The following is a 72,089-nucleotide window of genomic DNA, read 5'->3' as shown; positions in this document are numbered from 1 at the left end:
TCAATACAGCCTGTTGTCTCTCCTAATGGTACCAACATCAATACAGCCTGTTGTCTCTCCTAATGGTACCAACATCAATACAGCCTGTTGTCTCTCCTAATGGTACCAACATCAATACAGCCTGTTGTCTCTCCTAATGGTACCAACATCAATACAGCCTGTTGTCTCTCCTAATGGTACCAACATCAATACAGCCTGTTGTCTCTCCTAATGGTACCAACATCAATACAGCCTGTTGTCTCTCCTAATGGTACCAACATCAATACAGCCTGTTGTCTCTCCTAATGGTACCAACATCAATACAGCCTGTTGTCTCTCCTAATGGTACCAACATCACAACATCACCTGTTGTCTCTCCTAATGGTACCAACATCACAAAATCACCTGTTGTCTCTCCTAATGGTACCAACATCAATACAGCCTGTTGTCTCTCCTAATGGTACCAAAATCACAACATCACCTGTTGTCTCTCCTAATGGTACCAACATCAATACAGCCTGTTGTCTCTCCTAATGGTACCAACATCACAACATCACCTGTTGTCTCTCCTAATGGTACCAACATCAAAACATCACCTGTTGTCTCTCTTAATGGTACCAACATCACAACATCACCTGTTGTCTCTCCTAATGGTACCAACATCACAACATCACCTGTTGTCTCTCCTAATGGTACCAACATCACAACATCACCTGTTGTCTCTCCTAATGGTACCAACATCACAACATCACCTGTTGTCTCTCCTAATGGTACCAACATCACAACATCACCTGTTGTCTCTCCTAATGGTACCAACTGTGCTGTGCTGTGCTGTGCTGTGGGCTATGGCGGCGCTTGTATACAGCGACGCCCTGCGTCTCCCCACTTTGTGTAAACTAGCAGTTATTTATTTATTAGTTGCAAGTCTCTTTTTCCGAAACAGTCTTGCACTAATAATATACACCAGGCAGCATCTTTTGGACATTGGACTACAGCAATCGCACAAATATATAGCCGATCCTCTGATCCCCAGCGAGATCACTCGCTCACCCGGGACTACTACTGCGGTGCGGCCGGCTGGCCGTGCTCCTCGACCGGGCAGAGAACGTAAACACAGGCGGGGTACGCGGGGAGGAGTGAGGACTAGGCTAAAACGAACGCCTCACCGACAGGCGCTCCCCAGCCTATTCCTCGCCAATGTGCGCTCTCTGGTGAATAAAATGGACGATTTACGGCTGTGGATTATTAACCACCATTGGATTAAGGACTGCAACGTCATGATAATCACGGAATCCTGGCTCAACAGCAATATTCCCAACAACGCTGTTGAGCTGGCTGGTCGTGAGTTACATCGCGCAGACAGAACAGCTGATTCAGGCAAGACTGTGGGCGGCGGCTTATGCATCTACGTAAACAACGCATGGTGCACTGACAGCACTACAGTTGAGAGTCACTGCTCTGTTAACCTGGAGTACCTGGTAGTTAAATGCAGACCTTTTTACCAGCCTAGGGAATTCTCTGTCACCCTAGTGATCGCAGCCTACATACCCCCTGAGGTTAATGCTAAATTAGCAATGAAAGAGCTTCATGCTGCTATTAGCAAGTACCAGACCCTGCACCCAGAGGCAGCCTATATCGTAGCTGGAGATTTTAATCACTCCAACCTGAAGACTGTGCTCCCCAAATTCTATCAGCATGTCACATGTCCCACACGAGGCAACAAGATCTTAGACCATGTCTACACTAACATCAAAGAGGCGTACAGAGCTGTTCCCCTCCCCCACCTGGGACGTTCTGATCACCTCTCCTTGTTCCTCCTCCCCAAGTACACGCCACTCATAAAACGGATTAAGCCCCTAACCAGATCTGTGAAAATATGGCCTGATGGGGCAGACTCGGAGCTACAGCGCCTGTTACAACCCACAGACTGGAGCCTGTTTGCCACCCAGGCCACCATAGACTCCCACATAGACATTCACTCCTACACCTCCTCTGTTCTGGCTCACATCATCTCCAACATCGACAGTGTCACCACCACCAAACAGATTATCACCTTTCCCAACCAAAAACCGTGGATGAACAGTGAGGTCCGGTTGCAGCTGAAGGCACGTGACACCGCCTTTAGATCAGGTGACAAGCAGGCCTACTGCTCAGCCAGGGCTGACCTGAACAAGGCCATAAAGCAGGCCAAGCAGAGCCACAAGCGTAAGGTGGAGGATCATTTTTACACCAACGATCCCCGACGCATGTGGCAGGGCATCCAGGCCATAACGGACTACAAACCCTCCAACACCCCCCCCCCTGCAACCGACCCTTCTCTCCCCAACGATCTCAACAACTTCTATGCCCGCTTCGACAGAGACAACCGGGAGACGCCCACCAGGGTTGTCCTACCTGCTGATCTCCAACCCCTCACTCTCTCCACCACGGATGTACGCGCCGCACTGAGCAGGACCAATCCACGTAAGGCAGCTGGGCCTGACGGCATCCCAGGTCGGGTGCTTATGAGCTGTGCTGAGCAGCTGACGGAGGTGCTCACGGACATTTTTAACCTGTCCCTAGCCCAAGCAACTGTCCCTGCATGTTTTAAGTGCACCTCCATCGTGCCTGTTCCGAAACACTCCTCTGCGAAGTGCTTTAACGACTTTCGACCTGTCGCACTCACTTCAACGATCATGAAGTGTTTCGAGAGGCTGGTCCTGGCTCACCTCAAAGCTGGCCTCTCCCCATCCCTCGACAGGCATCAATTTGCCTATCGAGAGAACAGGGGCACTGATGACGCCATCTCCTCCGCCCTACACTGTGCACTCACTCACCTGGACAAGAGCAACACTCACGTACGGATGCTGTTTATCGACTTCAGTTCGGCATTCAATACTATCATCCCATCCAAACTCATCACTAAGCTTGGTGACCTTGTGGCAACCAAGGACCTGGACATCACTCCCTCCATCTGCAACTGGATCCTCGACTTCCTCACGGACAGGCCCCAGTCTGTTAGGATAGGCAACCTCACCTCCTCCACCCTAACCCTGAGCACTGGTGTCCCACAAGGCTGTGTGCTGAGCCCCCTTCTCTACTCCCTCTTCACCCACGACTGCACCCCTATGCACGGCACCAATACCATCATCAAGTTCGCTGATGACACAACGGTGGTGGGTCTCATCAAAAACAACGATGAGACGGCCTACAGGGAGGAGATCCAGCATCTGGCGTCGTGGTGTGCTGATAACAACCTGGCGTTGAACACCAAGAAGACCAAGGAGCTCATAGTGGACTTCAGGAGGACTAGGGCTGTCACTCACGCTCCCATTCAGATCAACGGAGCAGAGGTCGAACGGGTCCCCAATTTTAAATTCCTGGGGGTCCACATCTCTGAGGACCTCTCCTGGACCCTCAACACCGCGTCTCTGGTCAAGAAGGCCCACCAGCGTCTCTTCTTCTTGAGGAGACTGAGGAAAGCACACCTATCTCCGCAGATACTGGGGAATTTCTATCGCTGTGCCATCGAGAGCATACTCACGTACTGCACCACGGTCTGGTACGGAAACTGTACAGCCTCTGACCGGAAGGCACTGCAGAGGGTGGTGAAAACTGCCCAACGCATCACCGGAACATCTCTCCCTGTCATTAAGTCCATCTATGACAGACGGTGCCTGAGGAAGGCTCATAGCATCATAAAAGACCCCTCTCACCCCAACCACAGTCTGTTTGCCCTCCTCCCCTCTGGGAGACGTTATAGGAACCTTGGTTCCAAGTCCAGCAGACTTAGGAACAGCTTCTTCCCCTCCACTGTCATCTACCTAAACTCCTCATCCACTCATCTCCCCCCTCCAGTGTCAGCCCCCAACCCATCCACCATCCCTGTCGTATCCGAGACTCTGGACTCATCCTAGTCTTGCACTATGTGGACTCGTGTGATATGGCCACTGGACTTGTGGAATATGGTCTCTGGACCTTAGTTTAGCACTTTGTGCATTGAGCCACGTGCAAAAGGGCTACGTGCAATATGGACAGATCATGTTTTTTTCTCTTCCTCTCATATCCTTATTTATTTATTTATTTAAATGACTACTGCTCAGCCCATTACTGTTACTACTGTACTACTGTAATTAATGTATCCTCCTCTTTACTGACATGTTTGCACTTTGGTGAGATGCGAAAATACTTTTCGCTGTGCTGTACTTGTACTGTACATTGACAATAAATTGAATCTAAATCTAAAAAAAAAAAAAAAAACATCAAAACAGCCTGTTGTCTCTCCTAATGGTACCAACATCAAAACAGCCTGTTGTCTCTCCTAATGGTACCAACATCAAAACAGCATGTTTATCCATCGATAAAATATCACTTCGTTTTGGGTCTGCGAGGGCCTAGATCTACAAGACCTGGGGCTGCCGACCCCAGGGGAGGTCTACAAGACCTGGGGCTGCCGACCCTAGGGGAGATCTACAAGCTCGTAGCGTGGCACTCATTGCCCCTTTTTCTTTTTACTATTTTGAAAAACCTTTTTTTTAAATAGTTCAAATAGCTGATCTACAAGCTCACAGCATGTTGATGTAGATCGGCTATAATTGAACTATTTTAAAACGTGACTCTTTTTGATACAGAGAGTAGTCATGGCGGCAAGACTAACTGTTCAGGAGGAGAAATACTGATTTGATTTATGTTTTATCCAAAATGAGTTGATAGCACAGGCAGACTCTTCACACACTACTGAAATAAACGTCAGAGCTGAAATCGACATGTAAATATGAAATAAATGCTTAAACATGTAGCTATAGGTGTAATGTTAGAGTCCACAGAAGACATGGGGAGAACGGGGTAAGATGAACCACTTTTTGCTTAAGTTGTCCTGGAAGCAAGGCAAAATGAGATGGCAGCAAAATCTAATGATCCCTGCTTTCACATGACATGAAAACACAAAAATAAAACAAAAATCCAATGACTTACTGTGTGTCAAGTTTGGTCAAAAATGTTTTTCAAAATACAAAAAAAAATAAGAAAAATAATTAAGTGTAGGGATAAGGGGCCCAAATCCTACAAATGGTCTCCTCAGTGGCTGCTGGCGTCAGACGGCAAATCTGGCCAACGTCCTATGGTTATACTGGTGCTAGAGCTAGTGAAAATACAGCAGATCTACAAACTCACAACGTGGCGCGAAGCGACACGGTGTGATTCATGACTACTAAAGTATTCAATCAATCAATCCATCAGAAAGCTATAAATTCACTTACAATAAGATCCTGGTGAAGTGTCCTCTCCTCTCCTCTCCTCAGCCTAGTGACAGTAATCCCATTACAAACTGTAAATACCTTATAGCACACCCACCTGTCAGCGTTGCCACGTCTGCTTATTCTAAGCGACTTTGCAGGCTTTGTTTCTCTGCAATGTCGCTTTGTAAATATTTATAGTTGCAGGTTGCCGTTTTCTTAAAGACATGGCGTGCCGTGTTTTTGTACTTTTTCTGAGTGTTTCGTATGTGTCTATGGAGTTAACATTACTCTAATAGACCCCCAGGTGTTGTGTATGTGTCTATGGAGTTAACATTACTCTAATAGACCCCCAGGTGTTGTGCATGTGTCTATGGAGTTAACATTACTCTAATAGACCCCCGGGTGTTGTGTATGTGTCTATGGAGTTAACATTACTCTAATAGACCCCCAGGTGTTGTGTATGTGTCTATGGAGTTAACATTACTCTAATAGACCCCCAGGTGTTGTGCATGTGTATGGAGTTAACATTACTCTAATAGACCCCCAGGTGTTGTGTATGTGTCTATGGAGTTAACATTACTCTAATAGACCCCCAGGTGTTGTGTATGTGTCTGTGGAGTTAACATTACTCTAATAGACCCCCAGGTGTTGTGTATGTGTCTGTGGAGTTAACATTACTCTAATAGACCCCCAGGTGTTGTGTATGTGTCTATGGAGTTAACATTACTCTAATAGACCCCCAGGTGTTGTGTATGTGTCTGTGGAGTTAACATTAGTCTAATAGACCCCCAGGTGTTGTGTATGTGTCTGTGGAGTTAACATTACTCTAATAGACCCCCAGGTGTTGTGTATGTGTCTATGGAGTTAACATTACTCTAATAGACCCCCAGGTGTTTTACATGTGTCTGTGGAGTTAACATTACTCTAATAGACAATTTACAATTTACAATTACAATTTAGGCATTTAGCAGACGCTCTTAATCCAGAGCGACTTACATTAGGCAGGAACAAAAGTATGGGAATACATCACATATATAAAATGCATTTATCAAGAAACATGCGTAAGCTAAGAACGTAACTAGAACATATCTATATAATGACACTATACATATTAACTATACATATATACTATACTATGCTATACATATGTAGGCTACTATGATGTGCTATGACTATATACAATGCAATTATTGTGCTGTCTACATGACATGCTATAAGTCTGTTTCAAATGCTATCTAAGTCTAAAAAGTGCTATCTAAGGGGGTAGGATAAGTGCTATGGGCCATGATGGAGTCTGAAAAGGTGGGTCTTCAGACTACGGCGGAAGATTGGGAGTGATGCCGCAGTTCTGACTGCAACGGGGAGTGCATTCCACAGTTTTGGGGCCAGAAGGGAGAAGAGTTTGGGACGTGTGGAGCGTTGGCCCGGCGTTTTTAGTGAGGGTACTTCCAGCTTTCCTGCGTTGGCTGATCTGAGTGCGCGGGAGGGTTTGTAGGGTTCAATCATGCTTGCAAGATATGGGGGAGCCATACCTTTGGTTGCTTTGAATGCCAGCATCAGAGTTTTGTATTCTGTGCGGGCAGCGACTGGGAGCCAGTGCAGGGAGCGGAGCAGGGGGGAGACATGTGAGAATTTTGGCTGGTTAAAGACCAGACGAGCTGCGGCATTTTGGATCATTTGGAGAGGCTTAAGTGCACATGCCGGTAGGCCAGTAAGGAGCGAATTACAATAGTCAAGTTTTGACAAGACTGTTGTCTGGATTAGGAGCTGGGCTGATTCCTGGGTGAGGAACGGTCTAATTCGTTGTATGTTATAGAGTGTGAACCTACAGGATCGAGTGACAGCTGTGATGTGAGTTTTAAACGAGAGCTGACTGTCCAGGACAACACCAAGGTTCCTGGCTGTTGGGACAGACGTTACCAGGGCGTTGTCTACGGAAATAGTTAGCTCCCGCATAGGGCAGGACTTAGCTGGGAAGAAGAGAAGCTCAGTCTTGTCTGGGTTGAGCTTGAGGACCGGTGGTTGGAGGAATAGACCCCCAGGTGTTGTGTATGTGTCTATGGAGTTAACATTACTCTAATAGACCCCCAGGTGTTGTGTATGTGTCTATGGAGTTAACATTACTCTAATAGACCCCCAGGTGTTGTGTATGTGTCTGTGGAGTTAACATTACTCTAATAGACCCCCAGGTGTTGTGTATGTGTCTATGGAGTTAACATTACTCTAATAGACCCCCAGGTGTTGTGTATGTGTCTGTGGAGTTAACATTACTCTAATAGACCCCCAGGTGTTGTGTATGTGTCTATGGAGTTAACATTACTTTAATAGACCCCCAGGTGTTGTGTATGTGTCTATGGAGTTAACATTACTCTAATAGACCCCCAGGTGTTGTGTATGCGTCTATGGAGTTAACATTACTCTAATAGACCCCCAGGTGTTTTACATGTGTCTGTGGAGTTAACATTACTCTAATAGACCCCCAGGTGTTTTACATGTGTCTATGGAGTTAACATTACTCTAATAGACCCCCAGGTGTTTTACATGTGTCTGTGGAGTTAACATTACTCTAATAGACCCCCAGGTGTTTTACATGTGTCTGTGGAGTTAACATTACTCTAATAGACCCCCAGGTGTTTTACATGTGTCTATGGAGTTAACATTACTCTAGTAGACCCCCAGATGTTGTGTATGTGTCTATGGAGTTAACATTACTCTAATAGACCCCCAGGTGTTGTGTATGTGTCTATGGAGTTAACATTACTCTAATAGACCCCCAAGTGTTGTGTATGTGTCTATGGAGTTAACATTACTCTAATAGACCCCCAGGTGTTTTACATGTGTCTGTGGAGTTAACATTACTCTAATAGACCCCCAGGTGTTGTGTATGCGTCTATGGAGTTAACATTACTCTAATAGACCCCCAGGTGTTTTACATGTGTCTGTGGAGTTAACATTACTCTAATAGACCCCCAGGTGTTTTACATGTGTCTATGGAGTTAACATTACTCTAATAGACCCCCAGGTGTTTTACATGTGTCTGTGGAGTTAACATTACTCTAATAGACCCCCAGGTGTTGTGTATGCGTCTATGGAGTTAACATTACTCTAATAGACCCCCAGGTGTTTTACATGTGTCTATGGAGTTAACATTACTCTAATAGACCCCCAGGTGTTTTACATGTGTCTGTGGAGTTAACATTACTCTAATAGACCCCCAGGTGTTTTACATGTGTCTATGGAGTTAACATTACTCTAATAGACCCCCAGGTGTTTTACATGTGTCTGTGGAGTTAACATTACTCTAATAGACCCCCAGGTGTTTTACATGTGTCTATGGAGTTAACATTACTCTAATAGACCCCCAGGTGTTTTACATGTGTCTGTGGAGTTAACATTACTCTAATAGACCCCCAGGTGTTTTACATGTGTCTGTGGAGTTAACATTACTCTAATAGACCCCCAGGTGTTTTACATGTGTCTATGGAGTTAACATTACTCTAATAGACCCCCAGGTGTTGTGTATGTGTCTATGGAGTTAACATTACTCTAATAGACCCCCAGGTGTTGTGTATGTGTCTATGGAGTTAACATTACTCTAATAGACCCCCAGGTGTTGTGTATGTGTCTATGGAGTTAACATTACTCTAATAGACCCCCAGGTGTTTTACATGTGTCTGTGGAGTTAACATTACTCTAATAGACCCCCAGGTGTTGTGTATGCGTCTATGGAGTTAACATTACTCTAATAGACCCCCAGGTGTTTTACATGTGTCTGTGGAGTTAACATTACTCTAATAGACCCCCAGGTGTTTTACATGTGTCTGTGGAGTTAACATTACTCTAATAGACCCCCAGGTGTTTTACATGTGTCTATGGAGTTAACATTAGTCTAATAGACCCCCAGGTGTTTTACATGTGTCTGTGGAGTTAACATTACTCTAATAGACCCCCAGGTGTTGTGTATGTGTCTATGGAGTTAACATTACTCTAATAGACCCCCAGGTGTTTTGTGTAGCCGGTTTGAGCTCTGCGTTGTGTTCAGATGAAGGACAAGGGGACTTGGGATCTCTCTTTAGCCTTTGGCATATTTATTTCTGCATGAAATAAAGAGACACACACATAATGCAGCAGGCATTTAGCACAGCACACCTCTGCAACACACCAACTCTCTCCAAGCCAACAATGACTTACAAAACTATACAAAATACACAATCTGTCACAAAACATTCACATACATCACAATTACACTTGAAATTAAATACACCATCGGCTAAACAGTATTTTATATGAAAGTAAATAAAACAATAAAACACACTTAATACATACAATAAATCATGGGAGCATCAAAAACATACCTGTATGAAATGAAGAGACACACACAATGCAGCAGGCATTAGACACACAGCCTCTGCAACACACCAACTGGAATGAAGGACAATTGACAATCAAGCATGCTGCAGTCTCTGTGGTTTATGTGTGTGCGTGTGCGTGCAACATTACAACATAAAAGTGTCAATAAATAATATGGCATGTGAGGGATCTTTGGTGGAATGCATTCACTTGTATATCTACCTGCTACATATGGAGTTAACATTATTTAGACCACCAGGTGTTTTGCATGTGTCTATGGAGTTATTCCCCCAGGTGTTTTGCATCATGCGTGTGGCAGATTACCCTGTCACTTAGCTCTGGTCCATAGCTCTAAATGAAACCCATTAGAGCTATGGACCAGAGCTACCTGCCACGACTCATTTTACAAATGATATAGACCGTTTCCTGTGTTCTCCTCTAAATTGTGTTTAATTATTATATAAAATGAAGTTCACAACACATGGTTTAAGTCACCTTTATGATTTGAGTTAAGTTAATCCAAGTTTGAGAAATGTTTGACACCTGTGTCTTGTCAACCGCAGTGCTTCCTGGTTCTGGCCAAGGACAGTCTAAGAAGGATGAGACGCGAAGACCGTACGGGCGACGCCATGTTGCTTTGGAAGGAAAGAAACATGCGCAGTTGAGACCAAGGAAGCTGAACGCGGAAGTGTTGGCTGCATATAGCCCATTGCGCATGTTTCTTTCCTTCCAAAGCAACATGGCGTCGCCCGTACGGTCTTCGCGTCTCATCCTTCTTAGACTATCCTTGGTTCTGGCCAGTGGGAAAGGACCCGATTGTAGCATCAGGCTGCCTTTTATAGTGCCTGTGATTTTCGTCATCTTCGTCTTCAGTGTTTGTGTTACGCAATGTTGGTGTTTCAAAATTGTCCATTCATTGTCAATATGGCATTTAATGTTTGTGTTTAGGACAAGGTTTTTGCACAAACACCAAAAGCTGGACATTATGGCCTTCTGTGTTTCAGAACCTTTGTCTTCAGAAGTGTGTGCTGATGGGAGTAAAAGAAAAATCACACCTGTGTGAAGTGAGGGCCGCTCTTATTTGTTCACACTGCACAGTAATAGAGCGCCAAAGTCCTCGCTCATCCCCTCAATTCCCCTGGTTCACGGAAGTAATTTCTCTATGGAGAATAACATGGGCTCATCTTAAAATCCTTTCATATAAGCGTTGTGGTCCAAAAATAAACAAGCTGTCTCGGCGTTATTGTCAGGAAGGTGTCTCTGTATCGTTATATTGTCGGGGAGGTGTCTCTGTATCGTTATATTGTCGGGGAGGTGTCTCTGTATCATTATATTGTCAGGGAGGTGTCTCTGTATCGTTATATTGTCAGGGAGGTGTCTCTGTATCGTTATATTGTCAGGGAGGTGTCTCTGTATCGTTATATTGTCAGGGAGGTGTCTCTGTATCGTTATATTGTCAGGGAGGTGTCTCTGTATCGTTATATTGTCAGGGAGGTGTCTGTATCGTTATATTGTCAGGGAGGTGTCTCTGTACCGTTATATTGTCAGGGAGGTGTCTCTGTATCGTTATATTGTCAGGGAGGTGTCTGTATCGTTATATTGTCAGGGAGGTGTCTCTGTACCGTTATATTGTCAGGGAGGTGTCTGTATCGTTATATTGTCAGGGAGGTAATATTGTCAGGGAGGTGTCTCTGTATCGTTATATTGTCAGGGAGGTGTCTGTATCGTTATATTGTCAGCTAGGGAGGTGTCTCTGTACCGTTATATTGTCAGGGAGGTGTCTGTATCGTTATATTGTCAGGGAGGTGTCTCTGTGTCGTTAATGACAGTCAGTCACTCATATATGATTCATATATGATTTCTAGCGAAAATGTAACTAATTCAGTAGCAGTAACAATAGCGTTTTCTCTCAGTCAGTTGATTCTTCATATGAAAAAATTAAAATGCAAATAAAAAGTACATGAACCCGTGGATTTGCGCCCTCTAGCGATATTGACGTCAGACTTAGGTGCTATGCAGTGGGTAATTGTAATTGTAGTAGGGCGGCTGTGGCTCAGGAGGTAGAGCAGGTCGTCCATTGACGTCCAATGATCCCTGGGTTGGCGGTTCGAACCCCGGCTCCTCCTCCTGTCCACATGTGGAAGTGTCCTTGGGCAAGACACTGAACCCTACATCGCCTCCAATGAGTTGGTCGGTGTGAGCTCGCCACCGTCGGTGTGTGAATGTGGGAAGTGAGGACGCTGTCGTCGACTGTTCACCGCTTCACCTCCCAATGTATGAATGAATGAACCTTCACCTCCCAATGTATGAATGAATGAACCTTCACCTCCCAATGTATGAATGAATGAACCTTCACCTCCCAATGTATGAGTGAATGAACCGTTGTAAAGCGCTTTTAGCACTTGCATAAAAATGCAATTCATTAATATTAAAGGATATATATATATATATATATATTAAAGGATAATATATAAAGATATGATAATATATGTCTATACAGGTATGCTACCTTAGAATAGATGTAGAGTCCCATTTGACAGTGCATAAACATCATAGCCTTGACATTAACAAGCGCGCGCGCGCGCGCACACACACACACACACACACACACACACACACACACACACACACACACACACACACACACACACACACACACACACACACACACACACACACACACACACACACACACACACACACACACACACGACTCTTATATACAACTTTTTCAACAAAAATGATCGGATCAGGGGATCATCTTCACTCCACTCCATTTCGTTCTGCGAATTGCGAAAACATCGCTGCGGAGTGCGGACATAAATGATACACATCGCAGATCGCACTCAATGTGCGAGGATTCTTTTTTTCCTCAAAACAGTCTCAGAGAAAAACTATTGTATCAAACGCTGACCTTTTTGTCCTCATCAATATCAATTTATCAAGCTGGGTGTTTTTGAGATGAAAAGCTTTGAGAAGGACTGCAGTAAGTGTTTATATCCAGCAGGGGTCAGCCTTTAACCATTTATGTCTTTACATGCTGCGTCTGTTTCTCTGTTTGTCCAGAACTAAATTAGAACAGATATCAGGTTTAATCTATGCTGGATCAGCGATTAACCGGTTTCATAAAAGATGGTTAATCTTGCCATATTAAGTTTGCCAGTTAACCTGGATATGTTGAGGCTTGATTCAGTTTCATGAAAGCAATGCCACATTAGTTACCATGGAAACTAATTCTGTGGACTTAGCCTGATCCGGACCAGGCTAACAGTCAGGTTTAACCTAATCCTGATGTCTTTACTGTTCATTAAGCAGTCAATCTGATCACAAACCAATGTTTTTTTCCACATTTATTCAATTATTATGGGTTTATGTTGCCTTATTTTAATCGGTCTGCATTAAAGGACTAATTTAAGCACTATATACAAGATCAAAGAACCAAAATATATAGGCTGCACAACATCATGACAGCTTGTGAGCTTGTAGATCAGCTGCTTTTGGTGAATGTTCCCCCAGAATAGGTTTGCTGTGGTGCAAGTGGTAAAGAATAATTATTATATTATATTATACTTTTTTTTTTTTTTTTTTTTTGTAAATGTGAAAACATAGTATGCAGAACGGGTACATTTCAAACGAAAACGCAAGTCAATAAAAAACATTTTAGGCCTACTTTGTGGACGAACCATGATAAAGCACTAATCTTGTTTACAACAATAACGAGGTGTGAGCTTGTAATCAGCTATTTCATTCTGTGGAACAGAGTCAAGCTAAATGTAATGCCTTGACTTCCATGTGCTTGTCAGGGTCGGGGGTCCCCGGACGACCCCCCCACCCTGACGGTAACAGGTACGGTCGCCCCTTTTCCATCTCGCCCCACTACTCTACCTCGCTGTAAATAACAAACTATAATTCATGTTGGTGATTATATAAAAGGTATTATCATATTAAGTTATCATTGTTAAGTTCACTCTGTATATCCACGGGCATAATAGCATGATGATGCCATTACAAAACATGGAAGAAATGTGTTTAATAAAACAAAATTAACTGCTAGAAGGTCCTAAATTAACTTAATTAAGCAGTCACCGTCTCTGTGTCATGTTATTAGTATAGAGATTATAGTCGACTACTATACAATCAAATAAATCTGTATACAAGATCATTTCAGATTTCAGAGAGGGATGGAAAAACTAAATTAACTACATTAAGAAAATTTGCGGGGGCGAGTTGGTAAAGGGGCGAGTCGTTTGGTATTCACCCTGAGAAGCACATGATAATCATGATAATCATATTAGAACCAGGGACCCTGCTTCCACAAAGACAATGCATTAATATAACAAGAAGATGTTAATACAAAATAAAATAGTAAAGGACAGGAGTAATGAAGAAAACAAATAAATAGTATAGATAGATGCAGTGGGAAATCTGCTAAATCGCAGAAGACAGTTTGGTACATTTGGTCTAACATGCTACACAAGACAACAGAATACTGTTCTCTCCTAATGGTGTATCTTAACTTACATTATTATGAATGAGAAGTATACTGCTACTAAAAACAACAGTTTGTTCGTTAAGTTCACTTGCAATTAATCAACAAATCTGGAAACATTTGTTTCATTGCCATCCTATTAATCTAGAAGCAGCATGCTTATATACATCTTCCATCTTAATAAACAATTGCTTAAATAAAGACCATATGGATCATCATGCTAGACTCAGTGGTGTGGATTTGCTGATGTTTCTCACCCAACAAAGCTCTTATCATACTGTTCAAACTGAACATATTAATTGTTCATGTGTGTGAACACATATGTTTCCACACACTTCAATTATTTGGGATTTTTCTCTCCAGTGTGAATTCTCTGGTGCCTTTTAAGGCTGTTCATTCGAGAGAAGTGTTGTCCACACTGGTCACATCCATAGGGTTTTTCTCCAGTATGAATTCTCTGGTGTTTTATAAGGGTGGACCTGTCAGAGAAGTTTTGTCCACACTGATCACATCCATAGGGTTTCTCTCCTGTGTGAATTCTCTGGTGTTTTATAAGGATGGACATTCGAGAGAAGTGTTGTCCACACTGATCACATCCATAGGGTTTTTCTCCAGTATGAATTCTCTGGTGTGTTTTAAGGGTGGACATTAGAGAGAAGTGTTGTCCACACTGATCACATCTATAGGGTTTCTCTCCAGTGTGAATTCTCTGGTGTATTTTAAGTTTGGTCGTTGTAGAGAAGCGTTTACCACACTGATCACATCCATAGGGTTTCTCTCCTGTGTGAATTATCTGGTGTTTTATAAGGATGGACATTAGAGAGAAGTGTTGTCCACACTGATCACATCCATAGGGTTTTTCTCCAGTATGAATTCTCTGGTGTGTTTTAAGGGTGGACATTAGAGAGAAGTGTTGTCCACACTGATCACATCTATAGGGTTTCTCTCCAGTGTGAATTCTCTGGTGTATTTTAAAATTGGTCGTTGTAGAGAAGCGTTTACCACACTGATCACATCCATAGGGTTTCTCTCCTGTGTGAATTCTCTGGTGGCTTTTAAGGATGTCCATTTTAGGGAAGTGTTTACCACACTGATCACATCCATAGGGTTTCTCTCCAGTGTGAATTCTCTGGTGCCTTTTAAGGTTGTTCATGTGAGAGAAGTGTTGTCCACACTGAACACATCCGTAGGGTTTCTCTCCAGTGTGAATTCTCTGGTGCCTTTTAAGGTTGTTCATGTAAGAGAAGTGTTGTCCACACTGAACACATCCGTAGGGTTTCTCTCCAGTGTGAATTCTCTGGTGGCTTTTAAGGATGGACATTCGAGAGAAGTGCTGTCCACACTGATCACATCCATAGGGTTTCTCTCCAGTGTGAATTCTCTGGTGTGTTTCAAGGGTGGACATTAGAGAGAAGTGTTGTCCACACTGATCACATCCATAGGGTTTTTCTCCAGTATGAATTCTCTGGTGTGTTTTAAGGGTGGACATTAGAGAGAAGTGCTGTCCACACTGATCACATCCATAGGGTTTCTCTCCAGTATGAATTCTCTGGTGTATTTTAAGTTTGGTCGTTGTAGGGAAGTGTTTTCCACACTGATCACAGCAGTGGCTTTTTTGTTTAGCTGAGCTTCTTTGTTCATTCACCTCTGGTAGAACAGGGAAGCCAGACTGATGATGCAACACTGAATTGGAAACAAAGACAAAGGAAATATTGTTTAGAGGTACTTCATGGACTTAAAATCATAGAAACTAATTAAAGTTAATGTACACAATTAACAATGTTCTGAGTCATTTATACTTTATAGCCTCTACAATTCCCTCGCTATCCCTCCTGGCACAAATGGTATGTATACAACAGATGTTATTGTCTCATTTTAACATTTGTTAAAAGTGTTCTAGTGTTAAGAAGGATAAACTGTTATACACCCATTACATGTATATATGATGGCGATTATATGGCGATGAAACAAGTGTGGATTTATTGATTAATTGCAAGTATTGTTGTGCATTTTAGAAAGAGAGAAAAACAGGTTAAGTCAATGCTAATTCATATTAAAACTAAACAAATACACATGACCCGATAAAAACATCCTTAGAACTAAAAAAACATCACTAGGATGCAACTGGGACGTATCCTCAGTGATGTATCCCAAGGTCATCACCTGGGACGTATCCTCAGTGATGTATCCCAAGGTCACCACCTGGGACGTATCCTCAGTGATGTATCCCAAGGTCATCACCTGGGACGTATCCTCAGTGATGTATCCCAAGGTCACCACCTGGGAAGTATCCTCAGTGATGTATCCCAAGGTCACCACCTGGGACGTATCCTCAGTGATGTATCCCAAGGTCACCACCTGGGACGTATCCTCAGTGATGTATCCCAAGGTCACCACCTGGGACGTATCCTCAGTGATGTATCCCAAGGTCACCACCTGGGACGTATCCTCAGTGATGTATCCCAAGGTCACCACCTGGGACTGTATCCTCAGTGATGTATCCCAAGGTCATCGGGGTTTCGGGTCTTCCAACATCATACCCCTCACTCGGGTGACCCAGCCGGGGTGATCAAGTCACACACACACACCTCTTGACTTGAATGTTTATTAAAAATACAAGCCAAAAGAAAATAATAGTAGGAGTTACATGTAGTTGCTGTAACTGCAACCATCCCATTGAATTATTAAACAATGGGTGTAGTGAATAATATGTCGCACACCCACTGAAATTAGTATATACAATGTTAACTTGTAAAGTAATAAGCTTTAAAGCCCTTACCTTTGAGCACCGTTTGTGCTGCTGACCCTTTCTAACAAAGCTCTTGTCACACTGTTCAAACTAATATGGTTTATCCTTCATATGGTATATGTTTCATATTGTGCTCATCTTAGGTCACCTGTATAAAGCTTTCCCACACAGGTATTTGGTAATTAAAATGTTTATTTATTTGTCAAAGTGGTACAAAATATAACATTACAAAACCTTTTTTCTTTTTTTCTTAACACAATGCGTGCTACGCCTATAAGCCAGAAGGTGGCGCCAGTGCCAAATACATCCACTCTATGAGCTTACAAGACGGGTCACTTCCTGCCCCGGAACTGATAGCCGTCACTTAGAGACACATTCTCATTCCAGGCAGAATGCTTTCACTTTCTTAGCATGATCAAAGTTTATACTTTTATAAAGTCTCAAAGATCACAGTCACAAAAATGACTATTAAGCGTGCGGATCCGTGTGGAGGCTGTCTAACATCTGAGTAAAAACCATATAGCCTATATGGGCCATTCTACCGAATTGGTTCAAGTTGCAGTCAGTCCCACAACGAAGGCTTGGATCACAAGCCTCTGCAAGCTGTACTTAAATTGTTCTGATGAATTGAAAACGGAGGACCATGATGTCAACAAGCATTAGTACTTTTCATGGTTTTGTCCTCAAAGTAGGCAGAGTTTTTGTATTGACTTGAGCTTTCGTTTGAAATCTACCCATTCTACTAGCCCCTCTCGGGACCCCCGGTTGAGCTCTTTTCATCGTTCACCCGTAGGGTCCCTTGCCATCGGTCCCAAGCTATATGGTATACAGACGGACTTGCCGTCGGAAACGTCCGTGCTGTGCTGTTTGAGAACTTGTGATGTTTCAAAAGAAGCATATAGGAGCTATAGGCAGTGTTGGGAAAGTTAACTAGTTCTGTTCATAGTTCCTAATTCAACATTTTGAACTAAAGTTCATGGTTCCAAAAAATGAACTATTTTAGTTATTTTTCGTTATTTTTTCTTTTTTTTAAAAGAAAATTATTGCCACAGCCCATAGCCATATAGAACCGCAGACTTTATTGAATACCCGTGAGAAGTGTGAAGTGCAACTCCATGTGGGGGTTCCCGGGGGGGGGGGGGGGGGGGGGGGGGAGTTCCAGACCCACAGGAACGCACCCAGGGTGCCGGCCCGGTTCGGGCGAGCCGCCCCACGTCCGAAACGGTTGAGAAATGACAGAGTTACCGTGTGCCGGTGGTTGCACCACTCAGTTCACACGGGTGTGATTTTGTTTTACATTTTGGGAAAGAAATAGCTCTTTGCAATGTGAAATGCCACCGAATTTAAGGATTGATCCTTTTCCTTGTCTTTATTATGGGCCAACTTGTGAAAGCTACATGCTTTTATTGTGAAGGGTCTCAGTTCTTACAGCCTGCAAGCTCACAGCCTCACAGCCACAGCCTACAAGCTCACAACGCGTTGTGAGCTTGTAGATCAACTATTTTCAACTGTAGATCAACTATTTTCAGCATGGAACACGTGTACGACGAAGAATAAATCAGGCATCACTGCGCTTCTGTGGCGGGAGGGAGATATAGGCGATCATGTATGGACAGTGGACACATACGACATACCTCATCGACGCAAAAATAACAAGGAATTGGAATCTATTTTCCGTGGCACATTATAAACACGTTTACTTTACCTCCTCAGTGTTTGGGTCGGGACATGTAGTCGGACTGTATGTGTCTGCTGTCTGCGTGCATATGCGCGCTCCAGTGAAATTGTGCGGCTTGAGAAAGATTAGTTCATTTGTGTTGGATAAGGGCATATTGGTGGGTTTTCCGCTAGTTATTAAGGAGTGGTTAGGGTGTGTTTTAGCGGGGGTTTCGCCTGGAAGGCTCACTCACTTTTGAAAGAAGTTGAACGTGAGAAAGTGACGTTCACACACGCCAGAAATGAACGCGTTCACAATGACGTTCATCAGGCAGTACGTTCAGTTCACGTTCAGCCGAAATAGGAATCGTTCAAAGAACGCGTTCGGGTACATCACTGGCTATAGGAGACAACGGAAACCTCAACGAATTTTCCTTTGGCGCAGAAGCCGTTAAGTATTTCTTTGCTTGACCGTTTTGGCAGCTCTGAAATTCTCTCTTCCTTCCTTCACTTCCTTATTGACATCCCATTGTACTGCCTCCAGCGCCGGAACTGGCTAGCTGCGACAGAGCAGATCAGAGGCAGGAACGTAGGGACGCTCAGCTAGCCAGTAGCAAGCAAAGATTAAAAATAGGGGAAAAAAAGGAAAATTTTTTGAGGTTTCCGTTGTCTCCTATAGCTCCTTTCTTTTGAAACAAATCACGAGTTCTCAAACAGCGCAGCACGGACGTTTCAACGGCAAGTCCGTCTGTATAACATATAGCTTGGGACCGATGGCAAGGGACCCTACGGGTGAACGATGAAAAGAGCTCAACCGGGGGTCCCGAGAGGGGCTACCCATTCTACATACTGTGAAATATAATTGTTCAATCAATCAATGACATGAAAACATGCACATACCTATTCTGTGTAACTTTATCACAGGCTGCTTCAGCATGGAGGTCTGGTAGATCTGTTCCTTCAGCATGGAGGTCTGGTAGATCTGTTCCTCCGACATCTCTCTTTTAAAAGGCCCAAATAGTTCGTCTCCTCCTTCGGTCCACTCTGATGGTCCACGTTTGAGGTCCGCTTTTACCGTCTGGGATGTGACTTTACTCGCTGACATGTTGTGGTGTTTTACCGTCTGGGATGTGACTTTACTCGCTGACATGTTGTGGTCTTGACTCAGTCCTCTGCTCCGCTTCCAATCCTGACTGTTCTCCGACTCCCACATCAACACTGGACACAACCACTGTTGCCAGACTGTGAGGCATAAATAAGCGACCAGGTCTATGAAAACAAGCCCAAAAGTAGACAAGTAGGCTATTTGGAAAGCTGATCTAGCTGTACGTCTACGGATAGCGTTGTGAGCTTGCAGACCTACAAGCTCACAATAATAATAATAATGATAATAAGAATTAATAGTAATAGTAATAAAAAGAAACGCAAGCACGCACGCACGCACGCACGCACTAGATTTGTTTTTTGGGTCTGACAATACACACATGGTTCTCACAACATTTTCATGTCAAGGAAAGGACCCCTGGTCACATGGTCACACGGATTTGAAAATGGTTTAAACAAGCCTGCATAAATAAGAAAATAACAACACTTTAGAAACAAGCCCAAAAAACGTGTAGCCCGCAAAGTAGGCCTACCAATATTTACAAGCAACTTCACAGAAAAACAAGACCAAAGTCGCTTAGAATAAGCAGTCATGGCAACGCTGCTTTGGAAGCACTGCGCATGCGCGGTGCATGTTGCGTCACTTTTCCTTTTTTCCCTCTTCTCTGTGACAAACTTTATTTGGACACAGATTACACACAAATGGACATGAATACACACTGAAGACCATCAGTTATTTAAATACAACATACATTATTAGAGTGAAAAGAGAGAGAAAGAAAAAAGCATGTAAGCACTTTTATTTTATTCTTTTACCTGAATATGTCATTGTTCAGTAGAAATGAGACACATGAACTGTTGTGGCTGATAATAATTCCCAATGAATTACTCATGCCGGCAGGCTAACCCTGGGAGCTAAAACAAACTGTAATGACGCGCCACAACAAACAATGATAAAATGATTCATGTCCAAACGAGCTCATACGTTTAAAATGTTTATAGGCTATAGTTCAGTGCACCAAATATTACAATACAATTTCAATAATCAATACGTATGCAATAAATATGTGCAAAGAATCTAATAATCAAACAGTGAGCAAAACCAATTGTGAATGAACCAAAGTTATCAATAACGAGTGCGGACAACAAAAAGTATCGCTCCCAGCTCACCCTGCCTCCAAGTTCAAGCGTCCTTAGAGTGAGCTGGTAGACACCCGTCTGGTGGCCACCCACAGAGGCGCTCCCACCAATAATGGAGCGTCAATGCGGTGCCCACACCCATCACCAACTAAGTGAGAATAACCATAGGCTAAGCACTCTTTGGCTCCTACATCAACTGTTTTTGATTGAAAACCTGTAAAAGGGGGTAGGCCTATACATAATTTATTTTGTATTATTTAAGTTAAATGACAAAAGGGTAGACGTAATAAGCTTAGGCTTCAATGGGTCTGATTTTTTCCACACTTATTCAATTATTATGGGTTTATGTTGCCTTGTTTTAATCGGTCTGCATTAAAGGACTACTTTAAGCACTATATAAAAAATCAAATAACCAAAATATATAGGCTGCACAACCTCATCATGACAGCTTGTGAGCTTGTAGATCAGCTGCTTTTGGTGAATGTTCCCCCAGAATAGGTTTGCTGTGGTGCAAGTGGTAAAGAATAATTATTATATTATATTATATTATACATTTATTTTTTTTATTTTTTTGTAAATGTGAAAACATAGTATGCAGAACGGGTACATTTCAAACGAAAACACAAGTCAATAGAAAAACCATGATAAAGCACTAATCTTGTTTAAAAACCATAACGAGGTGTGAGCTTGTAAATCAGCTATTTCATTCTGTGGAACCGAGTCAAGCTAAATGTAATGCCTCGACTCCTACCTTCCATGTGCTTGTCAGGGTGGGGGGGGTCGGGTCCCCGGACGACCCCCCACCCTGACGGTAACAGGTATGGTCGCCCCTTTTCCATCTCGCCCCACTACTCTACCTCGCTGTAAATAAACTATAATTCATGTTGGTGATTATATAAAAGGTATTATCATATTAATGTATCATTGTTAAGTTCACTCTGTATATCCACGGGCATAATAGCATGATGATGCCATTACAAAACATGGAAGAAATGTGTTTAATAAAACTAAATTAACTGCTAGAAGGTCCTAAATTAACTTAATTAAGCAATCACCGTCTCTGTGTCATGTTATTCTTTCTTAATTTTACAGAGTATAGAAATCGACTACTATACAATCAAATAAATCTGTATACAAGATAATTTCAGATAGGGAGGGAAAAACTAAATTAACTATTAACTACATTAAAAAAAATGTGCGGGGGCGAGTTGGTAAAGGGGCGAGTCGTTTGGTATTCACCCTGAGAAGCACATGATAATCATGATAATCATATTAGAACCAGGGACCCTGCTTCCACAAAGACAATGCATTAATATAACAAGATGTTAATACAAAATAAAATAGTAAGGACAGGAGTAATGAAGAAAACAAATAGTCTAGATAGATGCAGTGGGAAATCTGATCGCAGAAGACAGTTTGGTACATTTGGTCTAACATGCTACACAAGACAACAGCATACTGTTCTTTCCTAATCATGTATCTTACATTATTATGAATGAGAAGTAGACTGCTACTAAAAACAACAGTTTGTTCGTTAAGTTCACTTGCAATTAATCGACAAATCTGGAAACATTTGTTTCATTGCCATCCTATTAATCTAGAAGCAGCATGCGTATATACATCTTCCATCTTAATAAACAATTGCTTAAATAAAGACCATATGGATCATCATGCTAGACTCAGTGGTGTGGAATTGCTGATGTTTCTCATCCAACGAAGCTCTTATCATACTGTTCAAACTGAACATATTAATTATTCATATGTGTGAACACATAATTATGTTTCCACACACATCAATTATTTGGGATTTTTCTCTCCAGTGTGAATTCTCTGGTGGCTTTTAAGGCTGTTCATTCGAGAGAAGTGTTGTCCACACTGATCACATCCATAGGGTTTTTCTCCAGTATGAATTCTCTGGTGTGTTTTAAGGGTAGACATTAGAGAGAAGTGTTGTCCACACTGATCACATCCATAGGGTTTTTCTCCAGTATGAATTCTCTGGTGCCTTTTAAGGTTGGACATTAGAGAGAAGTGTTGTCCACACTGATCACATCCATAGGGTTTCTCTCCAGTGTGAATTCTCTGGTGGCGTTTAAAGTTTGCCATTTGAGAAAAGTGTTGTTCACACTGATCACATCCATAGGGTTTCTCTCCAGTGTGAATTCTCTGGTGGCTTTTAAGGGTTGCCATTTGAGAGAAGTGTTGTCCACAATGAACACATCCATAGGGTTTCTCTCCAGTGTGAATTATCTGGTGTGTTTTAAGGTTTGCTATTTTAGAGAAGTGTTGTCCACACTGATCACATCCATAGGGTTTCTCTCCAGTATGAATTCTCTGGTGTGTTTTAAGTTTGTCCATTCTAGGGAAGCATTTACCACACTGATCACATCCATAGGGTTTCTCTCCAGTGTGAATTATCTGGTGGCTTTTAAGGCTCTCCATTCGAGAGAAGTGTTGTCCACACTGATCACATCCATAGGGTTTTTCTCCAGTATGAATTCTCTGGTGTGTTTTAAGGGTAGACATTAGAGAGAAGTGTTGTCCACACTGATCACATCCATAGGGTTTCTCTCCAGTATGAATTCTCTGGTGTATTTTAAGTTTGGTCGTTGTAGGGAAGCGTTTTCCACACTGATCACAGCAGTGGCTTTTTTGTTTAGCCGAGCTTCTTTGTTCATTCACCTCTGGTAGAACAGGGAAGCCAGACTGATGATGCAACACTGAATTGGAAACAAAGACAAAGGAAATATTGTTTAGAGGTACTTCATGGACTTAAAATCATAGAAACGAATTAAAGTTAATGTACACAATTAACAATGTTCTGAGTCATTTATACTTTATAGCCTCTACAATTCCCTCGCTATCCCTCCTGGCACAAATGGTATGTATACAACAGATGTTATTGTATCATTTTAACATTTGTTAAAAGTGTTCTAGTGTTAAGAAGGATAAACTGTTATACACCCATTACATGTATATATGATGGCGATTATATGGCGATGAAACATGTGGATTTATTGATTAATTGCAAGTATTGTTGTGCATTTTAGAAAGAGACAAAAACAGGTTGTTATTAGGTCAATGCTAATTCATATTAAAACTAAACAAATACACATGACCCGATAAAAACATCCTTAGAACTAAAAAAACATCACTAGGATGCAACTGGGACGTATCCTCAGTGATGTATCCCAAGGTCACCACCTGGGACGTATCCTCAGTGATGTATCCCAAGGTCATCACCTGGGACGTATCCTCAGTGATGTATCCCAAGGTCACCGCCTGGGACGTATCCTCAGTGATGTATCCCAAGGTCACCACCTGGGACGTATCCTCAGTGATGTATCCCAAGGTCACCACCTGGGACGTATCCTCAGTGATGTATCCCAAGGTCATCACCTGGGACGTATCCTCAGTGATGTATCCCAAGGTCACCACCTGGGACGTATCCTCAGTGATGTATCCCAAGGTCATCGGGGTTTCGGGTCTTCCAACATCATACCCCTCACTCGGGTGACCCAGCCGGGGTGATCAAGTCACACACACACACCTCTTGACTTTGAATGTTTATTAAAAATACAAGCCAAAATAAAATAATAGTAGAAGTTACATGTAGTTGCTGTAACTGCAACCATCCCATTGAATTATTAAACAATGGGTGTAGTGAATAATATGTCGCACACCCACTGAAATTAGTATATACAATGTTAACTTGTAAAGTAATAAGCTTTAAAGCCCTTAGCTTTGAGCACTGTTTGTGTTGCTGACCCTTTCTAACAAAGCTCTTGTCACACTGTTCAAACTAATATGGTTTATCCTTCATATGGTATATGTTTCATATTGTGCTCATCTTAGGTCACCTGTATAAAGCTTTCCCACACAGGTATTTGGTAATTAAAATGTTTATTTATTTGTCAAAGTGGTACAAAATATAACATTACAAAACCTTTTTTCTTTTTTTCTTAACACAATGGGCCCTATTATGCGTGTCTTAAGTACCAGGTCTTATGACTTAACTTAAGACCTGGAGGCGTGGTCAATGCTGTTTGGCCACTCAGAATAGCCAAATGGCATTGATCACGCCTCCAGGTCTTAAGTTAAGTAATAAGACCTGGTACTTAAGACATGCATAATAGGGCCCATAGTGTGCTACGCCTATAAGCCAGAAGGTGGCGCCAGTGCCAAATACATCCACTCTGAGATTACAAGACGGGTCACTTCCTGCCCCGGAACTGATAGCCGTCACTTATTTGAGACACATTCTCATTCCAGGCAGAATGGGTTCACTTTCTTAGCGTGATCAAAGTTTAGACTTTTATAAAGTCTCAAAGATCACAGTCACAAAAATGACTATTAAGCGTGCGGATCCATGTGGAGGCTGTCTAACATCTGAGTAAAAACCATATAGCCTATATGGGCCATTCTACCGAATTGGTTCAAGTTGCAGTCAGTCCCACAACGAAGGCTTAGATCACAAGCCTCTGCAAGCTGTACTTAAATTGTTCTGATGAATTGAAAACGGAGGACCATGATGTCAACAAGCATTAGTACTTTTCATGGTTTTGTCCTCAAAGTAGGCAGAGTTTTTGTATTGACTTGAGCTTTCGTTTGAAATCTACGCATTCTACTAGCCCCTCTCGGGACCCCTGGTTGAGCTCTTTTCATCGTTCACCCGTAGGGTCCCTTGCCATCGGTCCCAAGCTATATGGTATACAGACGGACTTGCCGTCGGAAACGTCCGTGCTGTGCTGTTTGAGAACTTGTGATGTTTCAAAATAAGCATATAGGAGCTATAGGCAGTGTTGGGAAAGTTAACTAGTTCTGTTCATAGTTCCTAATTCAACATTTTGAACTAAAGTTCATGGTTCCAAAAAATGAACTATTTTAGTTATTTTTCGTTATTTTTTCTTTTTTTTAAAAGAAAATTATTGCCACAGCCCATAGCCATATAGAACCGCAGACTTTATTGAATACCCGTGAGAAGTGTGAAGTGCAACTCCAGCCACAGCCTACAAGCTCACAACGCGTTGTGAGCTTGTAGATCAACTATTTTCAACTGTAGATCAACTATTTTCAGCATGGAACACGTGTACGACGAAGAATAAATCAGGCATCACTGCGCTTCTGTGGAGGGAGGGAGATATAGGCGATCATGTATGGACAGTGGACACATACGACATACCTCATCGACGCAAAAATAACAAGGAATTGGAATCTATTTTCCGTGGCACATTATAAACACGTTTACTTTACCTCCTCAGTGTTTGGGTCGGGACATGTAGTCGGACTGTATGTGTCTGCTGTCTGCGTGCATATGCGCGCTCCAGTGAAATTGTGCGGCTTGAGAAAGATTAGTTAATTTGTGTTGGATAAGGGCATATTGGTGGGTTTTCCGCTAGTTATTAAGGAGTGGTTAGGGTGTGTTTTAGCGGGGGTTTCGCCTGGAAGGCTCACTCACTTTTGAACGAAGTTGAACGTGAGAAAGTGACGTTCACACACGCCAGAAATGAACGCGTTCACAATGACGTTCATCAGGCAGTACGTTCAGTTCACGTTCAGCCGAAATAGGAATCGTTCAAAGAACGCGTTCGGGTACATCACTGGCTATAGGAGACAACGGAAACCTCAACGAATTTTCCTTTGGCGCAGAAGCCGTTAAGTATTTCTTTGCTTGACCGTTTTGGCAGCTCTGAAATTCTCTCTTCCTTCCTTCCTTGACTTCCTTATTGACATCCCATTGTACTGCCTCCAGCGCCGGAACTGGCTAGCTGCGACAGAGCAGATCAGAGGCAGGAACGTAGGGACGCTCAGCTAGCCAGTAGCAAGCAAAGATTAAAAATACTTAACGGCTTCTGCACCAAAGGAAAATTTGTTGAGGTTTCCGTTGTCTCCTATAGCTCCTTTCTTTTGAAACATATCACGAGTTCTTAAACAGCGCAGCACGGACGTTTCAACGGCAAGTCCGTCTGTATACCATATAGCTTGGGACCGATGGCAAGGGACCCTGCGGGTGAACGATGAAAAGAGCAAAACCGGGGGTCCCGAGAGGGGCTACCCATTCTACATACTGTGAAATATAATTGTTCAATCAATCAATGACATGAAAACATGCACATACCTATTCTGTGCAACTTTATCACAGGCTGCTTCAGCATGGAGGTCTGGTAGATCTGTTCCTTCAGCATGGAGGTCTGGTAGATCGGTTCCTTCAGCATGGAGGTCTGGTAGATCTGTTCCTCCGACATCTCTCTTTTAAAAGGCCCAAATAGTTCGTCTCCTCCTTCGGTCCACTCTGATGGTCCACGTTTGAGGTCCGCTTTTACCGTCTGGGATGTGACTTTACTCGCTGACATGTTGTGGTCTTGACTCAGTCCTCTGCTCCGCTTCCAATCCTGACTGTCTCCGACTCCCACATCAACACTGGACACAACCACTGTTGCCAGACTGTGAGGCATAAATAAGCGACCAGGTCTATGAAAACAAGCCCAAAAGAAGCCAAGTAGGCAATTTGGAAAGCTGATCTAGCTGTACGTCTACGGATAGCGTTGTGAGCTTGCAGACCTACAAGCTCACAATAATAATAATAATGATAATAAGAATGAATAGTAATAGTAATAAAAAGAAACGCAAGCACGCACGCACGCACTAGATTTGTTTTTTGGGTCTGACAAATACACTCATGGTTCTCACAACATTTTCATGTCAAGGAAAGGACCCCTGGTCACATGGTCACACGGATTTGAAAATGGTTGAAACAAGCCTGCATAAATAAGAAAATAACAACACTTTAGAAACAAGCCCAAAAAACGTGTAGCCCGCAAAGTAGGCCTACCAATATTTACAAGCAACTTCACAGAAAAACAAGACCAAAGTCGCTTAGAATAAGCAGTCATGGCAACGCTGCTTTGGAAGCACTGCGCATGCGCGGTGCATGTTGCGTCACTTTTCCTTTTTTCCCTCTCTTCTCTGTGACAAACTTTATTTGGACACAGATTACACACAAATGGACATTAATACACACTGAAGACCATCAGTTATTTAAATACATCATACATTATTAGAGTGAAAAGAGAGCGAGAGAAAAAAGCATGTAAGCACTTTATTATTTTACTTGAATATGTCATTGTTCAGTAGAAATGAGACACATGAACTGTTGTGGCTGATAATAATTCCCAATGAATTACTCATGCCGGCAGGCTAACCCTGGGAGCTAAAACAAACTGTAATGACGCGCCACAACAAACAATGATAAAATGATTCATGTCCAAACGAGCTCATACGTTTAAAATGTTTATAGGCTATAGTTCAGTGCACCAAATATTACAATACAATTTCAATAATCAATACGTATGCAATAAATATGTGCAAATAATCTAATAATCAAACAGTGAGCAAAACCAATTGTGAATGAACCAAAGTTATCAATAACGAGTGCGGACAACAAAAAGTATCGCTCCCAGCTCACCCTGCCTCCAAGTTCAAGCGTCCTTAGAGTGAGCTGGTAGACACCTGTCTGGTGGCCACCCACAGAGGCGCTCCCACCAATAATGGAGCGTCAATGCGGTGCCCACACCCATCACCAACCGTAGTTGGTGATGGGTGTGGGCACCGCATTGACTGAGAATAACCATAGGCTAAGCACTCTTTGGCTCCTACATGAACTGTTTTTGATTGAAAACCTGTAAAAGGGGGTAGGCCTATACATAATTTATTTTGTATTATTTAAGTTAAATGACAAAAGGGTAGACGTAATAAGCTTAGGCTTCAATGGGTCTGATTTTTTCCACACTTATTCAATTATTATGGGTTTATGTTGCCTTGTTTTAATCGGTCTGCATTAAAGGACTAATTTAAGCACTATATACAAAATCAAATAACCAAAATATATAGGCTGCACAACCTCATCATGACAGCTTGTGAGCTTGTAGATCAGCTGCTTTTGGTGAATGTTCCCCCAGAATAGGTTTGCTGTGGTGCAAGTGGTAAAGAAGAATCATTATATTATATTATATTATATTATATTATATATTATATATTATATTATATATTTATTTTTTTGTAAATGTGAAAACATAGTATGCAGAACGGGTACATGTCAAACGAAAACACAAGTCAATAGAAAAACCATGATAAAGCACTAATCTTGTTTACAACCATAACGAGGTGTGAGCTTGTAAATCAGCTATTTCATTCTGTGGAATCGAGTCAAGCTAAATGTAATGCCTCGACTCCTACAATCCCATGTGCTTGTCAAGGTGGGGTCCCCGGACGACCCCCCACCCTGACGGTAACAGGTACGGTCGCCCCTTTTCCATCTCGCCCCACTACTCTACCTCACTGTAAATAACAAACTATAATTCATGTTGGTGATTATATAAAAGGTATTATCATATTAATTTATCATTGTTAAGTTCACTCTGTATATCCACGGGCATAATAGCATGATGATGCCATTACAAAACATGGAAGAAATGTGTTTAATAAAACAAAATTAACTGCTAGAAGGTCCTAAATTAACTTAATTAAGCAGTCACCGTCTCTGTGTCATGTTATTCTTTCTTAATTTTACAGAGTATAGAGATCGACTACTATACAATCAAATAAATCTGTATACAAGATAATTTCAGATAGGGAGGGGAAAACTAAATTAACTACATTAAGAAAATGTGTGGGGGCGAGTTGGTAAAGGGGCGAGTCGTTTGGTATTCACCCTGAGAAGCACATGATAATCATATTAGAACCAGGGACCCTGCTTCCACAAAGACAATGCATTAATATAACAAGAAGATGTTAATACAAAATAAAATAGTAAAGGACAGGAGTAATGAAGAAAACAAATAAATAGTATAGATAGATGCAGTGGGAAATCTGCTAAATCGCAGAAGACAGTTTGGTACATTTGGTCTAACATGCTACACAAGACAACAGAATACTGTTCTCTCCTAATGGTGTATCTTAACTTACATTATTATGAATGAGAAGTATACTGCTACTAAAAACAACAGTTTGTTCGTTAAGTTCACTTGCAATTAATCAACAAATCTGGAAACATTTGTTTCATTGCCATCCTATTAATCTAGAAGCAGCATGCTTATATACATCTTCCATCTTAATAAACAATTGCTTAAATAAAGACCATATGGATCATCATGCTAGACTCAGTGGTGTGGAATTGCTGATGTTTCTCATCCAACGAAGCTCTTATCATACTGTTCAAACTGAACATATTAATTGTTCGCGGTCCTGCTGAACTGAACCATTTAAGTTGTTTTCACCTGAACTGAACTTTACAAATAAACCTTGTGAGGTATCTTTTTCATTTAAATAAGGACTCAGTGTGGTTTACTGTGGAACATATTGATCATTACTGAAAGTGAATATTATAATTGTGTTGGGTTAATTCATTCCATTGTTGAATTTACTGGATATTATTTGGTGTTGTTTGTACTTGAATGGGTGCATGTTTTAATACATGTGCCCATGTGGGTTTTGTTCTTGAGGTTATATTATTTATTATAATATTTAACCCCCGATAAATTGTCGGATGAAAAGCCGACTGGCACCCCAAGCACATTTAAAGGGCAATCCGCTACAGAAAAATGGCACCCCAGATTTAAAAGGAAAAATCAAACACACCAGTTTCTCAAGTAAAACGGACATCACAACCCTGGCAAAGGTCAAAAAAGTCACACAAGGACAACGGGAAGTGGACACAAAACACATTTATTTCTCATTTCTCACAAACAAACAAGGGAAAATCACGGCTCATTCATACCTCATGTCAAACAAAATGGAGGGTTTCAGGGAGCGTCTGCTGCTTTTGCGGGACGCTGTTACCCCTAGAGGTCAGGAGGTCCACATGCCCTTACAGGGACACACTCGAACCACGCCTGGGCCAAGGCCCCCCTCTGTTGGCTTTCAGGGGAGCACATTAAAGGGACACTTCACCCTTTTTGCCAAAAAATATATATCAATGACGTTTATAAGATTTAGAACACTTTCCTGGCATTATTTTTTGTGTAATCTCTGGGTTTAGATATTTTAGATTAACGGGTGGCTCTGACGTCAGAGACACTCTTCCGTATTGCTACCGGACTACATTGTCTCCTCACACTGCAGCTAGACCAGCCCCAAAACACAGCCGTCACGGACACTGCGATTTGTTCCACCTACAACCTTCGTTGACCGCACCCCCACATGCGTATTTGTTATTGTGTCATGTCGCCGTTGTCAGCAGAGCAGCACCAGAGAGACGCGCTATGTTGCCACGACCCCCCCCCCCAACTCTAGATTTATTATAATTATATGAAGTGACTTGCCATAAACCATCCATTAACTCCCCATTCATCCAATTTGCATCTGCTTGTATTAAACAACATTAAACTCACCAACATTGCAGCTGTAGGGAAAGCTTGAATATCCACTTTCAAACTGCAAAGCTTTTGTTTCATAAAAATCCACCGAATCTTTTTCCCACTCAGCTCTGCACTTAGTTTTTCTTCTTTTTTAGTTCTATCTCACTACTAGAACTTTCTGACTCTGAGGTAGATAAGATTTTTGGCTGTCAACAGCATCCATTTGTTTTTTCAATGTTGTGGACCGTGAAATAGTTGCTAAGATACGATCGTACCGTATTTGGCAACTAAAAGACCTGTCCCGTAATGAACCGATACGGGACGCACTTAATCCCGTATTTTTGTCTTGTGGAAAAATGACAGCGCGTTATGGTGATTCTCAGTCACTCGCTCCCATGCAGTAATAAGAAGGGGCAGCCGACTGAGCTATAGGAACAGGAAAGCAAGACACTGGAACCTGGTGTCTGGAAGGGCGCTAGGCTCAGCTCATTGGTCAGTACTCTTCATAGGCATGCAGCAGAGCCAATCACTATGCAGTATCGTATCTTAGCAACTATTTCACCACGCTCCGGTCCACAACATTGAAAAAACAAATGGATGCTGTTGACAGCCAAAAATCTTATCTACCTCAGAGTCAGAACGTTCTAGTAGTGAGATAGAACTAAAAAAGAAGAAAAACTAAGTGCAGAGCTGAGTGGGAAAAAGATTCGGTGGATTTTTATGAAACAAAAGCTTTGCAGTTTGAAAGTGGATATTCAAGCTTTCCCTACAGCTGCAATGTTGGTGAGTTTAATGTTGTTTAATACAAGCAGATGCAAATTGGATGAATGAGGAGTAATGGATGGTTTATGGCAAGTCACTTCATATCATTATAATAAATCTAGAGTTGGGGGGGGGGGGATTCGTGGCAACATAGCGCTGTCTCTGGTGCTGCTCTGCTGACGACGGCGACATGACACAAACACAATAACAAATGCGCATGTGGGGGTGCGGTCAACGAAGGTTGTAGGTGGAACAAATCGCAGTGTCCGTGACGGCTGTGTTTTGGGGCTGGTCTAGCTGCAGTGTGAGGAGACAATGTAGTCCGGTAGCAATACGGAAGAGTGTCTCTGACGTCAGAGCCACCCGTTAATCTAAAATATCTAAACCCAGAGATTACACAAAAAATAATGCCAGGAAAGTGTTCTAAATCTTATAAACGTCATTGATATATATTTTTTGGCAAAAAGGGTGAAGTGTCCCTTTAAATGCCACAGTGTCTTTATCACAGGTGCCTGCTGACAGACAGGCAGGCAGGCTCACAGACTTTGGCTGAGACAAATCAGTCACAACAATTACCCATACAGGTTGTGTCACCTCAGGTGTCCAATTGATATGGAGTTGTGGGAGGCCACTGTGCCACTGGATGCCACAGGTCCTGTGGATCACAATTTACTCACACAAACACTACACAGCATTCAAACTCTGGAAAGGTCAGTGTTGGACCTCAATTCAAAAATGATGGAGATGCAGGCAGAGCAGCATCATGGCAGAAGGTCAGGTTTGACTCAGGCTCAAACACTAAGGGTAATAAACCAGAATGTGGGTGTCATAACTTTCGGGAATTGTTACGCCAAAACACGGAATACCTCAGAGTTCAGATCACTGACTCCTTGAAATGGCGACTGAACAAACTGCATATCGATGTGTTGCAAGACCTACAGGACGTTATGTCCCCCATGGCAGATACAATCACTCAGCTGCAAGAGGAAACTATGGCTTGCAGCCAGAAACTGCACAGTGTTGTGAACACATGTTTCCACACACTTCAATTATTTGGGATTTTTCTCTCCAGTGTGAATTATCTGGTGCCTTTTAAGGCTGTTCATTCGAGAGAAGTGTTGTCCACACTGGTCACATCCATAGGGTTTCTCTCCCGTGTGAATTCTCTGGTGTTTTATAAGGGTGGACCTGTCAGAGAAGTTTTGTCCACACTGAACACATCCATAGGGTTTCTCTCCTGTGTGAATTCTCTGGTGTTTTAGAAGGATGGACATTCGAGAGAAGTGCTGTCCACACTGATCACATCCATAGGGTTTTTCTCCAGTATGAATTCTCTGGTGTGTTTTAAGGGTGGACATTAGAGAGAAGTGTTGTCCACACTGATCACATCCATAGGGTTTCTCTCCTGTGTGAATTCTCTGATGGTTTTTAAGGCTGGACTTGTCAGAGAAGTGTTGTCCACACTGAACACATCCGTAGGGTTTCTCTCCAGTGTGCATTCTCTGGTGCCTTTTAAGGTTGTTCATGTAAGAGAAGTGTTGTCCACACTGATCACATCCGTAGGGTTTCTCTCCAGTGTGAATTCTCTGGTGTGTTTCAAGGGTGGACATTAGAGAGAAGTGTTGTCCACACTGATCACATCCATAGGGTTTTTCTCCAGTATGAATTCTCTGGTGTGTTTTAAGGGTGGACATTAGAGAGAAGTGTTGTCCACACTGATCACATCCATAGGGTTTCTCTCCTGTGTGAATTCTCTGGTGTTTTATAAGGATGGACATTAGAGAGAAGTGTTGTCCACACTGATCACATCCATAGGGTTTTTCTCCAGTATGAATTCTCTGGTGTGTTTTAAGGGTGGACATTAGAGAGAAGTGTTGTCCACACTGATCACATCCATAGGGTTTCTCTCCTGTGTGAATTCTCTGATGGTTTTTAAGGCTGGACTTGTCAGAGAAGTGGTGTCCACACCAGTCACATCCATAGGGTTTCTCTCCGGTATGAATTCTCTGGTGTATTTTAAGTTTGGTCGTTGTAGGGAAGTGTTTTCCACACTGATCACAGCAGTGGCTTTTTTGTTTAGCTGAGCTTCTTTGTTCATTCACCTCTGGTAGAACAGGGAAGCCAGACTGATGATGCAACACTGAATTGGAAACAAAGACAAAGGAAATATTGTTTAGAGGTACGTCATGGACTTAAAATCATAGAAACTAATTAAAGTTAATGTACACAATTAACAATGTTCTGAGTCATTTATACTTTATAGCCTCTACAATTCCCTCGCTATCCCTCCTGGCACAAATGGTATGTATACAACAGTTATTGTCTCATTTTAACATTTGTTAAAAGTGTTCTAGTGTTAAGAACGATAAACTGTTATACACCCATTACATGTATATATGATGGTGATTATATGGCGATGAAACAAGTGTGGATTTATTGATTAATTGCAAGTATTGTTGTGCATTTTAGAAAGAGACAAAAACAGGTTGTTATTAGGTCAATGCTAATTAATATTAAAACTAAACAAATACACATGACCCGATAAAAACATCCTTAGAACTAAAAAAACATCACTAGGATGCAACTGGGACGTATCCTCAGTGATGTGTCCCAAGGTCACCACATGGGACGTATCCTCAGTGATGTATCCCAAGGTCACCACCTGGGACGTATCCTCAGTGATGTATCCCAAGGTCACCACCTGGGACGTATCCTCAGTGATGTATACCAAGGTCACCACCTGGGACGTATCCTCAGTGATGTATCCCAAGGTCACCACCTGGGAAGTATCCTCAGTGATGTATCCCAAGGTCATCACCTGGGACGTATCCTCAGTGATGTATCCCAAGGTCATCACCTGGGACGTATCCTCAGTGATGTATCCCAAGGCAGTGATGTAAATAGGTTTTCAATGTAATGGGTCCCGGGATGCACAGGTGGTCATTCGAATGAGTCCCAAAATATTCTTATGAGTCCCAAAAAAAAATCACACCTGTGTGAAGTGAGTGGTGCAACTACGTGAGGGGGTTCGCGGGGGGGGGGGGGGGGGGGTGGGGGGGAGTTCCAGACCCCCAGGAATGCGCCCAGGGGGCCGGGCCGGTTCCGGCGTGCCGCGCCGCGTCCGAAACGGTTGAGAAATGAGAGTTACCGTGTGGCGGTCCCTCTACTGTACCCTCTACTGTACTGTACTGTAATGTATTGGCACCCCCCGAAAGCATCATATATACAGTTAATATGTGCGTGTTTTTGTGTGTGCGTTAGGTTGCGCACAGATGGTGAAAAACAACCATGCTATTTTTGTGCTCATACTCAGACACCAAGACACACACACATAGCTCCGTAAGGGAGTGGTTGCACCACTAATAATAATAATAATAAATGTTTAATTTTTTATAATATATATATATATATATATATATATATATATATATATAAAAATATCAAATAGGCCTATACAGTATATGTTTTTATGTAGGCTAGAAGTATTAGCAAGCACAACTCAGTAAGAAATACTAATAGTGGGCAACAGTGGATTTAACATAGCTTAATATACCAACCAAAAGTTGTTTGCAGTTGCAATTATTGTACTTAGCCAAAATGCACATAGGCTTGCCATTGTGGATGTAAAATAATGTCGTGTTTCTTTGGAAAAGTGGAACTTAGAAGTCACTTGAGTCCCTGTCTGTAACGTTTTGATACGCTTGTAATCTTACTTTAGATTAGAACACAGGACGCTCTGACCAACGCTTGCGGGTTACATAACAACTGACTGTTTTATTGACGTGTGCCAATCAACCACAACTCACACATACCGGCGTGCGCAACACATGCGCACTACAGACTTGGCATAATGGAATGTAGTCCTATTAGCTTGACACATGTAGTTCACTTTACATGACACCTCCCCTCTTAAGTAAAGAAATCCCAAAGTCTTTTACAAAGGCAATATCACCAATCATAAACCTCAGTTTATCTTTTTCTTTCAATCACAAAACCATATGCATCAAAAGTTAGATTAATGAATTAAACGTAAATGCAAATAACATCAAGCATGCAAATTAGCTGTAAACATTATTTCAAGGATTAACTGACCTTAAGGGGCGTGGGTGGACTACCACAACCCCGAGAGGTGGCAGGGATTATTCTGCCCTAATGCCATCCATCTCTGCTTACAGTAACAAACAACCTAACTAACATAGCGACTGTTAGGCTTCACCACTCTACCGCTCCTGGTGACAACAGGACCTCCGAGACCTGCTGCTGGGTGGCTGCTGACAGGTTGTGTAGTGTACAGTACCGGGGGTACTGGATCAGGATACTCTGGTGCATAATGTTCTGGTTCAGGCGGGACCGCTGGTGGCTCCGCTGGTGGTTCCACTGGAGTCTCTCTGTTGACCAGCTGGATGTTCCTCCGGTTCCTCCTGGGTGTGCCACCTCGGCCTGTCTGCAGTGTGAACGACCGTGGTGTAGGCTCCTCACGCTGCACCACCGCTGTTGTCGCCCACGTCTTCTCTCCGTCGATCTTAAGACGTACTTGATCACCACAGGCGAGAGGCGGGAGAGGCCTCGCTGAGTGCCTGCGGTTGTAGAACTTCTCGTAGGACTGTTTAGCTTGCTTGTCATTTATCCTGACCTTTTCCAAATCAGGCCAAGCAGGTTTCAGATTCTCCATGAGGGTCGGCAGGGTTGTTCGCAGGTTCCGGCCCATCATGAGTTTAGCAGGGCTCTCTCTTGTTGGCTCTGTTGGTGTTGACCGATAGCACAGGAGTGCCAGGTGAGGGTCATCCTGCTTGAGAATGGCTTTGGCTGACTGAACCGCGCGTTCAGCCATGCCGTTTGACTGAGGACAATAGGGACTGGATGTGACATGTTGGAAATCGAACTCTGCAGCAAACTTCTTGAAGGGCTCCGCAGATAATTGAGGCCCGTTGTCGGTTCGGACCTCCGAAGCGATTCCCCAGCGGCTGAAGGTGCTCTTCATTTTCCCAATGACTGTTTCACAGTTTGTCTTCGGCAGATTGAGGATTTCCAGCCATCTGGAGAAATAGTCAATTATGACAAGGTAGTGTCGGCCTTTGTACTCACAGAGGTCAGCTGCAATCTTCTGCCAAGGCAGCTCCGGCAGTGCTGTAGTGATTAAAGGCTCCTTGCGCTGACTGGGTCGGTTGAGGTTGCAGTGCCGACATGACTGTATGAGTTCTTTCACATCATCTCCAATACCTGGCCACCAGATGGAATCATTGTAGCGCTGTCTACATTTCGTCAGCCCCTGGTGACCCTGGTGGACCTTCCGGACCATGTCATCGCGCATGCTGAATGGGACAACAATCTGGTTGCCATGTCTCAGGACTCCATTCAGCTCACTTAGAGTTCCACGCTCGTGGAAGTACGGCTTCGCCAATATGGCCACACTTTTGATGTGACCTGGCCAGCCTGTCTTTATGTAGCTCAGGACACACTGGAGCTCACTGTCCTTCTCTGTTTGCTCCATGATCTGCTCCAAGACCGGCCTCCTGACTCCTACGCTCTCCTCAATGGCATTAACGTATGCCTGGACCTCCTTTTCCAGGCTGCCCGGATCTGTGCTTCGTAGCGGGCGCCTCGACAGTGCATCAGCAGTTCTTCCCCGGGACATACACAGCTACAGGATTGAACTTCATCAATCTGATGAGGAGACGCTGGCAGCGGAGGGGTGTCGTATCCAGATCTTTTGAATTGATCAGTGTGACCAGTGGCTTATGGTCTGTGTGTAGCTCGTATGACTCTAGGCCACACAGATACTGGTAGAAACGTTCTGACGCCCAAACGCCCGCCAGACATTCCTTCTCGATCTGGGCGTATCTTCGTTCAGCATCAGATAGAGTACGGGAACAGAATGCCACGGGCTTCAGTGTCCCATCATGGTCCTGCATCAGTAAGCCTCCCAGGCCATAGCTGCTTGCATCGGCGCTGACGACGGTGGGTCTCCGAGGGTCAAAGTAGACTAAAGCTGGTGCTGAGGAGATCAGTGATTTCACCTCAGTGAATGCTCTTTCTTGTTCCGGACCCCAGACCCATTCTCTGTCAAACTTTAGCAGTTCGTTCAACGGCTGGAGACAGGTGGACAAGTTTGACAGATAGCGACCTATGTAGGTCACCATTCCGAGGAACCGCCTCAGTTCTGGAACGTTCGTTGGGGCGCTCATGTCTCTGATAGCGGCAACTCTCGCTGGGTTTGGCTTAATGCCATCCTTGCTCACCACCTGCCCCAAAAAGTCCAACTTCGTTTGAGACATCTTACACTTTTCTTTGTTGAGCTTGAGGCCAGAGTTTCTGATGGACTCCATAACCTTGCTGAGTCTCATGTCATGCAGCTTTTGGTTTTCTCCGAAAATCAAAATGTCGTCCATGTAGACTATTACGCCTTCATGTCCCTCCAGCAGCTCCGACATTTTCCTCTGAAATATTTCGAGCGCTGACGTGATGCCGAAAGGCAGCCTTTTAAAGCAGTATCTACCCCATGGGGTGATAAACGTAGTCAGCCGGGCACAGTCCTCCTCCAAAAGGATCTGCCAGAATCCGCTGGCCGCGTCCAGGCTTGTGAAGACTGCACTTCCTGCTAGCTTGGGGAGAAGGTCGTCAATAGTAGGCAGTATGAACTTTTCTCGTTCAACACATTCGTTCAGCCTCTTTAAGTCAACACATATTCTGATTTTGTTGTTCTTCTTTATCACTGGGACCATAGGTGCACACCATTGCGTTGGCTGTGTGACTTTCTCTATAATGCCCAGTGACTCCATCCGTTTCAATTCTGCCTCCACCTTGGGCAACAGTGGAATAGGGACTCGTCGTGGTGTGGCTACACTGTAGGGCTTGGCCCCCTCTTTAAGCACAATCCTCACAGGATCTCCCTTTAATGTGCCCAACTCACCGAACACACTCACTTAATTCAGCCGTTTCATCAGGCCTAACTTGGTGGCCACTGCTCGACCAAGCAGGTTTTCTCCACATGACTTGACTACAACCACTCTGAAGTGACAGTCACGCAGCTTGTCTTGCATCTGAGCCTTGATCTTGGCTAAAAACTGCCCTCTAGTGGTCACTGTGCCGCCTGGGCTTCCAAGTGGTGTTTTGACAGGTTTAAGCTGGGGCTTTTTGGCTAGGCCATTGTATGTAGCTTCTGTTATCACTGACGTGTCAGCCCCTGAGTCAATCTTAAAAATCACAGGAGTATTAGCAATGTTCAGTGTAGTGTGCCACGGTGGCTCATCTTCAGTAATGACCTCGTTCACATTTGTGTTCATTTCAGTTAGTGACCCTAGGAAAACAGACTCCTCTTCATCCCTGTCACTTTGCCGGTCATTTACTGTCACCTCCCGCACACTCTTAGTGTAACATGCTACTGCAAAGTGTCCCATTTTCTTACATTTGTTGCACCTTTTTCCTTTAGCTGGACACTGATCTGGATCACTGTGTTCTCTGTGACATTTTCCACAGTTTCCTCTCCCCCTTTCGTTTTTCTGTCTGTGTGGAGTGTGTGCATTAGCCCCACTTGCTTTATAGTCTCTCCTTCCCTTCTGTCTGAAGGTTTTGACTTCATCCACATTGTCTGACGAGCCTTGGTTCTGTCCTTTAATTAGCTCGCTATGCCTCGCCATGTCAATTGCACTATGCAGCGTCAGATCATCCTTCATTTGTAGCTTTTGAGACAGTCCTTTATCACGGATTCCCAGGACTAACCTGTCCCTCAAATTGTCATCTTTCTGGGCTCCAAACTCGCAGTTTTCTGCTAACTCATAGAGCTGCCGTACAAACGCTTCCACATTTTCGCCAGCATGCTGCGCTCTCGAGTGAAACCTAGCCCTCTCAAATATGACATTACGTTTGGGGACAAAATGTGCGTCAAATTTTGCAAGCACTGGGTCATATTTGTCTGCATCTAGTGCATCCGTGAATGTGAACGATTTAAATATGTGCTCAGCCTCTGCTCCCATGGAGTATATTAAGGCGCTGACCTGTATTACATCAGCCTCCGCCGTCAGTTTTGTTGCAATCCTGTACCGGGAAAATCTTTCCTTCCAATCTGGCCAGGTTGCCGGCTTCGTGAAATCCAACTGATCCGGGGAGGGAAACTTCGCCATAGCGATGCACACACACGTTCAAAAGCCTCAAAGTTACTCTTCTTTTCCTTCTCCAACTGTTAAGTTCTGACACCATGTAACGTTTTGATACGCTTGTAATCTTACTTTAGATTAGAACACAGGACGCTCTGACCAACGCTTGCGGGTTACATAACAACTGACTGTTTTATTGACGTGTGCCAATCAACCACAACTCACACATACCGGCGTGCGCAACACATGCGCACTACAGACTTGGCATAATGGAATGTAGTCCTATTAGCTTGACACATGTAGTTCACTTTACATGACACTGTCTACAGGGAAGAATTCAATGGCCTGCCCTACACAGTACACACGCATACACACACGACAAGAGACAAAAGAGAAGCGTTTATACAGCTGCCATTAATAGTGCCGTTGATTGCCAATTCAAGTCAAGTCAGGGACCAGGGTCAGGGTCAACGAGGCTCGTTAACCAGCTGATTCATATTTGCGTTGAAAGCGCATCCACCGAGCTCAAAGCAAGTTGGAGTGACAAGCGAGCGGAGCAACACACACTCATCATGTCTCTCTCTCTCTCTGTGTGTGTGTGTGTGTGTGTGTGTGTGTGTGTGTGTGTGTGTGTGTGTGTGTGTGTGTGTGTGTGTGTGTGTGTGTGTGTGTGTGTGTGTGTGTGGGGGGGGGGGGGGGGGGGGGGGGGGGGCACCCCACCACCTGGGACGTATCCTCAGTGATGTATCCCAAGGTCATCAGGGTTTCGGGTCTTCCAACATCATACCCCTCACTCGGGTGACCCAGCCGGGGTGATCAAGTCACACACACACCTCTTGACTTTGAATGTTTATTAAAAATACAAGCCAAAAGAAAATAATAGTAGTTCCATGTAGTTGCTGTAACTGCAACCATCCCATTGAATTATTAAACAATGGGTGTAGTATATATGTCGCCCACCCACTGAAATTATTATATAAAATGTTAACTTGTAAAGTAATAAGCTTTAAAGCCCTTAGCTTTGAGCACTGTTTGTGCTGACCCTTTCTAACAAAGCTCTTGTCACACTGTTCAAACTAATATGGTTTATCCTTCATATGGTATATGTTTCATATTGTGCTCATTTTAGGTCACCTGTATAAAGCTTTCCCACACAGGTATTTGGTAATTAAAATGTTTATTTATTTGTCAAAATGGTATAAAATATAATATTACAAAACGTTTTTTCTTTTTTTCTTAACACAATGTGTGCTACGCCTATAAGCCAGAAGGTGGCGCCAGTGCCAAATAAATCCACTCTATGAGCTTACAAGACGGGTCACTTCCTGCCCCGGAACTGATAACCGTCATTTATTTGAGACACATTCTCATTCCAGGCAGAATGGGTTCACTTTCTTAGCGTGATCAAAGTTTAGACTTTTATAAAGTCTCAAAGATCACAGTCACAAAAATGACTATTAAGCGTGCGGATCCGTGTGGAGGCTGTCTAACATCTGAGTAAAAACCATATAGCCTAGCCTATATAGGCCTATGGGCCATTCTACCGAATTGGTTCAATTTGCAGTCAGTCCCACAATAAAGGCTTGGATCACAAGCCTCTGCAGACTGCAAGCTGTACTTAAATTGTTCTGATGAATTGAAAATGGAGGACCATGATGTCGACAAGTATTAGTATGTCGTGTATTAGAGAACCGAGACACCACTAAACTAGCTAAACCAGAGAGAAATGAGCTCTCTAACACTAAACTTGTAGACTATAGAAAACCTTGTCATCAAAGCATCAGATGAAGAAAAGCAGGCAGGGAGATTTTCCTCGGAGTGTGATGTACCATTTATTAAATCAAAGACAGAGTCCAGAATGACTAAATAGCAAAGCTTCCCCGTAGGCCCTGGTCGGCCCACGGGAGCACAACAGACCTGACCGTGTGGCCAGCCAGCCCGCTAAGACTACTGCTCCAACATTGCATTTTCCTAGGCTTTTAAGCATGAAACATACAGATTGGGTGTGGTTAAGATTTTACATACAGCATTTGGTACATCTCAAAGGGTTCCTTGAGACAATAGAATGCTACATTTCTCTCACACCTCACAGAGCCTCAAACACTACCCCCTGCAGGGTAGCCTCTGAGGTGATTGCTTTCAGAGACATGTTGGAGACATGTCTGCACGGTAGCCTCTGAGGTGATTGCTTTCAGAGACATGTTGGAGACATGTCTGCAGGGTAGCCTCTGAGGTGATTGCTTTCAGAGACTCACCAACCTTGATGATTATATGCACAGAAATGTATAGTTGACCCTTTGACATATAATATTGCAAATATGGACTATATCCACAAGTACTTTTCATGGTTTCGTCCTCAAAGGCGGTACAATGGGATGTCAATAAGGAAGTCAAGGATGGAAGGAAGAGAGAATTTCACAGCAGCCAAAACGGTCAAACAAACGGCTTCTGCGCCAAATGAAATTTCGCTGACGTTTCCGTTGTCTCCTATAGCAGATATAGGGGAGAACGGGGGAAGATGAGCCAGCGGGTAAGTTGAACCACCCCCTTTATCTAGAAAACTAGAAAACTATATGTGACCTTAAATCTAGTAAGCATACATAATTTACACCTGGCTGTGAAGTTGGGAAGCACATGGGGAAAGTTAGAAAACATTCTTTTACACAAAAAACAGGTTTTTGTCGGTCAAAGTAAAATTCCGACACATCATGTAAAATGTAAAATATACAAAGCAAAATGTACCTAGGTCTAAAATGTAATATCATACACATTGATGATTTGCCAATGGATAGAACCATGTGAATCATTTAGAAAATAAAGTCTGAAGTAACTTATTCTAGTCAGTTTTCTAAAATGGAGGCTGGGGGTAAAATGAACCAATGTCCGGGGGTAAATTGAGTCAATGGGAATCACTATTCATATTTTTGTATTAAGTCTTTGCTACTCAAATTATACTGAATGACCTTTAATTTGCATGTATATACTCATTTAAGAGAAGTTTGCAATATTGTATTAACAATATTGCAAATATAAGGTTCTGAATAACAAACTTTATTTAATTGTCTTAATATTGTTTAAATAATAAATAAACACATAAATAAGACTATTTGCAAAAGGGAAAACTGTTATTATATTATTATCGATAAGTGAATACATTATCTGTTCAAGTTTAAGCTTTTAACATTCAAATATCATGTGGTTCAACTTACCCCTAACCTGGGGCAAATTGAGCCACATGACCACTTTTTAAAAAAAGGTCATATTGACCCTTTGTCATAGATGCTTCCTCATCATTTCAATTGATAGAAGACATCCTGAAATATGGGTAGATCATTAGATTTTACTGCCATCTCATTTTGCCTTGCTTCCAGAACAACTTAAGCAAAAAGTGGTTCATCTTACCCCGTTCTCCCCTATGCTTCTTTTGAAACAACTCACCACCACCAAAAGGCAGCAGTATGTACGTCTGTATACCATTTCGCGTGGGATAGATGCATAGGGACCCTCCGTAAAGTAAACATCAAAATGTCAGAAACTTTACGGGGGTCCCAAGAGGGGCTACCCATTCTACATACTGTGAAATAGAATTGTTCAATCAATCAATTAATGACATGAAAACATGCGCAGCACATACCTATTCTGTGTAACTTTAGCACAGGCTGCTTCAGCATGGCTGCCTGGTAGATTTGTTCCTCCGACATGAGCGACATCTCTCTTTTAAAAAGCCCAAATAGTTCGTCTCCTCCTTCGGTCAACTCTGATGGTCCACGTTTGAGGTCCGCTTTTACCGTCTGGGATGTGACTTTACTCGCTGACATGTTGTGGTGTTTTACCGTCTGAGATGTGACTTTACTCGCTGACATGTTGTGGTCTTGACTCAGTCCTCTGCTCCGCTTCCAATCCTGACTGTTCTCCGACTCCCACATAAACACTGGACACAACCACTGTTGCCAGACTGTGAGGCATAAATAAGCGACCAGGTCTATGAAAACAGTAGGCTATTTGGAAAGCTGATCTAGCTGTACACGTCTACGGATAGCGTTGTGAGCTTGCAGATCTACAAGCTCACAATAATAATAATAATAATAGTAATAGTAATAAAAAGAAACGCACGCACGCACAAACTAGACTTGTGTTTTTTGGGTCTGACAAATACACACATGGTTCTCAAACATTATCATGTCAAGGAAAGGACCCCTGGTCACATGGTCACATGGTCACACGGATTTGAAATGTTTGAGAACCACTGGTTGAAACAAGCCTGCCTAAATAATAAAATAACTACACTTTAGAAACAAGCCCAAAAAACGTGTAGCCCGCAAAGTACCAATATTTACAAGCAACTTCACAGAAAAACAAGACCAAAGTCGCTTAGAATAAGCAGTCATGGCAACGCTGCTTTGGAAGCACTGCGCATGCGCGGTGCATGTTGCGTCACTTTTCCTTTTTTCCCTCTCTTCTCTGTGACAAACCTTATTTGGACACAGATTACACACAAATGGACATTAATACACACTGAAGACCATCAGTTATTTAAATACATCATACATTATTAGAGTGAAAAGAGAGAGAGAGAGAAAAAAGCATGTAAGCACTTTTATTTTATTATTTTACTTGAATATGTCATTGTTCAGTAGAAATGAGACACATGAACTGTTTTTGATTGAAAACCTGTAAAAGGGGTATACATATATATTTTATTTTGTATTATTTGAAGTTAAATGTCAAAAGGGTAGACGTAATAAGCTTAGGCTTCAGTCTATACTTTTTTTTTCTCCCAGACTAAGAAAAATAAAAACTATGATGAACTAAGAATGTTTTTGTATGGAAAAAACAAGACAAAATAATAAACTAAACTAAACTAAGTGACAGGACGAAAACATTCATTTAACTTTTATAGAGGCAACATTTTGTTAAATAAAATAAACAACAATAACGAGGTGTGAGCTTGTAGATCAGATATTTTCACAATATCATTCTGTGGAACCGAGTCAAACTAAATGTAATGCCTCAACTCAACTCAGTTCTAATATGGTTATTTGGGGGGGGGGGGGGACATCCTACTAGATGTCCACTAGATGGCACCAAATATCCTTGAATTGTGGAATGACCTCATGGAAGTTGTCTATTATTATTCAGGAATCTTCAACGTCTTTCAGACCAAGGACCAATCAGCTGAGAGAGATCATGAATAATGAATTCTGTGTTTTTTTCCAGGCCAAGGACCAATCAGCTGAGAGATATATTATGCATAATTAATTAGTGAACTCGTGCAAACAAAGAACAAAACACACAACAAAAATATGGATAATGGTGATAACAGAGTAGAATCAAATAAATACAACAATAAAACTAATATCGGGGGTGATTGATTGATTGATTGATTGAGAACTCATGCAAATAAGAAAACGAAACAACAGAAATAGCGATAATTGTGATAACAAAGTGGAATCAAATACAAGAGGGGCTGATTGTTAAGATTGATTACTTTATTAACAGTTTGTAGAAAACAGTAAAGAACAGCTCAATACAAGGTCTGCTCAGAAGAGGATTTGTTTCCATTGGGGTTCTCCATACTCAATTCATCAGAACATTTCATGACATACAGATATACCGTAGGCTACTATGCAAAAACATCATATAAACGGTTAGACAGAAAATAAATCACACTTGTGTGAAGTGAGGGGTGCTCTTATCATCCTACATCACATTCCGTGCTCAGCCAATCAAATCATCACAAAAGCCATTCCGGCCAATCACCTTTGGCGTCGTCACTTTTCTGCCCTCACTTTTATCTTCAATATGTACTGATGCTCAGCCAATCAAATCATCGGTATGGGGTGATCAGCCAATCACAAGCCAATGTTTGTGTTCACACAAACACTCAAAGCTGGGCACCGGAGGGTTTGGCGCCTGGTGCCACGGGGGTGCCATAGGGGCCCCAGTGCCACAGGGCGTGCCAGAGGGGGCCCCAGTGCCACAGGGGGTGCCATAGGGACCCCAGTGCCACAGGGCGTGCCAGAGGGGGCCCCAGTGCCACAGGGGGTGCCAGAGGGGGCCCCAGTGCCACAGGGGTGCCAGAGGGGGCCCCAGTGCCACGGGGGTGCCAGAGGGGGCCCCAGTGCCACAGGGGTGCCAGAGGGGGCCCCAGTGCCACGGGGGTGCCAGAGGGGACCCACACACTGTCTCAGGGGCGTGGTGTAAATGTGGTGTAAATGTTACGCACACACTGTCTCTGGTGGCTTTTAAGGTGTGCCATTTGAGAGAAGTGGTGTCCACACTGATCACATCCATAGGGTTTCTCTCCAGTGTGAATTCTCTGGTGTGTTTTAAGGCTGTACAATACAGAGAAGTGTTGTCCACACTGATCACATCTATAGGGTTTCTCTCCAGTATGAATTCTCTGGTGCGTTTTAAGTTCGTACAATATAGGGAAGCGTTTAGCACACTGGTCACATCCATAGGGTTTCTCTCCAGTGTGAATTTGCTGGTGGCGTTTAAGGTGTGCCATTTGAGAGAAGTGTTGTCCACACTGAACACATCCATAGGGTTTCTCTCCAGTATGAATTCTCTGGTGTTTTTTAAGGACGTCGATTCGAGAGAAATGCCGTCCACACTGATCACATCCATAGGGTTTTCTCTGGTGGTTTTTAAGGTTGTCCATTCGAGAGAAATGTTGTCCACACTGATCACATCCATAGGGTTTCTCTCCAGTATGAATTCTCTGGTGGCTTTTAAGGTGTGCCATTCGAGAGAAGTGTTGTCCACACTGATCACATCTATAGGGTTTCTCTCCAGTATGAATTCTCTGGTGTGTTTTAAGGGTGGACTTGTCAGAGAAGTAGTGTCCACACTGGTCACATCCATAGGGTTTCTCTCCAGTGTGAAGTATCTGGTGTTTTTTAAGGGTGGACTTGTGAGAGAAGTAGTGTCCACACTGATCACATCCATAGGGTTTCTCCCCAGTGTGAATTCTCTGGTGGCTTTTAAGGATGTCCATTGTAGGGAAGTGTTTACCACACTGGTCACATCCATAGGGTTTCTCTCCAGTGTGAATTATCTGGTGGCGTTTAAGGTTGTTCATGTGAGAGAAGTGTTGTCCACACTGAACACATCCGTAGTGTTTCTCTCCAGTGTGAATTCTCTGGTGCCTTTTAAGGTTGTCCATGTAAGAGAAGTGTTGTCCACACTGATCACATCCATAGGGTTTCTCTCCAGTGTGAATTATCTGGTGGCTTTTAAGGATGCACATTCGAGAGAAGTGTTGTCCACACTGATCACATCCATAGGGTTTCTCTCCAGTGTGAATTCTCTGGTGCCTTTTAAGGTGTCCCATTTGAGAGAAGTGTTGTCCACACTGATCACATCCATAGGGTTTCTCTCGAGTATGAATTCTCTGGTGTGCTTTAAGGGTGGACATTAGAGAGAAGTGTTGTCCACACTGATCACATCCATAGGGTTTCTCTCCAGTGTGAATTCTCTGGTGGCGTTTAAGGTTTGCCATTCGAGAAAAGTGTTGTTCACACTGATCACATCCATAGGGTTTCTCTCCTGTGTGAATTCTCTGGTGGCTTTTATGGGTGGACTTGTCAGAGAAGCGTTGTCCACACTGGTCACGTCCATAGGGTTTCTCTCCAGTGTGAATTCTCTGGTGGCGTTTAAGGTTTGCCATTTGAGAAAAGTGTTGTTCACACTGATCACATCCATAGGGTTTCTCTCCTGTGTGAATTATCTGGTGTATTTTAAGTTTGGTCGTTGTAGGGAAGCATTTTCCACACTGATCACATCCATAGGGTTTCTCTCCTGTGTGAATTCTCTGGTGGCTTTTAAGGATGTCCATTTTAGGGAAGTGTTTACCACACTGATCACATCCATAGGGTTTCTCTCCAGTGTGAATTCTCTGGTGCCTTTTAAGGTTGTTCATGTGAGAGAAGTGTTGTCCACACTGAACACATCCGTAGGGTTTCTCTCCAGTATGAATTCTCTGGTGTATTTTAAGTTTGGTCGTTGTAGGGAAGCGTTTTCCACACTGATCACATCCATAGGGTTTCTCTCCAGTATGAATTCTCTGGTGTATTTTAAGTTTGGTCGTTGTAGGGAAGCGTTTTCCACACTGATCACATCCATAGGGTTTCTCTCCAGTATGAATTCTCTGGTGTATTTTAAGTTTGGTCGTTGTAGGGAAGCGTTTTCCACACTGATCACAGCAGTGGCTTTTTTGTTTAGCTGAGCTTCTTTGTTCATTCACCTCTGGTAGAACAGGGAAGCCAGACTGATGATGCAACACTGAATTGGAAACAAAGACAAAGGAAATATTGTTTAGAGGTACTTCATAGACTTAAAATCATAGAAAATAATTAAAGTTAATGTACACAATTAACAATGTTCTGAGTCATTTATACTTTATAGCCTCTACAATTCCCTCGCTATCCCTCCTGGCACAAAGGGTATGTATACAACAGATGTTATTGTCTCTTTTGTTAAAAGTGTTCTAGTGTTAAGGATAAACTGTTATACACCCATTACATGTGGCAATAATGTGGACTGGCAATAATTTTTTCAGACACTTTAAAATTCAAGGCTCTGACTCTCGGCAGCTTTTCATCCTTTGAATACCAGGCCACAATACTGCAGGGTCAGTCCTCTATCCCAATGATCAGCATTTATCGTCCTCCAAAGTGCAGCAAAGCTGTATTTCTAACAGAAATATCAGAACTTTTATCTATCTGTTCCACTAACTATGACAGAACTCTTATCTCAGGTGATCTTAATCTACACCTGGACGATGCTTCAAATGCGGTGGCTCTGGGTTTCTTAGAGTTATTGCACTCCTTTGAGTTCATCCAACATATTGTTGGGCCTACACATAAACAGGGGCACAAACTCTGGACCTGGTGATTTCTAGAGGTCTGAACATCACTGTTGAAAGGACTATTGAAATGCCTGAGCTATCAGACCACTATTTGCTGTGTTTTAATATGACTGTCTCTGATCTAGAGAAAAACATCACTGAATATACTATAAAAAAGCGCATCTGCAGCCAACGAGTTCTCTCGTCATCTGCATGCTTTTTTGATAACAACATTTGTAACATTAGAGCTGATATTATGAATGGTGCTGCTGCTAGCTCAAGCCCTCAAACAGCAGCTAATGGTGCCAGGGTTGATCTCTCCAGGGGGAGCCTATTGTCTTTCTGTACAATTGATGAAGACGAACTCCGAAAAACCATATCTCAGATGACATCATCCTCCTGTTCATTGGACACAATTCCCACCACCTTTCTCAAAGAGGTTTTAGACAGTGTGATTGGAGATATCCTAAAAATTGTAAACAGCTCTCTACAATCAGGCGTCTTTCCAGACTCACTGAAGACGGCTGTAGTTAGGCCCTTACTCAAGAAACACCTTGATCCCTCTGTGCTGGGTAACTACCGACCCATTTCTAATCTGCCCTTTCTGGGCAAGGTTTTAGAAAAATGCATCTTTCATCAATTGGATGTGTTTCTACAGAACAACAATGTGCATAACAAATTCCAATCTGGCTTTAGGAAAGGCCACAGCACAGAAACAGCACTTGTAAAAGTAATTAATGGTCTTAGGGTGTCTGCTGACAAGAAACATGTTTCCGTTCTTTTACTTCTAGATCTAACGGCTGCATTTGACACGATTGACCATTTCATTTTAATACAGCGTCTGGAGCATTGGATAGGCCTGTCTGGCACGGCCCTGTCCTGGTTTTCCTCCTACCTAACAAACAGAAGCTATTTTGTCAATCTTGCTGAGTTTGACTCAGACAAACACAACATCGGTTCTGGTATTCCACAGGGCTCAATTCTTGGTCCTCTGTTATTCTCCCTGTACATACTGCCATTGGGAGAACTCATTACCAATCACGGAGTCAATTTTCATTTCTATGCTGATGATACCCAACTATATCTTTCTGTAGCTCCAGATGATCTCTGTGCCTTAGACCCGCTGTTGACCCGTCTGTCTAGCATTAAATGCTGGATGAATGCTAGATGAGTGAGAACTTTCTCAAGCTAAATGAGGATAAGACAGAAGTTCTCATAATCGGTTCTAGTGAGCAGAAAGAATCGATAAAAAGCAGACTTGGCAACCTGACTGGAGAAAGTAACAGTACAGTAAAGAACTTGGGGATCATTATTGATTCTGAACTGAATTTTAATTCACACATTAATCATGTTACCAAGATTGCCTTTTTTCATCTTAGAAATATTGCACGAATCAGAGCCTATTTGTCACTGGACGATGCAAAAACGCTAATCCACGCCTTTGTTTTTTCTCGGCTTGATTACTGCAATGCACTTTTTTCTGGATTGCCTAAGAAATCAACTGACAGATTACAACTTGTCCAAAATGCAGCAGCCAGAGTCTTAACTAGAACTAAGATGAGAGAACATATTACTCCAGTCTTGGCCTCATTGCACTAGCTTCCGGTTGTTTTTAGGATTGATTTTAAAATTCTTTTACTTGTTTATAAAGCTCTCAATGGTCTCGCACCTTCCTACCTACATGACTGCCTGCCGAAATATGTCCCAAACCGCCCCCTAAGGTCTTCCACTGCTGGCCTGCTCGCTTTGCCTAAACAAATGGCAACTAAAAAATACGGGGAAGCAGCTTTTTGCTTCTACGGGCCGACGGCGTGGAACAAACTCCCACTGTACCTTCGACAGGCAGCCTCTGTAGACATTTTTAAAGCTCAGCTCAAGACCCACTTCTACACCCTTGCTTTTAATTGATTTATTTGTCTTTAAAAAAAAATGTTATTCATGTCCTCACTGTATTGTTTATGCCCTGCCTTTCTTTTCTTTTTTGTGTAAAGCACTTTGAGCTGCATTTCATGTCATGAAAGGTGCTATACAAATACAGTTTTATTATTATGTATATATGATGGCGATTATATGGCGATGAAACAAGTGTGGATTTGTTGATTAATTGCAACTATTGTTGTGCATTTTAGAAAGAGACAAAAACAGGTTATTAAGTCAATGCTAATTAATATTAAAACTAAACAAATACACATGACCCGATAAAAACATCACTAGGATGCAACTGGGACGTATCCTCAGTGATGTATCCCAAGGTCATCACCTGGGACGTATCCTCAGTGATGTATCCCAAGGTCTCCACCTGGGACGTATCCTCAGTGATGTATCCCAAGGTCATCACCTGGGACGTATCCTCAGTGATGTATCCCAAGGTCACCACCTGGGAAGTATCCTCAGTGATGTATCCCAAGGTCATCACCTGGGACGTATCCTCAGTGATGTATCCCAAGGTCACCACCTGGGACGTATCCTCAGTGATGTATCCCAAGGTCATCATCTGGGACATATCCTCAGTGATGTATCCCAAGGTCATCACCTGGGACGTATCCTCAGTGATGTATCCCAAGGTCACCACCTGGGACGTATCCTCAGTGATGTATCCCAAGGTCATCGGGGTTTCGGGTCTTCCAACATCATACCCCTCACTCGGGTGACCCAGCCGGGGTGATCAAGTCTCACACACACACACACCTCTTGACTTTGAATGTTTATTAAAAATACAAGCCAAAATAAAATAATAGGAGTTATATGTAGTTGCTGTAACTGCAACCATCCCATTGAATTATTAAACAATGGGTGTAGTATATATGTCGCCCACCCACTGGATTTAGTATATAAAATGTTAACTTGTAAAGTAATAAGCTTTAAAGCAAAGTTTGTGTTGCTGACCCTTTCTAACAAAGCTCTTGTCACACTGTTCAAACTAATATGGTTTATCCTTCATATGGTATATGTTTCATATTGTGCTCATCTTAGGTCACCTGTATAAAGCTTTCCCACACAGGTATTTGGTAATTAAAATGTTTATTTATTTCTCAAAGTGGTACAAAATATAATATAACATTACAAAACCTTTTTTCTTTTTTTCTTAACACAATGCGTGCTACGCCTATAAGCCAGAAGGTGGCGCCAGTGCCAAATACATCCACTCTATGAGCTTACAAGACAGGTCACTTCCTGCCCCGGAACCGATAGCCGTCACTTAGAGACACATTCTCATTCCAGGCAGAATGGGTTCACTTTCTTAGCGTGATCAAAGTTTATACTTTTATAAAGTCTCAAAGATCACAGTCAAAAAAATGACTAAGCGTGCGGATCCGTGTGGAGGCTGTCTAACATCTGAGTAAAAACCATATAGCCTATATGGGCCATTCTACCGAATTGATTCAAGTTGCAGTCAGTCCCACAACGAAGGCTTGGATCACAAGCCTCTGCAAGCTGTACTTAAATTGTTCTGATGAATTGAAAACGGAGGACCATGATGTCAACAAGCATTAGTACTTTTCATGGTTTTGTCCTCAAAGTAGGCAGAGTTTTTGTATTGACTTGAGCTTTCGTTTGAAATCTACGCATTCTACTAGCCCCTCTCGGGACCCCCGGTTGAGCTCTTTTCATCGTTCACACCGTAGGGTCCCTTGCCATCGGTCCCAAGCTATATGGTATACAGACGGACTTGCCGTCGGAAACGTCCGTGCTGTGCTGTTTGAGAACTTGTGATGTTTCAAAAGAAGCATATAGGAGCTATAGGCAGTGTTGGGAAAGTTAACTAGTTCTGTTCATAGTTCCTAATTCAACATTTTGAACATGGTTCCAAAAAACTGTTATTTTTCGTTCTTTTTTCTTTTTTTAAATATTGCCACAGCCCATAGCCATATAGAACCGCAGACTTTATTGAATACCCGTGAGAAGTGTGAAGTGCAACTCCGTGTGGGGGTTCCCAGGGGGGGGGGGGGGCGAGTTCCAGACCCACAGGAACGCACCCAGGGTGCCGGCCCGGTTCGGGCGAGCCGCCCCACGTCCGAAACGGTTGAGAAATGACAGAGTTACCGTGTGCCGGTGGTTGCACCACTCAGTTCACACGGGTGTGATTTTGTTTTACATTTTGGGAAAAAAATAGCTCTTTGCAATGTGAAATGCCACCGAATTTAAGGATTGATCCTTTTCCTTGTCTTTATTATGGGCCAACTTGTGAAAGCTACATGCTTTTATTGTGAAGGGTCTCAGTTCAGATTATCAGCGTAGAAGAGGTATATCTATTTGGATTTACGGTGACAGGATTTCTGCTGATCGGGCTGTGCACTAGTCTTGTGTATCGAAGAATTGGAAAAGTGGCAGCGCTGAACGGAGCCCCTATGCTGCCTGCCGTGGCCGAGCTGGGCAGGGCACTTGGGGAGCTACATCAGAAGATGGACACGATCTTGGAAAAGGTCAGCGCCCTGCAGAGAGACATGACGGACAGAGAGCCATAACGGACAGAGAGGAGAAATAGCCATATTGCTATATCCCTCGCTCTAAAAACGAATCTGGATTTCCCCCCCATTGACAATCTCCACACGAACAGACAGCGCAAGAAAAGAATCCTCTGCCTCCCCCCCACCTCAACCCCCACCGTCCCTCCTCCCTGACACCTGTTGTGTCTTCAGACTGGGCCGTGTTAGTTTCCACTGAACCCGCCATGATAACGCAGGACTTTGAGGCAACGTGACATCATGACCTTCGGAAGATATGCCAGGAACACACTTACACAAACACATGGGAAATGAACTATTCCACCGAACTTTTTCTCATGGACACGCATGTCTACACATACAGCCGCCTTCTACCCCCCCCCCCCCCCCCCCCCCCCCCCCTGCTCCAGCTAGGTTATCTTTTTTTCCTCCCCCCGCGCAGCTCATCCCTTTCGATGGTATGCGTAGGAGGAGAGCTTTTTGGTGCCTGGCCCAAGCCCCCGCGACCCCAACCCCACCCCCCCCCCCCCCTATCCCCCCACCCAAGTACATTTTGTGCCTGCACTATACAATGATAATTGTAATGTGATGTGATGTCTTCCTACTTCCTACCCCCCACCCCCCCTATCCCCCCACCTCTTTCTTTTTTCTTCTGAAGATGCAAGTAGGCCGGGCGCAGCTCATGCAGCGACCAGCAGCAATAAGTTTGGTTTGATTGATGTATTGTATATGTGTTTCAAGCCTTATGACCTGCTGTAAAACCAATTGCCCTTCGGGGACACTAATAAATAACCTTGAACCTTGAACCTTGAGTTCTTACAGCCTGCAAGCTCACAGCCTCACAGCCACAGCCTACAAGCTCACAACGCGTTGCGTCCACAACGCGTTGTGAGCTTGTAGATCAACTATTTTCAGCATGGAACACGTGTACGACGAAGAATAAATCAGGCATCACTGCGCTTCTGTGGAGGGAGGGAGATATAGGCGATCATGTATGGACAGTGGACACATACGACATACCTCATCGACGCAAAAATAACAAGGAATTGGAATCTATTTTCCGTGGCACATTATAAACACGTTTACTTTACCTCCTCAGTGTTTGGGTCGGGACATGTAGTCGGACTGTATGTGTCTGTCTGCGTGCATATGCGCGCTCCAGTGAAATTGTGCGGCTTGAGAAAGATTAGTTAATTTGTGTTGGATAAGGGCATATTGGTGGGTTTTCCGCTAGTTATTAAGGAGTGGTTAGGGTGTGTTTTAGCGGGGGTTTCGCCTGGAAGGCTCACTCACTTTTGAACGAAGTTGAACGTGAGAAAGTGACGTTCACACACGCCAGAAATGAACGCGTTCACAATGACGTTCATCAGGCAGTACGTTCAGTTCACGTTCAGCTGAAATAGGAATCGTTCAAAGAAAGCGTTCGGGTACATCACTGGCTATAGGAGACAACGGAAACCTCAACGAATTTTCCTTTGGCGCAGAAGCCGTTAAGTATTTCTTTGCTTGACCGTTTTGGCAGCTCTGAAATTCTCTCTTCCTTCCTTCCTTGACTTCCTTATTGACATCCCATTGTACTGCCTCCAGCGCCGGAACTGGCTAGCTGCGACAGAGCAGATCAGAGGCAGGAACGTAGGGACGCTCAGCTAGCCAGTAGCAAGCAAAGATTAAAAATAGGAAAAAAAAGGAAAATTTGTTGAGGTTTCCGTTGTGAAATGAAATGAAATGAAATGAAATCTATATTTACCCAGGGTATCTGGGCTAAGCTCAATAACTTGTTTCCAGCCAGGCCCTGCTCATAGAACACATTTCATCGTAGTGGTTCAATGCCTTGTTCAAGGGCACTTCAACGGTGGTAATTTTAACGTGTCGGACGGCTGATTCGAACTGGGAACCTTCCGGTATCAAGACCGCGCCGCTATCCGTTCGGCCACCGCTGTCTCCTATAGCTCCTTTCTTTTGAAACATATCACGAGTTCTCAAACAGCGCAGCACGGACGTTTCAACAGCAAGTCCGTCTGTATACCATATAGCTTGGGACCGATGGCAAGGGACCCTACGGGTGAACGATGAAAAGAGCTCAACCGGGGGTCCCGAGAGGGGCTACCCATTCTACATACTGTGAAATATAATTGTTCAATCAATCAATGACATGAAAACATGCACATACCTATTCTGTGTAACTTTATCACAGGCTGCTTCAGCATGGAGGTCTGGTAGATCTGTTCCTTCAGCATGGAGGTCTGGTAGATCTGTTCCTCCGACATCTCTCTTTTAAAAGGCCCAAATAGTTCGTCTCCTCCTTCGGTCCACTCTGATGGTCCACGTTTGAGGTCCGCTTTTACCGTCTGGGATGTGACTTTACTCGCTGACATGTTGTGGTGTTTTACCGTCTGGGATGTGAAATGAAATGAAATGAAATGAAATGAAATGAAATGAAATGAAATGAAATCTATATTTACCCAGGGTATCTGGGCTAAGCTCAAGAACTTGTTTCCAGCCAGGCCCTGCTCATAGAACACATTTCATCGTAGTGGTTGATGCCTTGTTCAAGGGCATTTCAGCGGTGGTAATTTTAACGTGTCGGACGGCTGATTCGAACTGGGAACCTTCCGGTATCTAGACCGCGCCGCTATCCGCTCGGCCACCACATGTGACTTTACTCGCTGACATGTTGTGGTCTTGACTCAGTCCTCTGCTCCGCTTCCAATCCTGACTGTTCTCCGACTCCCACATAAACACTGGACACAACCACTGTTGCCAGACTGTGAGGCATAAATAAGCGACCAGGTCTATGAAAACAAGCCCAAAAGAAGCCAAGTAGGCAATTTGGAAAGCTGATCTAGCTGTACACGTCTACGGATAGCGTTGTGAGCTTGCAGACCTACAAGCTCACAATAATAATAATAATGATAATAAGAATTAATAGTATTAGTAATAAAAAGAAACGCAAGCACGCACGCACGCACTAGATTTGTTTTTTGGGTCTGACAAATACACTCATGGTTCTCACAACATTTTCATGTCAAGGAAAGGACCCCTGGTCACATGGTCACACGGATTTGAAAATGGTTGAAACAAGCCTGCATAAATAAGAAAATAACAACACTTTAGAAACAAGCCCAAAAAACGTGCAGCCCGCAAAGTACCAATATTTACAAGCAACTTCACAGAAAAACAAGACCAAAGTCGCTTAGAATAAGCAGTCATGGCAACGCTGCTTTGGAAGCACTGCGCATGCGCGGTGCATGTTGCGTCACTTTTCCTTTTTTCCCTCTCTTCTCTGTGACAAACTTTATTTGGACACAGATTACACACAAATGGACATTAATACACACTGAAGACCATCAGTTATTTAAATACATCATACATTATTAGAGTGACAAGTAGGGTGACCAGATCCAAACTGTTAATTTGAGGGACAGAAGTATCGCTTGTGTGGGACAAGTGGGATGGGGGGGACCCCGTCCCCCCATCACACTTGTCCCACACAAGCGATACTGGAGTACCGGGTTAGCAACTTACTACTTGAGTTGCTATTAAATGCCTTGATGTCCTATTCGACCATGGGCCTATTGGCTATCATTTATAAACTCCTCTGGTGTCTCACATTTGGTTTTAAAATCATGCTTTATTTTTTATTTGTATGCTATTTTAACAGGCTTAAAAACACATCTTGCAGGAAGAGACTATGAGAGAGCTTTACAACAGAAGGCCAACTATTAGGGGACGAACTATTAGGGCATTTGAACACTGATGCAATTGCCTGTCATCAGTCACAATGTGGGACAGGGTCTCAATTTGTGGGACGCCTGAAAAGTCTTGGAAATGAGGGACTGTCCCACGCAGAGAGGGACATCTGGTCACCCTAGTGACAAGAGAGAGAGAGAAAAAAGCATGTAAGCACTTTATTCTTTTACTTGAATATGTCATTGTTCAGTAGAAATGAGACACATGAACTGTTGTGGCTGATAATAATTCCCAATTAATTACTCATGCCGGCAGGCTAACCCTGGGAGCTAAAACAAACTGTAATGACGCGCCACAACAAACAATGATAAAATGATTCATGTCCAAACGAGCTCATACGTTTAAAATGTTTATAGGCTATAGTTCAGTGCACCAAATATTACAATAACATTTCAATAATCAATACGTATGCAATAAATATGTGCAAAGAATCTAATAATCAAACAGTGAGCAAAACCAATTGTGAATGAACCAAAGTTATCAATAACGAGTGCGGACAACAAAAAGTATCGCTCCCAGCTCACCCTGCCTCCAAGTTCAAGCGTCCTTAGAGTGAGCTGGTAGACACCTGTCTGGTGGCCACCCACAGAGGCGCTCCCACCAATAATGGAGCGTCAATGCGGTGCCCACACCCATCACCAACTAAGTGAGAATAACCATAGGCTAAGCACTCTTTGGCTCCTACATCAACTGTTTTTGATTGAAAACCTGTAAAAGGGGGTAGGCCTATACATCATTTATTTTGTATTATTTTAAGTTAAATGACAAAAGGGTAGACGTAATAAGCTTAGGCTTCAATGGGTCTGATTTTTTCCACACTTATTCAATTATTATGGGTTTATGTTGCCTTGTTTTAATCGGTCTGCATTAAAGGACTAATTTAAGCACTATATACAAAATCAAATAACCAAAATATATAGGCTGCACAACCTCATCATGACAGCTTGTGAGCTTGTAGATCAGCTGCTTTTGGTGAATGTTCGCCCAGAATAGGATTGCTGTGGTGCAAGTGGTAAAGAAGAATCATTATATTATATTATATTATATTATATTATATTATATTATATTATATTATATTATATTATACATTTATTTTTTTGTAAATGTGAAAACATAGTATGCAGAACGGGTACATTTAAAACGAAAACACAAGTCAATAGAAAAACCATGATAAAGCACTAATCTTGTTTACAACCATAACGAGGTGTGAGCTTGTAAATCAGCTATTTCATTCTGTGGAATCGAGTCAAGCTAAATGTAATGCCATCGACTCCTACAATCCCATGTGCTTGTCATGGTGGGGTCCCCGGACGACCCCCCACCCTGACGGTAACAGATACGGTCGCCCCTTTTCCATCTCGCCCCACTACTCTACCTCGCTGTAAATAACAAACTATAATTCATGTTGGTGATTATATAAAAGGTATTATCATATTAATTTATCATTGTTAAGTTCACTCTGTATATCCACGGGCATAATAGCATGATGATGCCATTACAAAACATGGAAGAAATGTGTTTAATAAAACAAAATGAACTGCTAGAAGGTCCTAAATTAACTTAATTAAGCAGTCACCGTCTCTGTGTCATGTTATTCTTCCTTATAGTAGAGGACCTAGCTAAGATATGTATGCACTTAATTTAGGAGAGAATATCGCAACTGTTCTTGACTAATATGACCGCCGCGAACAACTTGGGAACTGTGAACAATTCTCTATCCGGGTCGAAGTACCCGAAAATGACCACACCCTTTTAAAAATGACCGCTAGTTCAAACATGGCTCTATCTTCTAAACCGTTGGAGCTACAGATATTCTGAGGTGCTCAAAATGTTCAGAATACTCATGTTTGTTGAATCCGTGCCCAAGCCAGCAACCCTCCGGGTCATCATAGTGGCCAAATCCAATATGGCCGCCAGTCCGCCGTCTGAAAAGGTTTTGTCTAGAACTTTTGAACCCGATGAGCTATGAATGCAAACATTGTGTTCAAATCATGTTTTAGAAACATGTTGGAATGGTTATCTTTATGACTGGGTGTTGCTGAACATCTATTTTGCATATTTCAAAGATGGCGACTATCTGACAATTAGTTTTACTTACCTTAATTTTGTCTTTTTTTTGCAAACTTGGTGTCTATTCAAACTTGGAGTCTATTTTATGATTTTTGAGCATTAGAAACACATTGGAATTCTCATATTTATCATTAAATCCATCTAGAGCACTGCTTATTACAAATACTGTATGGCCTATGTAAAAATGTTTCACCCAGATTTGAGTGTAGAGTTGTTGGAATAAGTTAAAGATGGAGTGCCACGATTCTTTTCCACCCCAAAACATGATCATCAAGTATTATTATAATATAAGGAGGAAGAACTTTATCAAAAAATGGACAGTATTTGTTAAAATCATGTTTTTATGTGGACACGCCTACCAGTTCATTAAGTATGCCTGGTTTCCCTGGTGGGTAGTGATGGGTGGTGATCCACCTGAACTGAAGCTGCACCCACAGCTGTAGTTGTATGATAAAGGGGGAGGGGTTAGGGGAGGGGCTGATAGTGTGATGTCACTATATTACTGTTTATTTCATTGGCCCGTTTGACTGTCAAGGGTTCAGCCTCCAGGAAGAAACCCTAAATGCAAAGTTAATACTTCATTGCACATAAAAACGACTCCAGGGTGTCTAATGAAGTACTGTCACCTCATAGACACATGAAAAACTGGAAAAATACAAAAATAGTGGCACTCCATCTTTAAGATCAAACTGGATGAAAGAAACAACCTCTATACAGATGCAATGTTATTGAAACAATAGAATAATGGCATAATAAAAGCATAATAATAATAATAATAGCATAATAAATTATGCTGAGCATTAGTCAAAGCCGTGTATCAATTTTAAATTACACACACACACACACACACACACACACACACACACACACACACACACACACACACACACACACACACACACGCGTTGTGATCCGTCCTTTTGATTCCTCAGTGAGAAGACTTTTTTTGTCCTCATCATACAATTCTATATATCGAGATGCAACGGATTCCAGCTTTGCAGAACTGTCTTTGTGTCTAATAGGCCTACATGACTGTTGCAGCCTCAGTGGAGGAGGATGGTGCAAGCTTTACTGGCATCTACAAGATGAGTCCAGTAAGGTATCCAAGTCTTAGTCATGGAGTCAGTGACCAGCCCAATGTAAATATGGGATGTAGTGGCGGCAAGTGGCCATTAGACAAGCTCAATCAATGTAGCCTGGGTAGGAGGAAGGTTCTTGCTACCATTGTTTGACCAACATTTGCCTTCCCTGACTATGGGAAAAAGAGTGCAGGAATCTCACAGAAACCCTGGTCACTCTCACCTTGGAGCCTGACAAGATCAATTCTGATTTCCATGTCCAAAGATTGGCCAGACTATGTAGGAAAGTGTGTTTGTCTTATTATGTAATGCCAGTGGCGTGGGTTCTAAAGCCGCCTCAGGTACAAAACGTGTGGGCACCTCTGTCCTAGAGGGACTTGGTACCATTGACTTGGTACCATTTGAGAAAAAGCCAATGTATGGCTTCATCTACTCTGCTATGGCTACAGCTCTTGCTGTATATGACGATGACCATACGCCAATCTTTGGACATGGAAATCGGAGTTGATCTTTTCAGGCTCCTTTTTACATAGTCAGGGAAGGCTGATGTTTGTCAAACAAATTGTAGCAAGTCCCTTTAGTTTAGAACTTTCCACCTACCCAGGCTACATTGATTGAACTTGTCATAAGGCCACCACATCCCAAATGTCAGTACATTGGGCTGGTCACTAACTCTTTCACCATCCTCCTTGAGGCTGTAACAGTCATGTAGGCCTATTGAACACAAAGAAAGTTCTGCAAAGCTGGATAGAAGTTGTATGATCAGGACAAAAAAAAATAGTCTTCCCCCTGTGGAATCAAAAGGACGGAGCACATGCAACGTGTGTGTGTGTGTGTGTGTGTGTGTGTGTCTTTTAAACACTGTTAAAATTTGATAGACCTTTGACTAATGCCCAGCATAAATTATTATTATTCTCTTAATATGCCATTATTCTATTATTTCAATAACGTTGCATATGTATAGAGGTTGTTTCTTTCCTCCAGTTTGATCTTAACTTATTCCAACAACTTTACACTCAAATCTGGATGAAACCTCATGTTACATAACATTTTTACATAGGCCATACAGTATTCGTAATAAGCAAATAAGCTAAAAGGAGGTTCAAACACACACACAGTCATAAAGATAACCATTCCAAAATGTTTCTAATTGTCAACAAACATGATTTAGACACAACGTTTGCATCCATAGCTCATCTGGTTCAAAAGTTCTAGACAAAACCTTTTTCAGGTGGCGGACTGGCGGCCATATTGGATTTGGCCACTATGATGACCCGGAGGGTTGCTGGCTTGGGCACGGATTCAACAAACATGAGTATTCTGAATATGTTGAGCACCTCAGAAAATCTGTAGCTCCAACGGTTTAGAAGATAGAGCCATGTTTGAACTAACGGCCATTTTAAAATAGGGTGTGGTCATTTTCGGGTATTTCGACCCGGATAGAGAATTGTTCACAGTTCCCAAGTTGTTCGCAGCGGTCATATTAATCAAGAACAGTTGCGATATTCTCTCCTAAATGAAGTGCATACATATCTTAGCTAGGTCCTAGACTATTAAGTTTACAGAGTATAGAGATCGACTACTATACAATCAAATAAATCTGTATACAAGATCATTTCAGATTTCAGAGAGGGAGGGAAAAACAAATTAACTATTAACTAAATTAAAAAAAATGTGCGGGGGCGAGTTGGTAAAGGGGCGAGTCGTTTGGTATTCACCCTGAGAAGCACATGATAATCATGATAATCATATTAGAACCAGGAACCCTGCTTCCCCAAAGACAATGCATTAATATAACAAGAAGATGTTAATACAAAATAAAATAGTAAGGACAGGAGTAATGAAGAAAACAAATAAATAGTCTAGATAGATGCAGTGGGACATCTGCTAAATCGCAGAAGACAGTTTGGTACATTTGGTCTAACATGCTACACAAGACAACAGAATACTGTTCTCTCCTAATGGTGTATCTTAACTTACATTATTATGAATGAGAAGTATACTGCTACTAAAAACAACAGTTTGTTCGTTAAGTTCACTTGCAATTAATCAACAAATCTGGAAACATTTGTTTCATTGCCATCCTATTAATCTAGAAGCAGCATGCATATATACATCTTCCATCTTAATAAACAATTGCTTAAATAAAGACCATATGGATCATCATGCTAGACTCAGTGGTGTGGATTTCCTGATGTTTCTCACCCAACTAAGCTCTTATCATAGGCTACTGTTCACACTGAACATATTAATAGTTCATGTGTGTGAACACATAATTATGTTTCCACACACATCAATTATTTGGGATTATTCTCTCCAGTGTGAATTCTCTGGTGGCTTTTAAGGCTGTTCATTCGAGAGAAGTGTTGTCCACACTGATCACATCCATAGGGTTTCTCTCCAGTATGAATTCTCTGGTGGCTTTTGAGGATGGACATTTGAGAGAAGTGGTGTCCACACTGATCACATCCATAGGGTTTCTCTCCAGTATGAATTCTCTGGTGGCTTTTGAGGATGGACATTTGAGAGAAGTGGTGTCCACACTGATCACATCCATAGGGTTTCTCTCCAGTGTGAATTCTCTGGTGGATTTTGAGGATGGACATTTGAGAGAAGTGGTGTCCACACTGATCACATCCATAGGGTTTCTCTCCAGTGTGAATTCTCTGGTGGATTTTAAGGATGTCCATTCGAGAGAAATGTTGTCCACACTGATCACATCCATAGGGTTTCTCTCCAGTGTGAATTCTCTGGTGTGTTTTCAGGTTTGCTATTTGAGAGAAGTGTTGTCCACACTGATCACATCTATAGGGTTTCTCTCCAATGTGAATTATCTGGTGGCTTTTAAGGTGTGCCATTTGAGAGAAGTGTTTTCCACACTGATCACATCCATAGGGTTTCTCTCCAGTGTGAATTCTCTGGTGTGTTTTAAGGATGGACATTTGAGAGAAGTGTTGTCCACACTGATCACATCCATAGGGTTTCTCTCCAGTGTGAATTCTCTGGTGTATTTTAAATCTGGACATTGTAGGGAAGCGTTTTCCACACTGATCACATCCATAGGGTTTCTCTCCAGTGTGAATTCTCTGGTGGCTTTTAAGGTTTGCCATTTTAGAGAAGTGTTGTCCACACTGATCACATCCATAGGGTTTCTCTCCAGTGTGAATTCTCTGGTGTGTTTTAAGGATGGACATTTGAGAGAAGTATTGTCCACAATGAACACATCCATAGGGTTTCTCTCCAGTATGAATTCTCTGGTGTGTTTTAAGTTTGTCCATTTTAGGGAAGCATTTACCACACTGATCACATCCATAGGGTTTCTCTCCAGTGTGAATTCTCTGGTGGCTTTTAAGGCTCTCCATTCGAGAGAAGTGTTGTCCACACTTGTCACATCTATAGGGTTTTTCTCCTGTGTGAATTCTCTGGTGGCTTTTATGGGTGGACTTGTCAGAGAAGTGGTGTCCACACTGATCACATCCATAGGGTTTCTCTCCAGTATGAATTCTCTGGTGTATTTTAAGTTTGGTCGTTGTAGGGAAGTGTTTTCCACACTGATCACAGCAGTGGCTTTTTTGTTTAGTCGAGCTTCTTTGTTCATTCACCTCTGGTAGAACAGGGAAGCCAGACTGATGATGCAACACTGAATTGGAAATAAAGACAAAGGAAATATTGTTTAGAGGTACTTCATGGACTTAAAATCATGTACACAATTAACAATGTTCTGAGTCATTTTTACTTTATAGCCTCTACAATTCCCTCGCTATCCCTCCTGGCACAAATGGTATGTATACAACAGATGTTATTGTCTCATTTTAACATTTGTTAAAAGTGTTCTAGTGTTAAGAAGGATAAACTGTTATACACCCATTACATGTATATATGATGGCGATTATATGGCGATGAAACAAGTGTTGATTTATTGATTAATTGCAAGTATTGTTGTGCATTTTAGAAAGAGACAAAAACAGGTTGTTATTAAGTCAATGCTAATTAATATTAAAACTAAACAAATACACATGACTAGATAAAAACATTCTTAGAACTAAAAAGACATCGCTAGTATGCAACTGGGACGTATCCTCAGTGATGTATCCCAAGGTCATCACCTGGGACGTATCCTCAGTGATGCATCCCAAGGTCATCAGAGTTTCGGGTCTTCCAACATCATACCCCTCACTCGGGCAACCCAGTCGGGGTGATCAAGTCCCGACTTCGTCCCAGTAGCTACCCTCGATCAGTCCCTTAGGGAAAAACCAGGGACACACAATCCGCTGCTCCAGAACTACTCTGCCGGCACTGGGTCGTGCCATCCGGTGCGTGGAGGGACTAGGCACTGTGGGTTGACTCCTGGCCGGGCACTTCCTACGTCTCACCAGGAGTACGACCAGGACCTTCATTCGGGAGTGGTGGATTCTGCAGGCTCCACCGGCAGGGTAACGGTGTAGCAACTGCCACACATGTTATACAATGATTTGTTTTAATATCAACATTTAAAAGTGCATGTTGTATTATTTAATATTTCTGATTTAACGCCATCTGTCAAGGTTAAGGTCCTATATATTCTGTGCTGTCTACGTTGTGATTTTGTTATTATTTGGGGGGTTTAAAAGACTATGTTTATGATTTGATATATTTTGATTGACACGGTTCTGGAGTTGGACGGACGCCCATAAAGTAGGCGGAGGTTACCGGCCTGTCAGAGAGACCTGAGAGAGACAGACAAGGAAACAGGGAGTCTACGAGGGACCTGGACATGTTTGTTCTCTAAGTCTAAAACATCTCTTTAAGCTATAGCTACCAGAACGATTGCACTCACTATATGAAGAGGCCGCTCGAGACGTTCTTCTGATTGGTGAGATCATTCGTCTTTTATTTATTTATTTCTTCGTCCTGCGAGGATCAGCTCCGTTCGTCCTTCCTTTGGATTCAGCTGGATTACGTTCGCTACGGGGACTTACTTACTTTATTACTTTACTACTTTCTACTTTACTACTTCTACGTTCTAAGGGAGTGTTACGTTCGGGAGGGAACTCTTGGAGCAACAGACTTTGTTTGGAAAACAACCACGGAACAATACTAAACAATAAAGCGTGGGCGTGCGTGAGACACGGACACTCGTTACGGACCATTCATTCATTTCATTCAACTCGCTGTTTAACCTGTCTTTATAACTGTACTGTTGATTCCTTGCGTTGACTTGAGATAAAAGATTAACGTGAGCTTTGTTTCTGACTGTGTTTACTGCGTGCATATTTAGGCTATTTCTTTACATTCCACTTTATCAGATTGTGTCCTAAGAGGAGATCATTCATAACCCGTGATTTAAATAATGGTAGCAGTGATAGAAATATCTGATCGTTACAACGGTGGTGCTTGAATGGCCCTCCTAAAGGCCTCAGGTGGGTTTTTTGGGCATCCTCCTCAAAGTCAAAGTCGTACGATTTGTCACACACGTTACCGCAGTGAAATTTGTTCTCCGCATTTGACCCATCTCTTGGAGCAGTGAGCCGCAGCCAAGGAGCGGTGAGCTGCAGCCGTGCCGCGCTCGGGAATCATTTGATTAGTAGATTTGACCCCCCAATCCAACCCTTTGATGCTGAGTGCAAAGCAGGGAGGCATTGGGTCCCATTTTTACAGTCTTTGGTATGACCCGGCCGGGGATCGAACCCCGACCTCCCAGTTTCAGGGCGGACACTCTAACCACAAGGCCACTGTCTGGTTCTCCTCACGGCGAACACAGGCTGGGGCACTAAGCCAAACTGCTTACCCAGTTTCAGTCTACATTCCGTCTGCCAACCATCTATCGGGTGGTCACCAGACTATTCCCGGTTGTCACATAGTCTATTCCTATGAGTCACTATAAATAGAAACTAAGAACTAAAACAACATCGCTAGGATGCAACCACACACACACACACGCGCACACGCACACGCGCACACACACACACACACCTCTTGACTTTGAATGTTTATTAAAAATACAAGCCAAAATAAAATAATAGTAGGAGTTACATGTAGTTGCTGTAACTGCAACCATCCCATTGAATTATTAAACAATGGGTGTAGTGAATAATATGTCGCCCACCCACTGAAATTAGTATATAAAATGTTGTAAAGTAATAAGCTTTAAAGCCCTTAGCTTTGACACCCGTTTCGACTGGTATCAATGGACAAGACCGCAGTTATCAGTTAGGATCAGCACGACTTTTTCAGACGAGTATGGGCATGCTCTGCCGACCCAACGGCTCAGTCGGTAGTTCTCCGTGAGTATTTCGCTTGATAATCACTGATGTCCTGACGGAGGCGCGCCGTGTCTGGTGGCCTTGAGCTACGTGAGGCAGGCGCTAGCCGAGCGAGTCGCCGTGCCGAGCGTTGCGAAGGCCACCAGACCCGACTCAGCGCCGTCCGAGTTACGTCCCGATAGGCAGAGAATAGTATATATTAGTAGCTCCTAGTTTCCATGCCCCGACAATAGTTGGAAATGACACGTCCACCAGGGGGAAACCTTGACCAGGACATCAGTGATTGTAACAGCCAAATGGGTGAAACATGTCTAATGAATTTGTGTAACCATGGGGTGGCGCTGTGGTCTACATAGGCACCAGGTTCACAGGAGTTGGTAGGGAGGCTTGACCCGGAAGGGCAATGGTTTTTGACCGCAGGTACGTCACCGCTGTTTAAACAATGTAGAGCGAAATGTTTGTGTCTGAAATATATTCATTTGTCTCAAATTATCTGTTTGTTTCTAACTATGGGTTATTTGAAATCACGCAGACGCTGTACTGTACGATGAACGGGTGAAGCAATACATCGTTACAAGCATGAAGAGCTGCCTGTGTATTATCATTGGAGCACTGACACACAGCGAACAGTACAATTCTAATTGTACCATCAGCGCGTCAGCCAGGTCCAACCACGGGATCAACCCCCTCAGTAGCTCCGTATAAGACGGAGCCACTTTAGTGATTATCAAGCGAAATACTCACGGAGAACTACCGACTGAGCCATGGGTCGGCAGAGCATGCCCATACTCGTCCGAAAAAGTCGTGCTGATCCTAACTGATGACTGCAGTCTTGTCGGGTGATAACGGTCGAATCCGCAAGCTTTGAGCACTGTTTGTGCTGCTGACCCTTTCTAACAAAGCTCTTGTCACACTGTTCAAACTAATATGGTTTATCCTTCATATGGTATATGTTTCATATTGTGCTCATCTTAGGTCACCTGTATAAAGCTTTCCCACACAGGTATTTGGTAATTAAAATGTTTATTTATTTGTCAAAGTGGTACAAAATATAACATTACAAAACTTTTTTTATTTTTTTCTTAACACAATGCGTGCTACGCCTATAAGCCAGAAGGTGGCGCCAGTGCCAAATACATCCACTCTATGATCTTACAAGACGGGTCACTTCCTGCCCCGCACTTATTTGAGACACATTCTCATTCCAGGCAGAATGGGTTCACTTTCTTAGCGTGATCAAAGTTTAGACTTTCATAAAGTCTCAAAGATCACAGTCACAAAAATGACTATTAAGCGTGCGGATCCGTGTGGAGGCTGTCTAACATCTGAGTAAAAACCATATCTACCGAATTGGTTCAAATTGCAGTCAGTCCCACAACGAAGGCTTGGATCACAAGCCTCTGCAAGCTGTACTTAAATTGTTCTGATGAATTGAAAATGGAGGACCATGATGTCAACAAGCATTAGTACTTTTCATGGTTTCGTCCTCAAAGTAGGCAGAGTTTTTGTATTGACTTGAGCTTTCGTTTGAAATCTACCCATTCTACATTTTTTGATGAATTGAACAAGGTGGACCCTCTTGTAAACAAGTGTAATGCTTAATTGGGTCGTCCACTCACAGTTAACAGTCTTTGTATTGAGTTTGTGCTTGAAATGTACTGTAATTCTGCAAACTGTTAATACATATTTCAATCAATCAATCAAAAATATACTGTGAAATATAATTGTTCAATCAATGACATGACAACATGTACATACCTGGATCTAATAGTAATCTCAGCAAGGCAAATGGCTTCTTGGTTAGAGTGGGTGACAATGTTATCACAGGTAAAGATGAAATTACCTACCTAGGTTCCATCCTGGAGGCTAATCTTTCCGGTGATAAAATGGCCACCAACGTAATCAAAAAAGTCAACCAAAGAACAAGATTCCTTTACAGGATCTCCTCACTGATCAACAAAAACACCTTGAAGACCTTAACAGGAGCCCTCGTACAAGGTTTCTTTGACTATGCATGCACCTCCTGGTACCACAGCACCTCAAAGGCCCTTAAAACTAGGCTCCAGACTTCCCAAAACAAACTGGTCAGGCTCCTACTTGGCCTCACCCCCCGAACCCACCTCACCCCTGCCCACCTTGACAGGCTGGAATGGCTTAGGGTCGATGACAGAGTACAGCATCTTGCAATGGGTCTGGTCCACAAGTAGGCCTAAAGATTCAATACACCACCAAGCTACCCATGTACCTGTCTAGATACTTCCTTAATGTTAACGAAGTCCACACCGACAACTTGCCCGACTATTGGAAAATAGCTGATCTACAAGCTGTAGGCCTACGCGTCTACGCATAGCGTTGTGAGCTTGCAGATCTGCTGTTGTGTACACACACACACACACACACACACACACACACACACACACACACACACACACACACACACACACACACATTGATTGATTGAAATATGTATTAACAGTTTGCAGAATTACAGTACATTTCAAGCACAAACTCAATACAAAGGCTGTTAACTGTGAGTTGACGACCCAATTAAGTATTACACTTGTTTACAAGAGGGTCCACCATGTTCAATTCATCAAAAACATTTAGAGACGTACAAATAGACACTTCTATATAGACAAAGAACAGAACAGGAATTCATCATAATGGAGGTAAAAAGGGAAAAGAAACATATGCAGTGAGGGAAAAAAGGGGTTGGCGGTGGGGGGCATAGATATATATAAACACTAGATGGCTCAAGGCGGAGTTTCTGACGTCGTTCACCCGGCAGCCATCTTACTTCGGGGCTACAGTACAGTATGTTCAATGGCAGCTCAAACAGAAACAGTCATAACTCGCTCAAATCTTGACGGATTTACAAACGGGTTGGTTTATTACAAACGTTGTCAACGTGGCTATGATTCAGGACACTTATCTGCTTAATTATTTTTTTTATATGAACGTCGTATAAAAGCATATAAGTATGCGGACGTCTCTGACGTTTATAACAAACCAAACCGTTTGAAAATCGGTTGAAAATTGAGCAAGTTATGGTCATTTAAGAGTACATGCCCCATAGACACAATGTTATGTGTCCCGAGGTAAGATGGCCGCCACGTAACGACGTCACTCTCCATTGGCCAACAGCGCGGGTTAGCTATCTAGAGTTTATAGCCTATATATCTATGGTGGGGGGGATTCACGTTCAGCTCCGTTCATTTGTTTGTTTTCCTTGGAGGAGCTGCGTTGGGTCCCCAAGTCGGCTCCGTGGCCGTACCTTGAGTTGGCTGTGTGGCCGCGACCGTCTCTTGTGTTGTCCTTGCATCCGTGTTTGAGGGATTCCGATTTTAAAGGGGCCAGTTTCGAATTGCAGCCATTCGTAGGTGCCCTTTGAGAGCGGTTTTGAAGGAGTCAAGGGATTCGCATGTCTTAATGACTGTTGGTAGACTGTTGGTAGGGCGTTCCACACACACACACACACACACACACACACACACGGTTCTCAAACATTTCCATGTCAAGGAAAGGACCCCTATATATATTTGAAAATGTTTTAGAACCACTGGTTGAAACATTGCCTGCCTAAATAACTACACTTTAGAAACAAGCCCAAAAAACGTGCAGCCTGCAACTAATAATAATTTCAAACAACTTCACTGAAGAAGAAGACCAAAGTCGCTTATAATGAGCAGACATGGCAACGCTGCGTGGGAGGAACTGCGCATGCGTGGTGTGTGGACGGCTTGTCACTTTTCCTCCCCCCCACTCTCCTCTCTTTGACCAACTTAACTAAATTCATCATACATTATTAGAGTGACAGGACGAAAATAACTTTTATAGATCATTTGTAAAAAAAGAAAAAAAAAGAAAAAAAGTATTTGTTTCATAACCTTTGCTGTTATTTCACATCCATAGGACAGTCTAAATCAGTGGTTCCCAAAGTGGGGTCCCGGGGACCCCCAGGGGTCCCTGAGGGAGTTCCAGGGGGTCCCCAGTAACCAATAACTAAGTTAAATGAACATTGGTTTTACACTACGGGGTCTCAGAGATAGAAAGGCCATTAAATGGGGGTCCGCAGACTATAATGCATGTCACACTGGGGGTCCTTGAGAATCACTGCTGGAGCCTCTGGAGCCATACAGAATCACTGCTGGAGCCGTACAGAATCACTGCTGGAGCCGTACAGAATCACTGCTGGAGCCATACAGAATCACTGCTGGAGCCGTACAGAATCACTGCTGGAGCCATACAGAATCACTGCTGGAGCCGTACAGAATCACTGCTGGAGCCATACAGAATCACTGCTGGAGCCATACAGAAACACTGCTGGAGCCGTACAGATTCACTGCTGGAGCCATACAGAATCACTGCTGGAGCCATACAGAATCACTGCTGGAGCCATACAGAATCACTGCTGGAGCCGTACAGAATCACTGCTGGAGCCATACAGAATCACTGCTGGAGCCATACAGAATCACTGCTGGAGCCGTACAGAATCACTGCTGGAGCCATACAGAATCACTGCTGGAGCCGTACAGAATCACAGCTGGAGCCGTACAGAATCACTGCTGGAGCCGTACAGAATCACTGCTGGAGCCATACAGAATCACTGCTGGAGCCGTACAGAATCACTGCTGGAGCCGTACAGAATCACTGCTGGAGCCGTACAGAATCACTGCTGGAGCCGTACAGAATCACTGCTGGAGCCGTACAGAATCACTGCTGGAGCCGTACAGAATCACTGCTGGAGCCGTACAGAATCACTGCTGGAGCCGTACAGAATCACTGCTGGAGCCATACAGAATCACTGCTGGAGCCATACAGAATCACTGCTGGAGCCATACAGAATCACTGCTGGAGCCGTACAGAATCACTGCTGGAGCCATACAGAATCACTGCTGGAGCCGTACAGAATCACTGCTGGAGCCATACAGAATCACTGCTGGAGCCATACAGAATCACTGCTGGAGCCATACAGAATCACTGCTGGAGCCATACAGAATCACTGCTGGAGCCATACAGAATCACTGCTGGAGCCGTACATAATCACTGCTGGAGCCATACAGAATCACTGCTGGAGCCATACAGAATCACTGCTGGAGCCTCTGGAGCCATACAGAATCACTGCTGGAGCTAAATGAACATTGGTTTTACACTACGGGGTCTCAGAGATAGAAAGGCCATTAAATGGGGGTCTTTACACTACGGGGTCTCAGAGATAGAAAGGCCATTAAATGGGGGTCCGCAGACTATAATGCATGTCACACTGGGGGTCCTTGAGAATCACTGCTGGAGCCTCTGCAGCCATACAGAATCACTGCTGGAGCCGTACAGAATCACTGCTGGAGCCGTACAGAATCACTGCTGGAGCCATACAGAATCACTGCTGGAGCCGTACAGAATCACTGCTGGAGCCGTACAGAATCACTGCTGGAGCCGTACAGAATCACTGCTGGAGCCGTACAGAATCACTGCTGGAGCCATACAGAATCACTGCTGGAGCCGTACAGAATCACTGCTGGAGCCGTACAGAATCACTGCTGGAGCCGTACAGAATCACTGCTGGAGCCGTACAGAATCACTGCTGGAGCCATACAGAATCACTGCTGGAGCCATACAGAATCACTGCTGGAGCCATACAGAATCACTGCTGGAGCCGTACAGAATCACTGCTGGAGCCATACAGAATCACTGCTGGAGCCGTACAGAATCACTGCTGGAGCCATACAGAATCACTGCTGGAGCCATACAGAATCACTGCT

At 43.0% G+C, this 72,089-nt stretch overlaps 2 protein-coding genes across 4 annotated transcripts in view; both read right to left on the bottom strand.

The window, feature by feature from the left end:
* The window catches only part of LOC306933690 (uncharacterized protein), a 41,646-nt gene extending 40,451 nt beyond the window's left edge, over positions 1–1,195 (bottom strand). Inside the window, exon 1 of the mRNA XM_079516000.1 lies at positions 1,030–1,195. The gene's annotated coding sequence lies outside the window, so the exon portion shown is untranslated. The remainder of the gene's footprint in view (positions 1–1,029) is intronic.
* Positions 1,196–13,806: 12,611 nt separating this feature from the next.
* Positions 13,807–55,587, bottom strand: LOC306933425 (uncharacterized protein). 3 transcript variants are annotated; one of them, XM_079515645.1, is made up of 4 exons: positions 55,360–55,587; positions 26,802–26,975; positions 19,340–19,483; positions 13,807–15,717 (listed from the first exon to the last, which is right to left on the bottom strand). In XM_079515645.1, the coding sequence occupies exons 1-4, from the start codon at positions 55,562–55,564 to the stop codon at positions 14,375–14,377; spliced, it is 1,866 nt and encodes a 621-aa protein (XP_079371771.1). In that variant the 5' UTR covers positions 55,565–55,587; the 3' UTR covers positions 13,807–14,374. The 3 variants fall into 3 exon arrangements, 1 of the variants encoding a protein (XP_079371771.1); XR_013791227.1 differs by lacking the exons at positions 13,807–15,717; positions 19,340–19,483; positions 55,360–55,587 and adding an exon at positions 21,576–23,403 and having other exon boundaries at positions 26,802–27,088; XR_013791226.1 differs by lacking the exons at positions 13,807–15,717; positions 19,340–19,483; positions 26,802–26,975 and adding an exon at positions 45,362–48,179.
* Between the last annotated feature and the right edge of the window lie 16,502 nt (positions 55,588–72,089).

The sequence above is a fragment of the Electrona antarctica genome (assembly GCF_951216825.1).
Source record: "Electrona antarctica genome assembly, chromosome: 12".
Taxonomy (NCBI): domain Eukaryota; kingdom Metazoa; phylum Chordata; class Actinopteri; order Myctophiformes; family Myctophidae; genus Electrona; species Electrona antarctica.
This window is presented reverse-complemented; position numbering and strand designations above follow the sequence as displayed.

Excerpts from the sequence above, each read along its gene's own strand:
- LOC306933425 (XM_079515645.1), bottom strand. The coding sequence starts at position 55,564 with ATGTCAGCGAGTAAAGTCACATCCCAGACGGTAAAAGCGGACCTCAAA. Across the intron at positions 26,976-55,359 it reads GATAAAGTTACACAGAATAG|AGTGGACCGAAGGAGGAGAC; the intron begins GTATGTGCATGT and ends GTGGACCATCAG. Across the intron at positions 19,484-26,801 it reads GATAAAGTTGCACAGAATAG|AGTGGACCGAAGGAGGAGAC; the intron begins GTATGTGCATGT and ends GTGGACCATCAG.